Here is a 59,104-nt window from a genome sequence, read left to right on the forward strand (position 1 = left end):
CCCTTATCCCACACAGATGCCATACCCACCATACTACCCACCGTACTCTCAGTACCCAATGTATCCACCTCCACCCTACTATCCAAATCCAGAAAACCCTACCTCAGAAAATATTGCACCACCTCCACCACCTGCAGAACCAGCAGCCCCAATTGCTCAACCTCCTAGATCTAGCTCAGCCAGTGGGAGCAAGGTCAAGATGACAGACTATATGAAGCTGGGTGCTCCCCAGTTCGAAACCGGTAATGATCCGTTCGTGTACTTGGAGCGGGTCAAGGCAATTACAGATGAGATTGGGGCTGATGACAGTAGAGCCATTCAAATGGCCGGGTTCACACTCAAGTGCAAGAAGGCACGGGAGTGGTTCAAAAATTATGTGAACCCGAGAGTGGACAGTATGACTTGGGAGGAGTTTGCTAATGAATTTGCAGGAATTGGGCCAAATCCACTCGGGCTAGGGCGGGCCGTACTGGCTCCCCCGAGGGACAAATCCTGCCTGGAACCCGTGAGGGTGAAGGGATGTTAGAGCTGCTCACGACGCCAGTGGAAAGCCCGAGGTGGCAAGAGGCCAGGCGAGGGATAGCCCTGGGCCGTGAGTGGTAACAGTGCCGTGCGAAAAGGGCCGGGCTGTTACAGTACCGGAAGGAGCAGGAGAAGGATTAGGATGGACGATGCCTCACCCCTGTTAGAAGAGATCTTAGTAGAGACTTCTCATGCCAAGTTCAAACTCCCAAATTTGGACAAATACAACAGAACAGTAGATCTCAGAAGTCACCTTGTGATCTTTAGGATAATAATGTAACTTCAAGATGTCAATTATTTTGTATTGTGCTCATAGGTTTGGCTTACAAATGGTACCAACATCTGAGCCCATGTTCACTTCAGAACTTTACACAATTTGCTATGTTATTTAAATCCATGTTTATTACTTGTATACCTCCTAAAAAGCTCTCTTATGACTTGTGAAGGATCCGCCAAGAAGAGAGCGAGTCTTTAAAGAGGTTTATCTCTCGGTTCAATGCAGAAGCAACACAAGTGGAATAATTAAATCATGAGATAGCATGTAAAGCGCTAAAAAAAACAATGCACAATATCAAGTTCATGGATTATCTAATTAAGAATCCAGTTGCTACGTCCTAATAGCTAATATGCAAAACCTAAGAGTACATAAGGTTGGATGATGAAGTCCAAGCGTTGAGAGAGGACAAAAGGGCAAGTCAAAGCCAAAACCAAGAGATAGAAATGCGAGGATACGGATAAAAGCGTGGAGACAAGAACACTGCCACAAGGCGAGTTCCGCCAGGCCATAATCCAAGTGTTAGTCCTACTAAGCAAGACATCTGATGCCAATGCCACAAGGTGGGTTCTACCAGGTCATAATCTGGGAGTTAGTACTACTAAATAAGGCATTTGATGCTAAGACCACAAGGCGGGTTCCACTAGTTCATAATTTGAGAGTTAGTCTGGCTAAACAAGGTATCCAATGCCAATACCACAAGGCGAGTAGCTGCCAAGCTATAATCTGGGTGTTAGTCCCGATAAATAAGGCATTTAATATCAGACCACAAAGTAGGTTCCGCCAGGTTATAATCTGGGTGTTAATCCTGCTAAACAAGGAATATGATGCCAAGGCCACAAGGCAAATTTCACCAGGCTATAATCCAAGTGTTAGTCCCGCTAAATAAGACATCTGATGCCAAGGCCACAAGGCGAGTTCCGTCAGGTCATAATCTGGGTGTTAGTCCCGATAAACAAGGCATCTGATGCCAAGGCTATAAGGCAGGTTCCAGCAGGCCATAATCTGGGTGTGAGTCTCGCTAAACAAGGTATCTGACACCAAAGCCACAAGGCAGGTTCCGCCAGGCCATAATCCGAGAGTCAATCTAGCTAAATAAGGCATCTGATGTTAAGGTCACAAGGCGGGTTTTGCCATGCCATAATCTAGAAGTTAGTCCCACTAAACAAGACATCCGATGCCAAGGCCACAAGGCGGGTATCCACTAGGCTATAATCAAATAAGGCATTTAATGCCAGGCCACATGACCAAATGTTAGTCCCGCTAAGGCATTTCTCACCCAAGCTACAAGACAGATATCCGCCAGGCCACATGACCAGGTGTTAGTCCCGCTAAGGCATTTCTCATCCAAGTTACAAGGTGAATATCCGCCAGGCTCAACGACCGGGTATTAGTCCCATATATAAATTTCTAAGTCATTCTATACCCAAGTCACGAGGTAGGTATTAGCTAGCCACATAACCTGGTGATAGTCCCATTTCACAAAAAGTCTCTAAGGCATTTTACGACCAGGCCAATAGGAGGGTATCCATCAAGCTAACGAATGGGTGTCAGTCCTGTTTAAATCCTCAACTCGTTATCATGACTAGGCAAAAGCGATGTAAGTATAAAAGGACAATCTAAACAAGTTGTGTACCCTAAAATCATGAATACAACTGTCACCTTTAAATTTGAAAAATTGATGACCAGCGGGAAACTTTTGATATGATAATCGCCCAAAGTATGTCATACACCGGCACTCGAAGACAAGGCCATGTGGCAAGGGTCTGATCAAATGATACTCGGTTCCACCGAGGAAAAAGAAAACTCAAATGCTTCAGGTTTCAGCTCTTCGTCAAGACTCGCCTTCTCAACCGATAAGATGAGACTCCATAAGAAGTTATTGTTAAAGGATATTAAATATTAGATCTCATTACACCCATAATCATGGGATCTCCTGCCAATTATCCAGTACCAATCGGATTTTCAAGAGATGCGATAATTAATTATATTTTATTACAGTATAAAAACTAATGATTGCAAAAACTAAGGTACGTATTTCTCACACAACTACTATTGAGTTTTAAGCAATTTCGCCCTTTTTTTTAGTTCACTGACTTGAGCGTCGGAATGACTGTTATAGACGCCAACCACCCCACATTCTTTTTCTTGTAAGTTAGGTCAATAGTAGCATAGTTTCGTTTCAACCATATTGCCAATATGACTTAAGAAATTTTATTGCCTCAAGATATACGTCTTTTTTTCTTAGAAAACAAAAGCTATATCCCTCACTTTCGTGAGTTTTCTTTTATAGAAAAAGCTCAAATAATTTTCATCTTAATTTAAATATAATTTTTGTTATTAATATTTTTGAGATATTTATTATTAATAAGACATAATAATTTTAGATAGTTATAACAATTTTAAGATTTAAGGAAAAAAATATGAAAAATCCCAAAGTTTTTTATTTTTAATAAATCTAATCCATATATGTATTTTAGTATATATATATATATATATATATATATATATCCGATTGTTAACAATGTTGCTAATGACTATTAGTAACAATAAGATAAAAATAAATTATTGGTTAAAAATACATATATATTTGTTGGGATAAAAGTTTAGGGTGATATATTAAAAATAAAAAATTTTAGATTTTTTTACTATAATAAGAAGAATAGACTAATATATTTATTCTAAACAATAATTTTGATTTAGTGGTGATTTTGTAAAAAATTCTCGTGGTGCACTCTTAAAATTTTTTTTTAAAAAATTAATTTTTTAAAATTGACTAAATATATATAGTGAATTTTTAATTTTTATTTTGTTTTTCTTTACTTTTATTAGTATTAACAAAAATTTAAAAATTCTAAATTTTTTTGTAATATATTTAAAAAAATATGTTATATTATAACTTTAAGTAATTATTTTTTAAAATATAAATGTAAAAAAATTCATAAAATATAAAAATTAAATTATAATTTAATTAAAATATAATTTAAAGTTCTATTGCCTAAATTAAATTATAATTTAAAGTTTGATATTTTCAGCGATGGATTTTCGAAAGTTGTATCGTTAATTGTTTTCAATGAATTTGACCCGCTGTTAGAAAATGTTATAATGGATACAATGGAAAGGAGAGACGGTCATGATGAGCGGCGGAGGCACACGATAGAGCTAACAAAAAGCGATAAAGCTGCTGCATGGATGGAGGATTATTGCAAAACTTGCTGCACATCATTGGCAATGTCATGAAAGCCTTCGGCGATGTCGGTGGCGACGTGGAGGGGCAGTTGTCGTATGGGAGAGAGGGAGAGGATAAAGTTAGCGCTGGTCTAAAAGAGAGATAAAGAGATGTTAGATCTTTTATTTTAAGTGGTGTTTTAAAATTTCTTATAAATTAATGACAAAAAAAATCATCACTAATTATTTAAATTTCTGTAACTAATTCATTAAAAATCTGTTAGCATATTATCCATGCAGTTCGCTAAAATTTTTTTCTCCACTGAACACAAAATTCGTCGCTGAGTCTCTATTCTTTTTATAGTGATAATTGCAGCGATGGATGATTAAGAGTTATAAAAGACAGAAATGGTAATTACATTTATGTACAAATAATTGTATTATATTATATAATTATCATTTCATTATATAAATTTTTTATTATTAAATAAAATAACTAAATATATAACATAATCATGATTATAATATTATAATTTTTTACTACGCCATACAAAGTATAATCTTAGAGTATTATTGAGCAAGTTTTTATACACGGTAAATAACCTTGGATTTCCTCCCGTTGGCCTAATAAATTCAAAATAAAACAATCATAAAAATGTTCTCAATTATTTATGATCAAATTTATTTTTTTAAAAAGAAAAAGAGAAAACTTTACATTATTAGAACAAAATTGGTGCAGAGTAAATTTTATCGAAAATCCGTTGTAGTCTAGTTGGTTAGGATACTCGGCTCTCACCCGAGAGACCCGGGTTCGATTCCCGGCAACGGAATTTTTATTTTTGCCCCTTTCCAAATAAATGAATTTATCATTTGGGCGGGAAGTAGCAGCAATCTTTCGCGGCCATGTCAAGGATCTGTGTTCTGTAGTTTTGCTATTACAATGCAAAATTCTAAAAACGTCGAAACTTAGGGTTTCGAAGGGAAAGGGGAAATGGAAAGCTCTACAAACAGTAGAAGATGCAACAGAGCCAGGGGAGGCTTTGAAGAGAATATTTTAGCTATCCTCGACGCCACCGATTCCAAACACACTCAAGACGCCAACGACGACAGTACGTACTTTCGCCTTTTCTTCTCTATGATATCTCTTTTTTGCCTCCAGAAATTCATACGCAACGAAGGAAAAAACAATCGATTTTGGTATTGTTATTATTTTTTATGCATCGAATGCAGGGATTGCTTTTATAGAAGCAGTTCGCGCTGCTTCTGTTGATCAGGACGATGGAGCTCCTCCAACCAAGTAATGTCTAAATTGAAATGATAGTATATAGTATAATTAGTTCGTGTTATTTATTTGTTCTGTGCTGATAAATTGCGTTGATTATTGATAACGGAATTTGGGTTGTGCAGCAAAATGTATGAGGCGGTTTTCCAAATTATGAGGGTTGGGAAATCTCTGGAATTGATTATGGAAAGTTACCTGCTTTTGAATGAGTTAGATAAGGTGCTTCATGGCTTCTATTATATTCCTCTTTTCAATCCAATTTATTCTTGCAACTTCTTATGCTTTTAAGGATTCTAAATTTCTAATTACTCCATTTCGGATATTTACTTTTGTTCTTTGTCTTTTTTTTTTCCACAGCGTTTTCCACGAGTTTATTTGTCAAATAAAGATGCATCAGGCTCATCTGAACTAGTGGTGGTTGAAGAGGTAGTAAGTCTTCTTTCCCCCAAGTTTGATAATTTAAGTTCAGTGCTTTTTCGTGTTGATCCTAATAGATATACTTCGGTTTTGGTTTCTGCTAGGCTTGGTCGCCATTTGTTTTTAATTTGGATATTACTTATGGCGAAAAAGAATCTGCTGTAAAAAGCTATTGTGGAACATTGGACTCGTCGGTAAGTTGGATACTTGGATATGCGTTGCCAACTTTGATGTTAACTCTGGGTCATGATATATTTCTTATGAATTGCAACTCAAAGTGAATTTTGACCTTTCCACTAAGAAATGAGCATTGGCATCTAGTCCTACATGTGAGTATGGGTAAACATCGTTTATAATTACTTCTCTATTGTTTTATGACCATTTTTATGTTTTGCCTCTTATTTTCTGTTATTGTCATTGTGGAGACTATGACTACGATATAGGGGGACTGCATAATAAAACTCAGTTTTTTCTTGTTGCCCTAAGCCAGCAATGAGTAACGTTCTTGGGTCCCAATAAATTCTTGATAGTTATTTGTATGTGAACATTGGTATTTTTGGCTTATGAGTTAGCAATATTATTTTTCATTTGATTGTTTATACCACTTTCAGGTTTTCCATCTGTTAATACAAGATATAGCTGAAGTTGTCAATGAAACAGACCTCCAAAAAATGCAAATAAAGGTTGGTATACTTATCCTTAGTACTTAACCAGTGCAGAGGTACAGTAGGAAAGTCTGAATCTAAACTTGTTATTGCCCCCTTATTTTGCCACTTTCATTTTGTTTCAGTCCCTGGGGAAGATGTTACTGTTTCAGTATCTTATCAATGTTCTTGAAGGGGATTTTGTACCACGTAACAAAGCTTATGAAGGTAAGAAAAGATAAGAAATCTCATAATCTTTGTTTTTTCAGCATTAGAAGATTTAAACAGCTTATTGTTGTATTCCAGAAACCATGAATTGGATGCTTTTAAGAGAGTCCTTGCTTAGCATGCTTCTGGTATATTTCCACCTTCTAAGCCTTTCACTTTGAGTACCATTTAAATTGTGATAGAGCCGTCTAACTGCTGCATTTCATCATGAAGATTCTAATCTGCATTTCATCATGAGATTCCAATCATTCTTTCACCTTTATTTAATACGTTTTCAGTTACATGTTGAGGCATTCTTTTCTCATGGTAAAAAACATGTGAATTTGATCTTACATTGATTTGGCAGAGTTCAAGAAGAATAAACTATAAAGTTCTTGTGAAGGATTGCTTGTCCATTATGTGTGGACTTGGTCAATTTAATTCTGAATTGAGTGATGATCTCAAACCTTTTTATAGTTCTGCGGCAAACTCATCTCAAAATGTTAATCCTGCTATAGCAATTGCTTTACCTGAAGTGAGATGCAGCACTTGTGCTGCTATGCAGAAGCTTTTGACAGTTGTAAGTTGCTCGAAATGTTGTTCACTTGAGGGTTTTCCAAAATCATCTTTCTATAAATTCTAATGATAATGACATTTTCAGATCATGGAGCTTGATATGTCTAGGAAGAAAGCAGATGCCCAAGGTTGTACCACCAGAGCTGATGGTGTGAGGTGTTTACTTGTCCTCTTAATATAATTTGGTTTTTAATCATTTATTTATTACTTAAGATGAACACATCTGGGATTTGGTTCAGGACCCCTCTGTTAGAGATTATTCTAGACGAGTTGACTTACGATAGAGTTATGCTTTCTCAATTTCTTGAGGTATTTATCTGTATCTTTTTGTTTCTCAACTCCCTCCTTTCCCTCCTATGCACACATATGGATGCAGGAATATGCATGGAAAAGTTACGTAAGGCATGGCCACCCACTACTTTTATTCTGGCTCAGTGGCCTTGGAATCAGTCATGACTTCTAGTCGGTCATTCACTTAACAAAAATTTTCCTGTTGATGACATTGGGGCTTTTGTAAGGATTTCCAATGCCTATCACTGTTTGATACAAAATAGTTGTTCTAAATGGGTTTTTATGTTCTTGTTAATGCTCAGAATTTGTTTTTAATTTCTCAAGGCTCTTGCTCTTGGGTTTAGGTGATTCAAAATTCCCTACTGCTATGTTTGGTTATTTAGATTTGAAATTGAGGATTTTGATTTAATTTAATATCGATTTTTAATAAATTATGGATTTCAAATGTATTATCTTACCCATTAAGAACTTTTTGGAGTGGATTTGAAATAACATTATTTTATAAATAATTTCGCTTTCCATAGTTATAAAGCTTAATACATATGCATCACTCTAATAAATTGAATATATATATATATATATGTATGAAACTTAAATCTCATATTTCAAATTCTCTGATTAACATATATATATATATATGTATGTATGTATGAAACTCAAGGTGATCGTCTTCCCCACCCCCCATCCCCCCAAAAAAGAAAAGACAGTTGTTCATAAGTGGTTGGATGAAGCTGATCAAAATATGCTTATGCTAATTATGAGAATTATTTGCAGATATTTAACGAACCAAAATGGAAGTTGGAAATCATTTTGCAGTATTTTTCAAAATACATTGCTAAGGTACATGAGTTGTTGAGTTTCTAAACTTCAAAAGTTTTGAACTTTTCAATTAAGAGCTTCATAGGTATTATCAAGCACTCTCACACATTTTATTTTGCAGCCTTCTGTTCGCACCCGGAGGTTTAATGGTCCAATAGAGGATGATGGGACGTTAAGTGGGGTTTTAAAGGGCTTTTCAAACATCACCGGCACCAAGAACATTACTAAAAGGATCAGTCAAGATGCAGTTCAGATTCTTCTTGCACATGCTTTTCAGGTGATTATTATTACTTACCCTTTCTCAGTATAGTATTCATGCCCTGAAATTTAAAGTTTTGTCTACGATGAATGCTTTTTTTAATCTTTTTTCAACGGTAGCTTTCGGGAGATATTACGCTAGTGCAAAATTCTTGTAGTCTAGCTGTTCAAATTCAGTCCTGTGTTTGTTAATTCATAGCTCCAGTTGATCGAAAAGTTGGCTACTTAAAAGTGGGTATATGCTGTCGCCTCACATTGCATTCCTAAAAGACAAGGATATAAAATAAATTTGGATGCAATCTGATTATGAGGACACAAGAAGTAGAGTTTCTGGAATAATTATTGCCCCCTGTTAGTGTATTATTGGTCAGTCTGTCGGTGAACTTTACTTGGTATTGAATATCAACATAAGAGGTATAGAAAATAAAGAAATTTTATTGAGAATGTGCCAACAAAATTGGGGATCCATAATCTAGATAGATAATGTATAAACTTCCACCGGTTGGAACATTGTGAATTGGAAACTTAAAATTCATTGATCAGAAATGCGGTGGGTAGATTCTAATATAAATTGGTATTATATGGAATGAAATTTATGGGATCGACAGCACTACTCCTATACTAATATGAATAACAATTTAATTCTTCTTCAGGCTTATTTATCATTACCATCATCTCAACAAGAGGCTGAAGGCATCTCTGATTCCAAGGATAAAGTGAGAAGCAACTCTCTTGTGGAAATATGCGAGAATGTAGTCTCTGCATTTAGCAATCTGAAAAGAACAGACCAGTAAGACTTCACAAATATTTCTTCTTAATAACTTGCCTTTGCAACATCTACTTGCACATATAGTCTGAATAATTAACCGTAGGATCCACATTAATTTTTTTTACTCCATTTTCTAATCAAGTTTAAACATTTACAAAATTTTAGTTCACGTTGTGATGCAGCAAGATGGAGATTTTGCCTTTCGGAAAAGAAGCTTTGTTTACAGCAGCAAGTATTCTCTCAACAAAGTCATAGGAGGTCATGTCTGAATGATGCAGGTACATGATAACTTTTACTGCATAAGTATGTTTCTCTAAGGCGCTTGTAAAGAAGTTCATTGTATGGGAGGATGATGTGTCTACTTAGATTCTTTCCTTCTTATTCCTTAGTTGAAGCCAATTGCCATTGCATTTTGCACGGAGGCCATACCTTTGTAACTGAAGGTCATTGTTTATGTAGGTCAATATTTTTTGGCCCAGGCCTTCATGTTGATGTGACTGATTAAGTGAAACCTTTTTGCCTTGTGATGCTATATTATTCCGCATGCTCCACTAGGCCGTGCAAGTAAAATTACTACTGCTTTCAGGTTCCAATTGAGGTGTATGTGTACTTAACAGATAGTGTGTATATCACATCAACATGAATTAGAAAAGCTTTCAGTCTAAAGCTCCATCCCGAAGGCATTGGAAAATCTAGAGCAACTTCATCATTTAATCATGAGAATGCATTACATCATCAAGGGATATTAGTTAGTTATCTATGGTGCAGAGTTGTTCCCCTAAAATGATGGAAAGTGGCTTGCTTTCTATTCTCATAGCATTCAATTTATCTTATGGGGAGAAATATATGATCTTCGAAACAAAAGTGGTTATAATACTTGGCTAATATGATAATGGTCATTGACTGGCAATCATGTCCAGCTAAACCTTTAGCCATGGGAGGAAAATACAAGACAATCAGGGAAAGCTATTGCCCCATTTTTCAGCCAGGCAGAAATTGGCAGGAAGATCGTACTACCTTGGAATTGAAATAACAGCAAAAATCGTACTCCCGTGGAACTGAAATAACAGCAAACTGCATAACTTCAACTTTGATTAGAAACTGTCGTCTTGTGCACTGTCTTGAAAGTTCCAAAGGTATGGCTATCCAGATGTTGAACACGCCACATTTATTTTGCTTCAGCCCCGTTTGTGTTCCTGAAACAGGTTCAACACCTATTAATAATTGACGCTTAATTCATGATCCGGTTGGGTTACAATAATTTTGGCTGGTTTACACACTTTGATGATTGTAGTGAGTCAAGCTGCATTGTTACTGGGCCATCGTTAACTAGATTAACCTAGCATAAAATCCGGGAATCGAAGTTAGGGTCATGCACCATCGGAAAAAAACATTAGGGAAATAAAAAAGGCAATTCATTGGTGTAAGAGAAATGAAAACAGGGCACAAACGTAGCAGGTTGGACTACTGGCCTTACCTTCATCATTGCTCCAAATTCACCATCTGAACAAAACAATAGGAAAGTAAGTCAAAAGAATTAATAAAACACTCAAGATTTTAGATTTTCTCCATTGCACGTAGAAGTGCTAAGAAAACAGAAGCATGAAGTAATTTCCACATGAATTCTGTCATACATATCGCGTTTCCAGCAGATGTACAACTAAGTCAAAAGCATGTCCTTGAAATAAAAGCATGTCCTCTATTTCAAGATGCAAATAACTTCTATTATTCTAAATATTTGCATACAGAAATGTCATAAGATTCATAAAGAAATTCCGTATATTCAGCTGAATCCATGACTTCCAACTGAATCCAACAGGAAGTAATCAGCCTAAATTGTTAAGGATTTATACCTTTGGAGATACATTCTTGCTTAAACATAGGGACACTACAATTTTTTTTTTCAGCACTTGCAGCAACAAAAGATAAAATACCTAGGTTATCAATCAAGCTGCAACAGAGACCATATCTCTCCTGATTCAGAAACATAGCAATAAAGAATTCACTGAAAATTCTGCTTGATTAGTTATATCTCACCCATATTTCCTTAGGCAAGTATAACCCCAATGGGATTACACATGACTCTCAAAAGAGCATGAGGAAGGTACCTTTTATGGCATCTGGCCTGTACGATTTCCTAAATCTTTCGACTAATGAATCATAGAATGGTTTTGCCTTTTGTGGTGGCATCGCCACATGGAAGTCTGGCTTGTTTCCCTTCAACATTCCATACAATGTAAACTGACTCACTGTCACAATCAAATAGCATTAGCATTAAAACCAAATAAAGCCATTCATTACAAAAACTAAAAGAAAATTCAATTTTTCATTTAACAAAGCTACCCTAATATTGACTTGGAAATCAAGCTTAATAGAAATATAATCAATCAAGCAAAACAAAATCAATGTGAAAAATAGCATAGACATAAATGCTCCATGTCTAAAATGACACCAGAAACGTGTATTATACATAACAAATAACAATAGCATTGGGCTTAAGTATGGAAGATCATGTGAAATACCTAGCAGAACTCCATAATTTTTCTGCATAACCTGCTCAGATACACATGAAACCACACTAATTAAATTCAAAACATATTACATTTGCCAAATATGGGTAGAGCGATAGAGAAAATTACATTCTGATCCCAACCTCTTCCCGTGGTTTCATTTGGGAACAATCTCATGTTTAATACCTTTCGGCATCTGCACAGATTTTATCATACGCATTTTGTATAAGTTTATAAATATAATTACAAATAGGCAATTGAATTTATACCAGTAGGGATAGAAAATTTGAAAAAAAAATTTTACATGTAATCGGCATCGGAGTCCGTGTCGGACTCGTGGAGGCCAACAAGGACGAGAAGGCCTGGTCCAATCTCAGACACCACACGGCCTTCGACCTGCAAATAAAGCATTCTAATATTATACTCCGGTGAGGCTAGAATAAAGAAGTAGAAAAAGAGAGCTTTCACAGAGGCACCTCGACGCTAGCGGAGGTAACTCGCTGGACGACGGCCCTCATGGCTCTGATTTGAAGCCTTGTTCTGTTAGTAGCAAAGCTGCAGGTGGCAGTGGCGTGGCAGTGGCAGTGGCAGTGGCAGTGGCAGTGGCTATTAATGGAGCGTAGAGCTGTCCAGGACGGAAGTGGGGAGAGGCAGCAGTGGCTCATTTGGAAGTCCTGTGAAAAACGTTAAAAATAAAAAACCCAGCTATTTTTTTTTTTTAACAAAAGACTACTTCTTGTTTTGTTGTTTAAAGCTGGACCAATAGTTTTTTTACCACAACCTATCGCTTGGTATTGACAAGAAGCAACCCTTTGATAAAATATAAAACGACTTGCCGTTTTTTTAAATCTATAATGAAAGTGAAAAGAGAGAATTACTATTAAGTGCTTGAATTTTTATAAAATTTATTAATTAGATCCTATAATTTTTAAGCCTAATTAAAATATTTCTCATTATTTATATATATTACTATTCAGTAATTCTGTTATAATTTTTTATTAGTCAAAGGAATTTATTAACTCCATTGAGAGAGAAGAAAACTTGATGCCCAACATACCCCTATATATCCATTACTTTGCTAACCCACTTGCTTCATGGCTTTACTATAGTCAAAGGGGTTACTCCTCTCAGGACCCATTCTCCAATCCTCCATGTAATTTCATCAGTTACATTCTCGGTGGACCAAAGGAGAGAATATTGACTCAAATCTTCTTCTCTCTAGGCCATGCGTTTCTTCTTCTTCTTCCTCTGCGAACGTAGACAACCTGATTCATTCTCTATTATGCCTCGGGAGCCTTTATGGTACTCTTTCTTGTCTTGTTTTGTCAACCCAGATTTCATTTTTGCTGTTTCCTTAACCCAAATTCCAAAAATCGTATTTTTGATTTGTTTTGTGACTCTGCAATATGAAAAGGAAAAAAAATGAAAATCAGATTGAATAAATTTCAGATTTTCCCATCTTGATTTCTATTTAAATCCATTGAAAAAATTGAAAATCTTGTGGGTTTGAACTTCTTAATTTCTACTGGATTTCTGTTTAAATCCATCACCAAATGGAGCTAATAGTGAGAACTGAGAATAGAAGAGCAGAATGGCAAGAAGACCGTGAACAACAGGGAGGGAATGAAGTTGTAAGAGGGAAGTTGTAAAAGAAGTACATGAGACTGATGACACCCAGGATAAGGAGAATGGCGGTGGTGATTCATGGTTGCACCAATGATAGCGATTTGAGCAATGGTGAAATGGGAGAGCTCTGGGATATTGAGAGCAGCGATGGACTTCATGGGTTGGATGGGAAAGGGAAGGATGGAGAGCAGGCTAGTGGAAGTATTATGAAGGGGCATTATTGGTTTTTCCACTTCAACAAACAGAATCTGTTAAGGTAATGTAATTGACTAAATTGTGTTATTTAATTATAATGAATGATATTTTAATTGATCTTAAAAATTATTGGAATTGATTAATAAATTTTTTAATAATTAAAGGGTTAAATTAATTTAATTGACAATTAGGATAAAAATATAATTTAATTGACTATTAAAATTAATTTAATTTAAACTTTATTATATAAAGTAGTTTTCAAATTCACTTCACTTTAAAATTTCTAATTTTCTATGTATTTAAATTTTATTTTTATTATAATTTTAGATCATTTCTAAAAAATATTTAAAAATTAGAAATTATTTTTTAAAAATGTTTTTTAAAAAAAATTAAAGTGATATTTATATTAAAAAACATTAAAAATGGAAATCATATGTTAAATAAGTTTCACCATTTTTACAAGAAGTTTAATTAAAAAGTAAAAATAAAAACATTTTAAATATTGATAAATAAAATACTATAATTCTATTTATTATTTATAAAATTAAAAAAATTAACTAAAATTTTATATCTTAATTAATTAAATTAAATTTATTAATCCATTTTCTGATTTGTATCATTATATTATAATTTATATAAATGTCTATAATTTATAATTACACAAATAAAAATAAAAAAGAAAGGAAATCATCCACCGTAAAAAATGTCATTAACTTTTTTAATTACTTATAATTATAATTTTATTCTTTAAATTAATTTAAAAAATATATAAATTTAAAATTTCTAATTTCAATATTTATATAAATTAAAAGTTCTTAATACTATTTATATTAAACTTCAATTCAAAATAAAATTTTATAAAAATAATTAAAGAGTATGAAATTTATTAAAACTATGATTTATTAAAAAATTTAATGTTTTTAAAAGAAATAAAAGAAATTAAAAAAAAATAAAAATAGCAACATGCAAACACCAATGAGTTTTAAATGAGCTCTTACCAAAAGAGAGGACATTGCAGAACTTAGCCGATTATAATGTGCGTGAGCGAAAGTCGCCGTACGTAGCGGCGCGGTTTCGAGATATCAATATCACCGAAAGCCGAAAGTAAGTTCTCTCCATTAGTTATGTGAAACAATCGACAAATTTAAATTCATAAAAAAGTCCTAATATAAAAGTGTGAACCTTTAAATATAAAGATATAAAAGAAAAATTAAAAAGTTGGAAATCAAATGATAGAAGTTACGATAAAATCAAAATAAAAACAATACAATTTCTTGTTAAATTTAGGTCAGACTCAGTCCAAAAATTAGTTCAAAGGGATTGTCTATAATTTATATAAAGGCACCTTATCCCTTTCCATAATCGAGATAAGATAACACTTCTCCCTATACTTTCAGCAGTTATCCATTTTGCACTTGGCTACCCAGTGTTTACTGTGGGCACGATTACTGGTACACCAGAGGTGCGTCCTTCCCGGTCTTTTCGTACTAGGGAAATATCATCTCAATGCTCTAACGCCCACATCGAATATGGACCGAATTATCTCACGACATTATGAACCCAGCTCACGTCCGAAAGCAAAGAGAAAGACAATGAGAGAATCCACTAAACCACCAAAATCAAATACTAAAAAACTCATCAAAGTAAAAACAAAAATTGAACTCTCAATTGGCGAATTTTCCCAATCCCTTTTCTCTCACTTTTCTCTCTAGTCTATCTATCAAATCAAATCAAGCTCTTTATTAAACCTAATTCACTTCACAAGTATTTAATAAAATCTTTTCAATTTCAATCTACCTAATCTCTTACGAAAAGAATCTCTTATTTAATTAAAATCAATTACTTTTCAATGATGTAAAAGTTAATGTTCTCAGTGAAATAATGGTAAATTTTCATTTTTTAAAAAGATTTTAATAAATAAATTTCTGAATTTAACATAATAAAAAAAAATTTCAATTACATACGATATATAAAATCAATAATACATATAACTTGCTAACATTTAAATATTAGAATCAAGTTAATGATCTTAAAAAATAATTTAATAAATATTTAAATTTTATTATAGAGTGATGGTAAAAATTTTAAAAATATAATAGAGACTAAAGAAATTAAAAATAAGACTTTCTCAAGAATTTCATAAAAATGGAGATTGAAATCTCCAACAATATCCTTCATAGTTTAACACTATTAAAATAAATAAAAAATCTAATTGGATATTAATATTAATTTAATTTAAAATTCTGTAATATAAAATAATTTTAGAGTTTACTTAAAACTCTTAATTTTTGATGTATTTGGTGAGCATTCGCTCGGTTCAGATTTAATATTTATGAAAATCAAACCGAACTGATTTTGATTAAAAATTAAATGGAATCGAATTGATCTGATTTAATTTGATCGATTTTAATTTTTAATAAATTTTTTATTTTTTATACTTTATTTTTAATATTTTAAAATTTAATTAAAATATTTTAATTTTGATATGATCTAATTTCTCCATATTCTTGAAAATAACATATTATATTTACTAATCGGTTCGATTTAATTTTTTTTATTTTTTCTAATTAAAACTGAACCGAATTGAAATAATCAAAATTTTTAAAATTAAAAATCGAAACGAACCAAAATGAATAAAAAATTAAATTAAAATTTTAAATTAATTTAATTTGATCTGTTTTTTCAGTTTAAATCGAATACTGCTCACTCTTAATAAAAGCTATACATTATAAATTATTTTTAAAAAATTATTATTTTATTTTCTTAAAACAAAAAACTAAACTCACCTTTATATTAAGAAAAATATTGAAAACGAGAAACTATATATTAAACAAGTCGTATCCATTCTTACAAGAAGTTTAAAAAAAGAAAATAAAAATAAAAACATTTGAAAACGGTTAATTATATATATTGATACATAAAATAATACTATATATTATTTATAAATTTAACAAATTAATTAAAATTTACATATAATTTATAATATATATAAAAATAGAAAAGAGAGATAAATAATTGAACTGCCAAAATTTCAATTAATTATTTAAATTATTTATAATTATAATTTTTATTATTTAAATTTATTTTAAAATATATATAAGTCTAAAATTTTTAGTTAGTCCTATTTATATTAAAATTCAATTCAAAGTAAAATTTTTATAAAACAATTAGGTCTATTGGCTCAAAAAGACAATAATATAATATATAAAATTGAAATTAAAATTCATATTATATTTTTTATAATATAAAAAAAAATTTGAGAGATCTCAGATTTTATTTTTCTAATTTTCAGTCCCCCATTTGAAAAAACAAGAGAGATAAAAGAAAAAAAGAATTAAAAAAAAAAAGAGAGATAAAAGAAAGAAAGAATTCTGCTAAGTTCTTTGAATCTCTCCTTGCATTCACAAAATCCTCACCTACAACAAATCCCAAACATCAAATCCTAATCCAAAACACTTGACAGCAGCCAAATTTTTCCTTCAAAAAAAAAAGAAAGAAAGAAAATAAAGAAATCATACAAGAAACATGAAAAAATATATATATACCAAACTCAAATTAGCTATAACCCATGTATACTACAATCTCTTCTCTTCTCACCATGTCTTCTTCCTCTTTTAACACCAATGGAACCCATTTTATCCATTGCTTGTGAAAATGCCTGAAAGAATTTCTGCTTATTAGTCCCAAGCTGCTGAACCAAGGGCTTGGTTCGTGGGTCCAGAAACAGGGCTTGGTCAGAGGCCAACAAGCCCAGTTTAGCCTCCAAGTTCCCATAATAAGCATGATCAAACAAGAATGGAGTTGTAACATCAAATGGTGCAACAATGTCTTCATTTCCACCAAACTGTGGGCAGGACATTCTCAGTGCCTTGAGGAGCCTTGGGTCAATCACAGGGTCAGGCTGCTTGGTGCCACCGTAGTTGTAGAGGCGATTGATAAAATGCTTACAATGAGCAAAACCTATTGTGTGTGCTCCTGAGAGAACCACTAGATCTTGTGGTGTTAATCCTTTGGAATTGAAAAGCTTCAGTAGTTGATCAATGGTTGAATTTGCTTGAGGTAGATTATAGGGTACCCTTGATGCCATTGATATTTTGCCATCCCATCTCCCTTTCTTCACTTGGTAATAAGGTCCCCCTGCCTGCGTCATGAAAATGTAGCATATGGAATTAGAGCACTCCATTATAGGATTATTTAGAAGAAAATAGACGCCTATAAAAAGGACTTCTATAAATTAAAATTTAGGGAAATTTATGAAAAAATTTTTAATATTTCAAAAATATTTTAATATATTTTTCAAAATTTACCCATAATTTAAATAGTTAATTTTTCTAAAATTTATATAGAAATTTGAATATAAATTACTAATTTAATAATAATACAAATGATTTTTATTGGGGTCATATAATAATATTGTTATCCTAACAGAAAATAACTAAAAGAGTACAGTTTTGAGAAAATAAAAATCATTGACCACATCCAGTTACCAATGAATGAGACATTTAGAAAACCAATACAAGTCAAATGCCAGTCTTATTGTCTATTAGTTCTCTCATCATGTTACCAGTGAATGAGGCATTTGGTTTTTCACAGCATTGGTCCTATTTTTGGAAGGATTAATTGATTAATATTCTTGACTTTCATAGAGATATTGATTCTAGCAAAGGACAAATAACCTAGCTGTTCAAATCACATGGACTTAATGATTTTTTATACTTTCTTGCCCTTTTAGAAGAGTTTGTTTTGTTCTAAATACTTTGTCAAAAATGACAAAACCAATCTTCCTTTTTCCACCTTTCTACTTTGGAAGCATTATGAGTATGAGCACCCCAACATATATTTTCACCTACAGTCAAGAAATTTGATTTCCCTTATATCAACAAACCAGCCCTATGCTTTGGATTATTTATAGGACTTTGTTACCATCAATATATTCCAAATTGTTAATAAGTTTTGATTGAGTGGGATAAGATCTAGAGTTTGAAATAGTTAATTAAGGATTGAGTAGGGGATATCAAGAATTGAAATGCAGAGGCATACCAGGTGGACATAATCTCTGGCAGCAATTGCAAGAATATCTGCACAGGATACAACACCAGGACACTTGCTCTCCACCAATGCCTTAGCCTTTCTAATGCTCTCATATCCCTCCACCCTCAAATCCTTGTTATCTTCTGCATCCTTCTCTGCCAACTCTTTGCTTCCAGGCTTCGTTGATATCAAGATAGAAGCATCACAACCCTTCAATAATCCAACCAAAAAGAAAATAAAGAATTATAATGCAAACCAAAAGCTAATTAGCATCTGCTAATTAAGATGACAGAGAATAAATTGCTTGAAATGTGAGGAAATTTTGGCTAAAATTTGCATGCATGGAGAAATAGTGTAGAATTTAGATTACTTCTACAAAGCAGTCATGGAAGAATAGGCGAATGGTGGCTGGCCCTGAAACTGGAGTTTCTTTGAATTGTTGGGAAGTGACTGAACCAACAAGTTGTTCAAGTTGAGGACAGTTTTTTGCATAGTAGTTAATGGAAAGTTGGCGTGGTAGGCGAGTGGAGTTGGTGGTTTTGGCTAGAGAAATTGGCAAGAAAATGAGCAAACAAGCGAAAACAAATGATAGTGAGAGGAGAAGGCAAACAGAAGAAGAAGAAGAAGGGGCAGGCATGATTAGTATCTATGCTGCAGTTAGGACAAAGAAGCAACAGTAATGGGAAATATAAAGGTCAAGTGAAGACCTCAAGAGTAGAATTTTTTATTTTTATTTTTATTTTTTTTGTGGAACAGATCGTCATGTAGAAAAATAATAAAAAGAGAATCAAAACCCGTGAAGGCCAAGACATACAGATAAAGATGGTAGAGAGAGAATAATTAAGGAATGCCCTTCAAAGTTCAAACCCTGCTGGTTATTCAAAGTCCAAGTCTTCATATGGGTTGGTATTATTTAGCTAATTGCATAGAACTTATAAAATTAGCATCATTAATGGCATCATTAACATTCTTGATTGAGGACAAAATTATTACTTTGTCATCAATTTGTGAAACATATCACCATCAATCACTTCTCATTCTTTCTTTTTCTCATTTTTGCTATGCAATCATTATTACTTTGTCTAAAGTTTTGCTTAATTACATGTTGTCCTTAAGAAAATTTAATCTTTGGAGGGGTTTAAATTATGTGGGATAACCCCAAAAGCCAAATATTAAACAGTTTTACGGCCTATTTCCACCAAGTTGGCTAGAATAGAAATGGATTAATTTCAACAATGTCCAAGTATTGACTAATTGCCTTATGGCCTTCTGTTTTATTTGAAAAAAATTTTGCACATAAACATTTTTTTTTGTCAGTGATGATCAATATTGCATAGAACAAGTGTACAAAAATTGTTCAATACGTGTTTTGATTATGTAGATTAAGTGTTTGTGAGAACGTCTACGAGAATATATGCTGAGTAGGAGTATATGACCCATAATTTGTCACATGGAATAATCAAGTTATTTTCATGAAATGATTGCTTTCTATAAACAAAACATTAATTAGTCAATTACCTGAGCCAGCATTATTAAAATTAACCCATTGATGGTTATGAAATAGCCTTTAACAGATGCTGCTGTGGATAGAGAGTGAGTCCCACTTCTCAAGTAAAGGCAAGTTCTTAAATGCACAGCATGTGCAAAGAGGAGGGACCTCACCTCATCCCACCTGACCCAGATTAATCTGAGCCATTGGTTCTCTTCTCTAGAAAAAACCCAAAAAAAAGAAAACAAAAAATCAGTGGCAAGTTACCTTTGCTTCTCAGTTGTGGCTTCAGTGGAGCAAAGGGCTTTTCTTCTGTGAGTGCAGTAAAAGCTGCATATTCTATCAAATATTAATACTGTCATTCCAATGGACAGCCTTCTTTAAATGGTTACCTTATGGACTGTGAAAAAGAGAAGAGAAAGTAACCCATGACACAGCAGCACAACGTTGCCAAAAAGTTTTAATTCTCAGTGGGAACCCACTGAGATTGATGAGCTAATAAAGCGACCCATTGCTTGTGACATGTAATAGAATGGCCAACAGATGTGTGGGTTAGTTACAGTGCAGTGTGGTTAAGCTGCCAAGCTGGGGCTATAGGTGGTAGATGTGATGGACCGGTGGCTTTGTTTTAAAAAATAACTAATTAAATTTATGGATTTGTTTTAAAAAATAACTAAAATCAAACCAATTAATTTTAAATAAATAAATAAATCAATTTATTTTAATTTTTATTAAAAATTAATTACCCTTAACACCAGTACTTTAGCACAAAGCCTGAAACCCACAACCTACTGTTTTGTTTGCTTTTCTGTTTAATTTAACCTAACCTAATGTCTTGTTTGCTTCTTAAGATCTATTAGATTCATCTAACTACCTAACCCATATATTTAAAGGAGAAAAAGAAAAGAGAGATAAAAATGAAGTCAAATGGCAATGTTGTCAACTCTGGCGTCTAAAGACTAAACCCCTCAATGTTTTCACCCAAAATAATGGATAAAAAAATAAAAAAGCCCATACAGTCTCTGAATAAGACCGTGGCAACTTAACCCAAAGCTGTTTTCCTCTGCCGTTTAGCTTTGGAAAAAGACAAATATGTCACCAATAACTAGAACTGCCTACAAAATAAAAGTGTTCTTAATCTTTCTGCCGTTTAGCTTTTCTCTCAATTCTCCCGTTCCTTTAGTTTCTAGAGATTTTATTATCTCTTGCCGCTATTCAGTCATCTCTTATCCCTTCATCCAATGCCTAGCTCTTCTGTGTATTTGAGAAGTGGATTTTTTTCCTCACTGTCCTATTTAACTGGTTATAAATATGATTTTTTGTGGTTATGGGATAATGGTAGAGATATACTGGGGTATTTCTCCTGAGATCTCCTAAAATTACAAAGAAATTTTTTTTATTTTTCCAAAAATGAGACCTTGCCTTACTTGAAAGCCCATAATATTTTACACATATTATTAAGTTTAGTAAAGAATGGCCATAGTTCACTCTCTCTTTAAGTCTTTCTCTCTTCTCTATTGTTTTTTTTAAGGCACTTCGGCCTCTCTTTCTATCATTTAGCGACTCTCTCTACTCCAATGGAGCAAGGGGGCTTTCTTTCCTTTGTCCCAAAAGTGCGTTGCCTTTTCCTCCTTCTAAGTATTTATGTATAAATAATACTATTTATTGATTTTATAGCAGAATAGTGTTGTTTTGGTGAGGGTTTCATTGGAATCTATTATGCATTTTTTTTTTGTAGTGCAGGAGGAATAACAACCATGACATTATCCGGAAGAGGTTGGTGCTCTACAATCGAGCTCCTTATATAGTGTGTTATATATAATATGGAATCCTATATAAGATATGATATGAAATTCTAGATAAGATATGATATGGAGTCCCAAATAAGATAGGATATAGAATCCTATCATATAAGAAAAATATTTTGATATGCATAATGTCCTATTATGATTAGAATTCTATCACTTTATTAGGAGTTATAAGATATCTGAATAGTTGACATAATTTGTATTATTGATATCTAGATTTAATATATTTTAATATTGACCTGTATCAGTAGTCTCCCTTACAGTGGTTGAATATTTAGGTTCGATACTGGATTATTTCCTTTGACGAACTTATCATTTTATGAGAATTTTGGTAAAAAATAATTTTGGTAAATGCTTTAACTTTTCCCTTGACGAACTTATCGTATTGTATTTTGACCTTGGAGGCCTCAGTTTTTTTTAAACTTATTTTGTGGTAATAATATTTTATGGGTGCATTTTATTCCAGATGAGAAGACTAAAGTTACTAATATGTAACTAAAAATATAAGTGTTTCAATAGATGAACGTGTATGATTAAATAAATATTACCTAACTTATATTCCCATATGCTTTGATGGCTTGATATTAATGAGATCTGGTACTATGCTGCCATCATGAGAATCTGAATGGGCATCAATTGTTGATGACGGCAAGCAGATCGCTTAATGAGGGCATTCTTACATTGCGTAAGTGGGCAATTAATTGCTTGAAAGAGCGCTCTTATATTGCCTAAGTGGACAATTGATTGCCTGAAAATATGCTCTTACATTGCCTAGAGGTGCTCTTACATCGCTTAAATAGGCAATCGATTGCCTAAAATGACGCTCTTATGTCGTCTAAGTAGACAATTGATTGTCTCAAAGGACACTCTTACGTTGCCTAAGTGGACAATTGATGGCCTAAAAGAGCGCTCTTATATCGCCTAGGGGCGCTCTTACGTCGCCTAAGTTGGAAATTAATTGCCTGAAAGAGCACTTTTGGTGCTCTTACATCGCTTAAGTGGGCAATTGGTTGCCTGAAAAGGCACTCTCACGTCGCCTAAGAGCGCTCTTACATCACCTAAATGGGCAATTGGTTGCCTGAAAAGGCGCTCTTACATCGTCTAATGGCACTCTTACATCACCTAAGTGGACAATTAGTTGCCTAAAATGGTGCTCTTATATCGCCTGAGTGGGCAATTGATTGTATGAAAAGGCGCTCTTACGTCGCCGAGTGGCGCTCTTTAATTGCCTAAGGGCGCTCTTACGTTGTCTAGGTGGACAATTGATTGCCTAAAAGAGCGCTCTTATATCGCCTAGGGGAGCAATAGGTCACTTGGATTTAAAGAAAAGTCTTACGATATGTGGACCGTACTATCAGTTTAGAATTGTGCCTATATAACCGGTTAAAACTCATTTGCAAAATTAATTATTGTACAAGATGTAAAAGTATAAAAATTAAATTTGCCTGAGATGACCCATAATGATATATAATCCTAAAGTTAAAGCATAGTCTAAATAGAAAAATAAATATAAAAGTAAAAAGTAATTATTACTTAGAGTTGGTTATTAAGTACATAATATTACTTGGTTGATGTGTGTAAACATCACCATCTTACAATAAAATAATTTATAACTTTTCTTTTTCTTTTTTTTTTATACAATAAAAGGTTTTTTCTTGGCTAATAAACTTTCATATTTAATGAGAGCTTGAGTGATACTTAAAAGTGATATATATTTATTTAAGTCATTTAGCGACGGTGAAATCCCATCACTAATTCAGAGATATCGTCACAAAGTCTTTGCTATAGTAGTAACCTGCAAATGTTGGTCACAAAAATTTTGTGACGAAGGTAGCAAATATGGGATTAAGTTCGTTGTAAATTTGTTGTATAAGCTTTTTGCGACGGAATAATAGAGTGTGGGCGAGATACAAATTTATTGTAATAGATTTTGCGACAGAATAAACTATTTTAGTGACGGAAATATTTCCGTCGCAGAAGATCAAATTTCTAAAAAAAATAGAAGGAATATATAAATTTCGTTGTAATATATTTTGCCACTAAAATATTTCTGTCACATAAGTTCAAATTTTTACTTATTTGATCACAATATTCTTTAAATAATAAAAAAGTGTGAGATACATAATTTTTATATTGTTTCTCATAGACGACGCCAATAATATTATTCACATCATAATTCTTTGGGAATGGACATGCAAAATAAAAGAAAATACTGGGTGAATTATTTTGACAACCTCTCCGATGCTTAAGTTAGTATGTGTGAAGAGTAAATTATAGAATTTATTGATAGAGAGAATCATATACATAATTATAGAGGTTGTGAACTCCTTATATAGTGTGTTAGATAGAATTTAGATAAGATAAAATATAGAGTCCTAAATAAAATAGGATATAGAATTTTATCAGATAAGGATAATATTTTGATATGTGTAGTATTCTATTGTGATTATGATTCTACTACTTTATTCAGAATTACATGATATTTGAATAGTTGATGTGATTTGAATTATTGAGAACCATTTAATATATTTTAATATTAATCTACATTACTTCTATGACTGATAATATACATATTCAACATAATTTTACACTAAATATTTAGTTAAATAGGAACGGAATGGTATTGATTTTAGGTAAATTTTTGTGAATATTATATAGAAATACAAAATAGAACAAAGATATAATAAATATAAGGGGAATGAATTGATTGAAAGCAGTAACTGTGTAAAGCCTTAGGCAAAAACTTGAGCAAATCTTTTTGCTGATAGAAAAATACAAAACACGAAGAATATAAAACTGACATGCTAAATCTAAATTTTCTGATTATTGAGTTGTCACGGGACTCGAATCTCATTATATTTGCATCAGGCTTAGGAAACTTTGCCCCTCTTTAGGAAATAAATTAGAACAATATTTTAGTTATGAAACTTTAATTTTATCTCTTTTTGGGAATCAAATTTAGCTTATAATTTATCTAGAGTTTTAGTATTTAAACTTAGGATTTTGGCAGCAGCCACCTTTACTATTTGGCAGAATTTTTTCACATCTTTTTTTTGTCGATCAGTATGAGCAACTAATTTTTTAATTTTTAGTTGAAAATAAGTTGAAATTTTAGTTTTTTAAAAATTGTGAGTTCTAAACTTAATTATTTATTTTTATTATTCCAATCTTTATACCATTTCAGTTATTTTTCGTATTACTATTGTCTCTAGTAATTGATAATAGTACTAATTGTTTATTTAGCATGGGGATATATTATTAGTCGAAATATTTGAATTCATAATTGTTCGAGATATTGAATATTAGTGTAACCCATAAAAAAATTACATGATCTAATTTAAATAAGTTGCACACTGAATTTATTGGTATTAAAAGATATAGGTTATGAGATCTGATGACCGCTGGATTTCTCCATCCTGGCCCAGGACCTGGATCATAGCCAAAAGCCCATCTTGCAAAGGCCCACGCACCTGATATGCACAACAAGCCTGGCTCATTCAACCTTCAAGGCCGAGCTCAATGTAATACCCGGCTAGAATCCGGCATCGGGATTCCTGCCTTCCGGCGGAATCTAGGGTGTTGGATCTCTCTAGAAGGGTAGAATGTGTTTTCTAAAATGTTTTCACTTGATTTCATGGTTTTAAATGAAAAAGAATTGAGTTTTGAAAAGAAAAGACCAAGGAAGCGTTTGCCAGGTTCGGCCGCCGAAAGTGAAGTTCGGCCGCCGAACATGGAAAGGCTTCGGGAGCGCCTTTGGCCTCCGAAAGTCTTGTTTGAACGAGCCAAGGTTCGGCCGCCGAAAGTCAAGTTCGGCCGCCGAACATGCATGAGTTTAGGGGGCACGTTAGGCCGCCTAAGGTCTTCGACCAGGCCACCTATAAAAGGCCCTCAGATCGGAAATGGGAGAGTTTTCTCCCCATTCTCGTGCCCAGGTGAGTTCATGTCCTCCCTTGGTCGATTTCACGTTTTCCTTCATCTTCTATGGTTTTTATGAGTTTCATTCTTGGTTTTGAAGAGTTTTAAGCTTGGATCACGGATTTGGAGCTTGGAGACCCCGGAGCTAGTTTCCTCCACATCTCCAAGGTTCGGGTCACACCAACCCTCGATCTCCAAGAGGTTAGTGTAGATCCTTGCTTTTCCTTATGTTTAATGAAGTTTTAAGTAAGTTTTATAGAGTTTGATGGTTGAGTTTGGGTAGAAATGCATGTTTAAGGTTTATGTGGGTTTTATACCCAATGTATGTTATGTGATGTTTGTGTTGAGGAGTTTATGTTAGTTTATGCTCCTTTATGCTTGTGGGAGTGAGTATGCATGATTGGGAGAGAGTATGTGAGGATTTGGGTATATTTGAGTTTGGTTTTTGGTTTGGCAGAATCGGACCTGTTGTCCAGAGGGGTCCAGGTTCGGCCGCCGAAAGGAGTTTCGGCCGCCGAACCTGCATGGGAGGCAGTCTTTAGGCTGCCGAACGTGCCCCCGAAGGAGGGACTTTCGTTTCTGTCCAGGGGTTTCGGCCGCCGAACCTGCCGCCGAACTTACCCGAGTTTCGTCTCTGGAAGGGACTTTCGGCCGCCGAAGGTGCCGCCGAAAGTGCCCTGTCCAGCCGTTTCTTGGGTGTTTCCTATGCATGTTTTAGTAATGTTTAGAGGGGTTTTTGGGGGTATGTTTATGAGTTGTTTAGAGTATGTTTGGCACCTCATTCGAGTCCACCTGTGTAGGATCGGACCCGAGGGACCGAGGAGGCCAGTAAGTGCTAGCAGTTGCAGAGTCTGTCAGCGTCTGCCAGGAGGTGAGTAGAACTAAACCTAATCTTTTATTTTAAGAAATCAAATGTCTAATGCATCTTTATTTTAAGGAATTCAAATGCCTAAAGCATATGCATGCATCATGTTTATATGTAATAGGATGATTGCACTAGTTTCACGAATATGACGCATTGCATAATTTGCTGTGTATATGATGTGATGGGTGGACCAAGGTGACCTCAATAGCCCGCAAGTCTGTCAATGAGTCTTTGTCAGTCGGGCAAATACATGTAGGAAAGCCCTATGAAAGCTCCTTCGGGGCCAAGTTTTGACAGAGGGAATGTTGGGGTCATGTCTAACCCTGAGGGGAAGGACGTTTGAGAACCCTCTAAAATCACCCGCAAGAGGAAGAGATTGCTAGCGTGAACTCAAGCGGGGAAGAAAGGTTTGATGTGTATTCGTTGTGATATGACGCATTTCATGAAAGCATAAAATAAAATGAAATAATAATAATGATAATAAAATGAATAATAATATACCTAAAAATGGAGGAATTAAAGCAAATGTTTTTAGTTTCTGCTCACTGGGCTCTTGTAGCTCACCCCATTCCCTTAACCCCAGTTTTGCAGGGCCAGAGTAAGTCAGATAGAGCTACGGGAAAGAAGAGGTTCAAGCATGGGTTGCCATGTTTGGTTGTAATAGCTTAGCTATGTTTTGTTTACGTTTGAATAAGGCTTGATGTGTATGTTTATGGTTATAGTGGATGTTATGTAAGGAAGTTGTTAAAGAGATGATATGTTATGTAATGCTATATATGTTTCGTATGCTTGTTTAGCTTAGTAGTGGACATGATGATAATGTTGATTTATGGACATGATAGATGGACTTGATGTATATAAAGATTATGATGAATGGAAAGAGTAATGAGTATGTTATAAGAGATAGAGCCAAGCTAAGAAAGTATGTGAGATGTATAGTATAGAGTTGTGCTTTGCCTAGTGTAGGTTAATCCCTTGGTTTTGCATGATCAATATGAAAGTTAAAGAAATGTTTTAAGAATGTTTTCAAGTTATATGAAGTATGTATGGCCGTGAGGGAAGAAAGGGTCTCAATCCCTTGACCCAAAGCGGATATGTTTTTACAGCTAGCTTGATGACTCATCTAGTATGAAGTTCTATGTTTCTATACATAGGTCAAGCTGAAATAAAGAAAAAGTTTAAAGGTTTTCTGAAAAAGCTTAAGTTTTTATGAAAATGCTGATCATGTATGGGATTATTACCTAGAGTTCAGGATGTCTAGAGGCTTACTACGGGTCCCGGCGGCCTTAAGCCGATCTGGATCCTAGTGCCGTGCAGTTTGGGGCCGTTACAAGAGGTGTACCGGTTTTCGGGCTGTTACATCAACCAAGCTCCTTCACCCAAATCGGCCCAGTCCGCGACCAACAGGCCCTCTCCTCTCAGACTCAGCGTCCGGCCCGACTCTCGGCCCAATCCAGTATCCAGAGCCATACTCAGACAGCCTAGCAGATCCGCTCGAACGTACGCACGAGGAGAATCAGAAGCCGTTACGCATGAAGCAGGCTGCTGATACCCTCGTACATCCGAATCTGTATGTCAGAGACGCGTGTCCCAATCATGGAAAGGCCTTTACACGTCATCAGCAAGCATAACGAAATGGATAAAAGGGGGAACCCCCCCCCCCCAGAAAGTTAAGTTTTATCTTTTAATACAAAAACCCTTGTAAAACCCTACTCTATTGGATCTCAGATCATCAATTGGCGCCGTCTGTGGGAAACGAAGGAGATCTTTTCATCACCGGAGTTTTCACTTTCAAAACCCACTGAGATCCACGATGGCAAACCACCAAGAAAGTAACCTTAACATTCCAAATGACCTGAGCTCTGCCCAAGATGGGCAGCAGTTCTCCTTCTCTAGCCCTACAACGTTGAATAACCAAACGCCTATTCCTCTTAATCCCTCGCCAAGCTTGGCAGGGAATACTCCCACCATGACTCTGTCTAACCAGGACATTCAAACTATGGCCCTCCAGCTACAGACTACTGCTCACTGGTTGGGGCAGATAATGCAACAGAGGGGCCTTAGCACCCCAGTAAATGCACTCCCAGTAGTGGAGGAACCCAGAACTAATGAACCCCGACCTACCTTTGACCGCCTCCAAACTAACAGCCACGATGCCGGGGAAGAGGAAGAACCGGAGGCCCGAATCCATGGGAGAAGGGCAAGAGAGTTGATAGAAAATGAGGAGGTGGACAACTATTCTGCCGGAACAACCAGGGAAACGAGAACTGAAACAGAGGAGGAGGAATACAGCTGGGGCAAAGGATCCAGCCCGGAAAACGAGAAAATGAACCAAAAGCTGAAAAGGTTGAAAGAGCATCTCTTAGCCGAGCTAGGTAAGAAAGATCAGAGCCAAACCTCTTTGCCCACCTCTTCTCCTTTCTCAAAGATAGTGCAGCAGGAGATCGTTCCCAAGAAGTTTATGATGCCGCCAATGGCGGCCTATAATGGAGCTGGTAAACCGAGAGAGCATGTCATGAACTATAAGACCTTTATGGAGTTGCAAACCCTGTCAGATGCCTTAATGTGTAAGGTGTTCCCAACAACACTCTCGGGACCGGCGCGGGCGTGGTTCAACAGCCTGGAGGCCGAAAGCATTAGAAGTTTTGGAGATCTTGCCACCCGCTTCATCAGCCGGTTCATAGCCGGGGTGCCAGCTGATAGGAAGACGAGCTATCTAGAAACAGTGAAACAGAAAGAAGGTGAATCACTCAGAGAGTATGTTGCCCGCTTCAATACGGAGGCCCTGCAGATTCCCGAGCTGGATGAAGGAAGAGCGGTGGAGGCCATGCAAAAGGGAACAACCTCTGCCGAGTTCTTTGGTTCTTTGAGCAGAAAACCTCCAACCTCACTGGCTGAGTTGATGAAGAGGGCGGAGAAGTATATAAGGCAGGATGACGCCTTGGTGACGAGTAGATTTGCTAAAGGGATGGCCGGAAAAGAAAAAGCCCCGGAGGAGAGAAGGCCAGAGAGACACGAGAAGAAACATGGAAAGAGGCCTGAGCCGTACAAACAGGCTTGGGAGAAAAGGGATCAAAGGCCTCCACCTCCTCCTCGGGTTCTTGAACCAAGAGTGCTCCCTCCTTGGGTTCCCGAGAAGCCAACCCCCCTCAACGCTTCCAGAGCCGAAGTGCTCATGGCAGTCCAAGATAAGGAGTTCCTCCAGTGGCCCAAACCCATGAAGTCGGAAGCAGATCATAGAAATCCTGACAAGTATTGTCAGTACCACCGGAGCCATGGGCATGATACGAATAACTGTTTTCAGTTAATCGCGGAGATTGAGAGGCTAATAAAAAGGGGACACCTCAAAAATTTTGTGAAAAAACCAGAGGGACAGAGGCCTCAGTCTGGTCCGACAACTCATACGCCTAGAAGAATAGGACCTGGACCAGTGAATGATGGATCCAGTGGGACCATCCACATGATTGTTGGAGGAACGGGAGGACGGATGAGCCGCCGAGGAAAGAAGAGAAACCGGGAAGGAGAGACTAGCAGTAGTGAAGTCATGCAAATCGTTAACCACTCTCCCATGATCATCACCTTCTCCCCAGAAGATGCTCAGTGTATTCAGATGCCCCATGATGATGCGCTTGTCATTGAAGCTGTCATTCATAATTATCGGGTAAAGAAGGTCTTAGTGGATGATGGGAGTAAAGTCAACTTGCTACCATACCGAGTGTTTCAGCAGATGGGAATTCCAGAGGAACAGTTGGTTCGGGACCAGTCACCAATCAAGGGGATCGGAGGAGCACCGGTTCTTGTAGAGGGAAAAGTAAAGCTGGCTCTTACCTTGGGAGAAGCACCCAGAGATCGCACCCATCATGAGGTGTTTTTGGTGGTCAAACTCCCACTGAGCTATAATGCGATTTTGGGGAGGCCTGCGTTGTTCAACTTTGAAGTTGTCACCAGCATCAGATATTTAGCACTCAAGTTCCCAACAGAGGAAGGAGTGGGAATGGTTCGAGGTAGCCAGGATGAAGCACGGGCAGTATACTTGGCCACAGTAACAGAGCCGAGCTCAACTGAAGAAGCACTCGACTCGGAAGTTCTGGAGGTCAGGGATGAAACAAAAGAAGCCCGGACAGAGCCAGTTGGAGAATTGGATACCTTCCCCTTGTCAGAAGCAGATGCAAACAAGGTCTTCAGTCTTAACGCCAGCCTCACCAAAGAACAAAAAGGTGAAGTCATGGCCCTGATCCGAAGTCATGCGCCGACCTTCGCATGGAAGCCTTCAGACATGCCGGGAATTGACCCCAAAGTGATGACACACCGATTGAATGTTCTCCCCGAGACTAGACCAGTAAAGCAGAAGAAGAGAGTAGTGGGAAGAGAGAAGCAGCAGGCCACCCGGGAAGAAGTGCAGAAGCTAGAAGAGGCAGGCTTTATTAGGGAAGTTATGTACCCACAGTGGTTGGCAAATCCTGTGTTAGTCAAGAAAGCCAATGACAAATACAGGATGTGTATAGATTTTACCGACCTAAATAAGGCCTGCCCTAAAGATTGTTATCCCTTACCCGATATTAATAAAATGGTCGACTCAACGGCCGGTTTTGATTATATGTCTTCTTTGGATGCTATGTCGGGTTATCATCAAATCCCAATGGAAAGGTCGGATGAGGAAAAGACCTCATTCATAACTGAAGATGGAACTTATTGTTATAGGGCTATGCCCTTTGGATTGAGAAATGCCGGGGCAACGTATCAGAGGTTGATGAATAAAATCTTCAAAAATCAGATCGGTAGAAATCTGGAAGTGTATGTAGACGATATGGTGGTCAAAAGTTCCACTTTCCAACAACACATAGCAGATCTGAGGGAGGTATTCGGGGTATTAGATCAGTACAGAATGAAGTTGAACCCGGCAAAATGTGCCTTTTTCATTAGGGGAGGAAAATTTTTGGGGTACATGGTGAGCGGTAAAGGCATCGAGCCTAATCCGGAGAAAGTGGAAGCCATACTGAATATGCCAGAACCGACCTGTGTAAGAGATGTTCAGAGACTAACCGGGAGAGTAGTAGCGCTTAACCGATTCATGTCGAGGTCGGCAGAGAAATGCTTGCCATTCTTCAAAAAGTTGAGAAAAGTACCGAATTTCGAATGGACAGAAGATTGCCAAAAGGCCTTCGTAGAGCTTAAAAAATATCTCAGCTCGCCTCGTGTGCTCAGCAGTCCCATAAAAGGAGAAGAACTTCTGATATACCTGGCGGCCTCAGAACAAGCAATCAGCGCAGTGCTAGTAAGGGTGGAAGAAGAAGAACAGAAGCTTGTTTTCTACGTTAGCAAGGTACTCAGAGACACTGAGGTCAGATATTCGAACATTGAAAAATTGGCTTACTCCTTATTGTTAGCAGTCCGGAAATTCAGAGTTTATCTAGAAGGCCACCAAGGAGTCGTGATGACAGACCAACCCTTAAAGAAAATTCTACATAGGCCGGAAACCTCAGGGCGGATGTTGGCATGGTCTGTAGAGATTAGCCCTTACTGTCTAGAGTACCAACCTCGAACAGCTATAAAATCCCAAGCTCTGGCTGACTTCATAGCAGAATGCGCATTCAATGAGGAGAAAGGAGGATCATCCTCAGAGTTATCAAGAACGGAGGAAGAGAGAGAGCCCCCCCAAGAATTTAGCTGGAAGCTGTATGTAGACGGAGCATCAGGCGCTGAGGGTAGTGGCGCTGGGATAATGCTTAAGGGGTCAGAAGGTTTTAAAGTATGTTATGCCTTGCGTCTAGAATTCACGGCTTCTAACAATATGGCCGAATATGAAGCCCTGGTAAATGGAATGTTGGTAGCTTCGGAGGTCGGGGTAACAGACCTCGAGGTGAATAGCGACTCTCAGTTGGTGATCAACCAGGTGAAGGGAGTATATCAGGCTAGGGACCCCATCATGAAGAATTATCTCGATAAAGTAAAAACTATAGAAGCCGAGCTCACGGGTCGGGGAGTTATCGTCAGATTTCAAAGAATACCTCGGGATGAAAATGAGGAAGCAGACCTGCTTAGTCGATTGACCAAAGAGGAGTTAGAACAGCTTCCCGATGAAGTATATATACAGCATGTCCGCACACCTGCTTTTAAAACAACAAACACGGTACTACAGGTAGAACAGAGCCCAACTTGGATGACCCCATACCTGAGATACTTGGAGGAGGGCAAGCTCCCCGAAGATAAAAATGAGGCCAGAAAGATAGCAGCTCGTGCTGCCAACTACCAAGCAATAAGGGGAACCCTATACAGAAAAGGGAAGTCCAGCCCATGGCTCCGGTGTGTGAGTCCGGAAGAAGCTGCAAAGGTAATGGAGGAAATACATAGAGGCCTATGTGGGGCTCACGAGGGAGCAGGGACATTAGCCAACAAAATATTCAGGCAAGGGTACTACTGGCCCACTGTTACAAAAGAAGCAGAAGAGTTTGTCCGGAGGTGCGACGTATGTCAGCGATTTGCTAATGCCATCAGATCCCCCGCCACTCCTCAAGCAAGCATATCCAGTCCATGGCCTTTCTCACAATGGGGAATCGACATCCTGGGACCTTTCCCCAAGACTACGGGGCAAAGGAAATTTGTAGTGGTGGCTGTGGAGTACTTCTCGAAATGGCCAGAGGCAGAAGCAATAGCCACAATCACAGCTCGCAAGATGATAGATTTCGTATGGGGGCATATCATCTGCAGATTTGGCATACCTAGAGTACTTATCTCAGACAACGGCAGACAATTTGACTGCAGCGTTTTCAGAGCCTTCACGACGAACATAGGCATCTGGCATAAGTTCTCCTCCGTGGCTCACCCTCAGACTAATGGCCAAACAGAAGTCACTAACAGAGCTATCCTTCAAGGATTAAAGAAACGGCTGGATGGCGCAAAGGAGAATTGGGCAGAAGAACTCAATAGCATACTATGGGCACTCCGAACCACTCCCAGAGCGCCCACTAAAGAAACACCGTTTGCACTTGCTTATGGCACAGAAGCCGTAGTCCCAGTTGAACTGCAGATCCCCACTCATCGAGTCCAATTTGCTGATGAGAATACCAATGAGGATAAGTTAAGAAGCAACCTGGATGCTCTTGAGGAAGTCAGGGAAGAAGCCCAAGTCCGAACTGCCGCTTATCAACAACGCGCAGCAAGATATTACAACCAAAAAGTCAGAGAAAGAAGCTTAAAAGTGGGAGACCTGACCCTAAGAAACCTGGAAGCTACAGGAAAAAGAGTGGCCGCGGGCAAGTTAGCTCCGACCTGGGAAGGTCCTTTCAAGGTGACAAAAGTGGTCAAGCCAGGGGTATACCGAATCGAAGATATGCAAGGAAACCCCGAGCCCCACGCTTGGAACATCCAGCACCTAAAGAGGTATTTTCCTTGAAGTAATTGTAAAGAAAAACATTGTATTTTGATGAATATGAGTAAATAAAATTGTTTATTCAACATGATTGTCTCTATGAATAATATTCTTCCATAAAAAAGAAAAGAACAGGGCTCAGAGAGATCCCCTGAAAAAACAAGACCTCAGTTAGGTCCAAAACCAGCTGAGATGACGAAGCGACAGTAAGGCCAATGAGCCTGAATCTTGCGCAAAACCTCAAAAAGGTACAAAAAACAGCCGGCGGGGCCCCGAGGTCACCCCGGAACGGCCGGTGAGGATCATAAAGATGCCTCCCGGAGCATGAAGACTGGGATCCCCTAGAACTCCGGGGTAAACAAAGAAGACCGGGATCCCCCAGAACTCCCGGAAAAACAAAACAAAACAAAAAACAGCCGGCGGGGCCCCGAGGTCACCCCGGAACAGCCGGTGAGGATCATAAAGATGCCTCCCGGAGCATGAAGACCGGGATCCCCTAGAACTCCCGGGTAAACAAAGAAGACCGGGATCCCCCAGAACTCCCGGGAAAACAAAACAAAACAAAAAACAGCCGGCGGGGCCCCGAGGTCACCCCGGAACGGCCGGTGAGGATCATAAAGATGCCTCCCGGAGCATGAAGACCGGGATCCCCTAGAACTCCCGGGTAAACAAAGAAGACCGGGATCCCCCAGAACTCCCGGAAAAACAAAACAAAATAAAAAACAGCCGGCGGGTCCCCGAGGTCACCCCGGAACGGCCGGTGAGGATCATAAAGATGCCTCCCGGAGCATGAAGACCGGGATCCCCTAGAACTCCCGGGTAAACAAAGAAGACCGGGATCCCTTAGAACTCCCGGGAAAACAAAACAAAACAAAAAACAGCCGGCGGGGCCCCGAGGTCACCCCGGAACGGCCGGTGAGGATCATAAAGATGCCTCCCGGAGCATGAAGACCGGGATCCCCTAGAACTCCCGGGTAAACAAAGAAGACCGGGATCCCCCAGAACTCCCGGGAAAACAAAAAACCGCGGGAAGGGCCCTGAGGTCACCCCGGAACAACAACAGCCAGGATCTCGTAAGATCCCCTGAAAACAAAAATGGTCGGTGAAGGGCTTAAAAGCCTCTCGAAATGAAAATTTTCCATGCAGGGACAAACTCATAAAAACACAGTTCCGACCTCAAAAATGAAAGGAGCCCAGAGCTACCAAGACAAAAGCAGGTTCCGACCTCATGACGAGGTTCGGGGCACAATGGTTAAAAAAGTGCCGACCTCAAAACAGATGCTAACGCTAAAAGTTTGGCTATCGAGCAAAAGGCCGAGCTCCCAGCTCGGATAGACTTGCATCATCAAAAACCCAAGGCATGAAAGCCAAAACAAAAGGCCGAGCTCCCCCTCTCAAAAGGTTCATAAACGAAGAAACTTGTTTATCTGGAACAAACATCCAAATTCACAACCAAGAAGAAAGGGCTAAAAGCAAAAGGCAGACATGCTAATCGCCATTAAAAGGTATGAAATTTGATTTCTCAGACTATTAGCTAAGAGCTGAGCCCGTAACTTAAGATCAATTCAAAGTTTGTGCATACGTGGCATACATTAAAAGTAGAGTTAAATTCCAAGATATACGTAGAACAAGAAAAGTTTGAGAAAAGAGAAAAATTGATATTTCATTAGAAATAATTATTACAGTTTATCTCTCTGACGAGGTGGGGGGATATATAGTCCTTAAAGGACTTACATTAGTTAAAACCTCCTCGCCTACATTATCTCTATTGGCAGTCATATCTGCAGGAAGCTCGGTATCCCTTGGATCAGAGCTCTCAATATTAACAGCAGGAGCAACCTCTGACCCAAGGTTAGGGTTCTCCCCCTCAGAAACAGGGTCATCATCCTTCGACCCAAGGACTTCCACGTCCTCTCCTTCTAGCTCGGACTCTTCCGAAGAAATCTCAGTTGGCTGGCATATGTTCCTCCGGCAATCTCCTCGAGGCATAGGGAAATCATCTTCCCCATACAACACTGGCTCGCCATCTGAGTCCGCTTCGTACTTGAGAAGCTCGGCCAAAGGAGTATCAGGAGCGTGTCTGGCTTCTCTTAAACCACGATTATAGCCGGTCACATACATGCGGAAGGCTTTCTTAAGAATAGCCGCTCCCATTTCACCAGAGGCTTTATACTCATTAAGATGTGCTTCGCAGGCCTCAGCCACAAATTCCTTAAACTCAGAAGAGTCTTTGTAGTCCTGCAGATGAGCCTCACAGGCCTGCTCGATCTTCCTTTTCAGCTCATCAGACTCCTGATACTCCGCTATGCATTGCTCGCGCACTAGCCTAGCCTTATCTTCAGAGTGCTTTACTACCTCAAGCAGGGCTGAGCACTTGCGCTCCAAGGTCCTGACTTCGTGATTGAGCTGTTGATGGCGAAGGTTGGACTCTTCAGCCGATGAAGTCAGGTCTCTGATACGGTCAGAGCTCGTGCTCAACTCCTGCTCAAGTACCTGTACCCGAGCTAGGGCCATCTCTCTTTGAGTTTCCACTTCATTCAGACGAGTCTGAAGTCCTTCAAGATCTGCCTTTAAGGCATCATGCTGACGCTGGACCTCAGCCTTTTGGCTCAAAGCCTCATTCCTCTCTTGAAGAGCATCTGCCATAGAGGATAGCTGCTCCGAAACTCCTTTGCAGCGAACCTCCAAGGCAGCTGCCCTCTCATCAGACACTTTGAGGACCCCACGAGTCCGAGACAGCTCTGCTTCTAAGGACGAGGTATGCTTTGCTGTCTCAGCTGCTTTTTCCTCAGCCTTTTTTAGGGCTTCCAGTGCAGAGTGCAATTCCACTTGGAGGGACTGGATCTGCTCCCGAGCGGCTACCAGATTCCCCCTCGCGTCATTGGTTGCAGATATGTTCTCCTCCAGACGCGCCTCTTCAATCCGGCGGTCTACGGACTCCCGGAGGGAACGATCACGGATATCCACCTCCATGAGGAGGCCCGTCACCTAGTACAGGAGAACAACTGTCAGGAAAAGGAAAAAGAACAAACTGAAAAAAAAGGGGGCAAAATGATTTACCATCAGAAGCATTTCCCTAATCAAGGATCCGAGCTCCTCACGAGAGTGAGACTGGAAGGATGCTTGCTCCTTAGTAGAACTGGCTAAGAGACCAGTCAGGGCAAGAAGGCGAGGGTCCGAAGCCTCTGTAACTCCACCAAACATTTGCTCTCTGAGAAAGTCAGCAACAGCACTGGCCGGAGACTCGGAGGTAATGTCCGATGCTTTCAGAGAATTGTCAGAAGAAAACAACGGAGGCTCGACAGCCACACTTTTTCTTTTCCCAATGGAAGGAAGAGCCAGAGAAGACCCTGCAGCAGCCCTGGACTTCTTCCGAGCAGGAGATGGGGCAGCTGTTCCAGAAGGGGCTGGGCGCTTGTCCCCGGTCTTTGACGGAACGCCCTCAGAACCCTCAGGTTCAGTCCTCGCAGGGGCAGGGGCATCTTGGGTAGGAACCTCTGGAGCTGAGTCCTCTATAAGGACGATCTCCAGCCTTGTCCCTGAGGCCTCTTTGTCTTCAATAGGGGACTTAGATTTTCCCCCCGATACCTCTCCAGAAGAATGGGCAGTACCCCGCTCCACCTGTTCAACAACAGAGGTCTGCTCCGCAATAGCCAGGGAAGCTTCCCTCACGCCCTCTGAGGAGGCTGGAGCAGACCTAGACCCTTCAACAGGCCTAAGAGCTGAGCTCGACCCACCACGGCTAGATGGCCGAGACGACTTGGTGCTGCGGGAGCTCGGCTTTGAAGCTTGAGAAGAAGCTTTGGCGGGAGGTCGGCTAACCTCCTTGGAGGAAGCAGCCTGAACCAACTCTGCAGCAATCTCAGTTACCGAACGCCCATCCCCAAAGGCATCAAAAATTGCATGCATATTGTCCCGAGAGAGGACAAAGTTCTTGGGAAACTTTATGTCGTCCATTTTTACTTCGGAAGCTGCAAAAATACAAAATTATGAAGAGTCAATTGGAGCAAAGAGAAAACAGAATAACTGGACAAAGTGCTATACCCATGGCCCGGACGTCCCTACGATTGGACACGAACAAACACTTCTCGACGTCATACTTCCTTTCAACGGAAGTCAGTCGAAGCAACCCCACTTGCTCAATAAGACTCAATTGGGGCAGGTCGTTGCAACCCGGATAAATCTCTCCCCAAATTAGATCTACCTCCCACGTCCGAGCGGACCCTAATTTCAGCTCCGCCACAAGGAAATTCTCTACCCATCCCTTTATAGAATCCTTGTAGCCCGTGAGAAGAGATAACCCCCTACGGGGGGAAAAGTAATAGAAGTTTTGAACCGCCTTAACCAAACGGAAAAAAGTAACAAACAGACATGCTGTGGGTGTAAAACCCCAACTCAGGCAGATGGACTCGAAACAGGACATGAACAAAATAGAGTTTGGGGATAACATCCGAGGAGTCACCCCGAAGTATTCAAAAACCTCAACAAAGAAAGGGGTAAAAAGAAGCGATAAACCGAATTCTCTTTGCTTCAAGAAAAACACTATACTACGATTCTCTTGGGGATCCACCAAACCCGGAGGGGGAGGATAAGGAAGGACTATCCTTTCGTTTGAAAGGGGGGCTCGAATCAGATACAGAGGAGTATCTAAGAGCCTCCGAGAAATGTACTTAGTTATGTTGGAAGGAGTAATATGTGATTCAATGTTAACAACATCAGGAAGCTCTGAAAGGGCCATGGAAGAACAAGGAAGCGTACCTGAAAATGCAATAAGGTGAAAAAGCAGAAGGAGTTGCAGGGAGACAGAGAGCAGAAAAGAACTTGTTTCTTCAGAAGACAGAAGGAATTCGAAATGAAAGGCAATAATGAGACGGAACGTTGATCTGAACGGTTTTGTCTTGGAGCGGCGCGATCATTAATTACTCTCAAAGTTTACCCTCTCAACGGTTAGATAAATAACTGGTGAGAAGGTAAAGGGGCAAAGAGATAATCGCTAGACTCCTCCACATCCGTTAAAGGCCAAATTCGTGATAACAGCCCATCACTCAAGAGTCCATTTGTTGTCCACAAGCCCAACTTGGCAATCAGAGCAACTTAGCCCACAGATGGAAGCATGATAAAGGTCAGACCTGCTTACTATTTAAAAAGTTATAAGTTCTGACTCGATTGTTATTGAACAAATACTGCGAGATCGGAGGCAATAAGGGCTCTGAGTTCAACTTATAGAGCTCACAAGTCGGTATTCTAGCTCGGAAAAAGCAAACCGAAATAGAGCTCACAGGTCGGCCAGTCCAGTCCGAAAAACGAAACTTGAGAGCTCAGCCGGCTAAGGAGGTTCAGAGCTCAATCCATCAAATAAGGGCCGAGCTTACAGGTCGGTTGGTTCAGCTCGAAAAAGCAAACTGACCTCCCAGTTGGCTAAGTAGGTCCAAAGCTCGGCTCATTGATTAAAAGCGAGAGTTCATAAGTACGGTCAGTTCAGTTCGGACGAAACGAAACAAAGTTTAGTTGGTTAAAACTACGAAGAGAACAGTACCAGTACTTCATCCACAACAAAGAAAAGAATAAGCTCAAGTATGAACAGAAAACAAGAATTTCATTAAAGGAAAAGTACATTACAGAATGGAAGACTATCCTTAAAGGATTTACATGTCCGGGCCTACATTACAGAATGGAAGACTATCCTTAAGGGATTTACATGTCTGGATATTTCACCACCTATCCTACTATTCTAATCTTCAGCTCGGAAGAACTCTCGCAGCTCGGAAGAACTCTCGTAGCTCGGAATGTGAGTTTGGCAGAAAAGGCCAAGATCTGTCTCGCTATCATAGGGGAATTGAACAAGTTGATTCCCATAAGTATTTCTCACTGTTCCCCTATAATAGGTCGACACCCTGATTGCCCAGATGTGATTCACGATGCATACGGACAGGATATAATATCCGAGCTTGTCCGTATGTACCATGAAAACACGAGCTTTCAAGTTACGGCTCCAAGGAGATCGCTGAGCATACATTCGAAGGTATCGCCAGAAGCTTGACTGAGCGCAACAGATCTCAGTCTCGCATAATACTGGTACTTCACACCAAAGTCTTGCATAATACTGGTACTTCACATCAAAGGGAACAATAAGTTGATCATTCTCTCCACTTCCATTTATATCAAAAGAAGGCGACAGGGGCATTAAGGAAATTTCCTTTTTCTTCTCGGAAGAAGGAGCAGACCTTTCATCGGCCCAGAACCTCTTTGGAGCTCGGACAGCAAACTGAGGAGGAGGCCGGCCAGACAACCTGGGTAAAACAGTTCCCATAGCTTGCCGAATAATCCCATACATCGGCCGTCCTACCAGCAGGATCTCCGAAGCACCGTCCAGACTCCTTAGAGGTAACATCAAATTTTCAAGAATTTTGAACTGACCCATTCTTATCTCAGGTACTGCAAAAAGTTTCAAAACAGAGACAAGTCAGAAACAATTCTCCATCAAGATGATAAAAACAAGATTAACCTTTGGGGCAACAAAGCAATGCAAACTCAAGCTCACCTCATTCTGTTTGAAGAAGGCGTCAAATGGATCCTTTGCAGAGAAACGGAAAGGAAGAACCTCTTGTTCCAGCAGAAGATTTGAGAATGAAGAAAAGCTAGCGTTGATATACATCCAGAGCTTGAGACCTTAGCACGGAGCAGAGCTATGCTCTAAGCTAACGGTGTCAGAATTTTAAAAGATAGTCATGGAAAAGGAAAGAAAGGACATGTCCAGATAATGATGACAGGAAAACAAAGACAGCAAAGAACACGAAGAATGAAGAAAAGCCAGAAAAGGGAAAGAGCAGATAGGACTCGGAAACTGCACAATGACAGAAAAATGAAAGGATGTTATTAAGGCACCTGACCACGAACAGGCGCGGTCATAATGGTTCTTGATATTCACCCCCTCGGCAGTAGGGGCAATAACTACCGAGAAGGTGAAGGGGCAATTGATGACCGCTGGATTTCTCCATCCTGGCCCAGGGCCTGGATCATAGCCAAAAGCCCATCTTGCAAAGGCCCACGCACCTGATATGCACAACAAGCCTGGCTCATTCAACCTTCAAGGCCGAGCTCAACCAAGCTCCTTCACCCAAATCGGCCCAGTCCGCGACCAGCAGGCCCTCTCCTCTCAGACTCAGCGTCCGGCCTGACTCTTGGCCCAGTCCAGTATCCAGAGCCATACTCAGACAGCCTAGCAGATCCGCTCGAACGTACGCACGAGGAGAATCAGAAGCCGTTACGCATGAAGCAGGCTGCTGATACCCTCGTACATCCGAATCTGTATGTCAGAGACGCGTGTCCCAATCATGGAAAGGCCTTTACACGTCATCAGCAAGCATAGCGAAATGGATAAAAGGGGGAACCCCCCAGAAAGTTAAGTTTTATCTTTTAATACAAAAACCCTTGTAAAACCCTACTCTATTGGATCTCAAATCATCAAGATCCATGAGTACGATTAATTTATTGGAATTAATAGAGTAATTTTTATTTTAATAATTAATTCTTAAAACTAAAATGAATCTTTATCTTTTAACCGAAATTTGTTTTGAATTAATTCTCTCTTGAGTTCAATTTATTGATTTTTCAGTTACTTTGATTTTCTTAGCCTCTTTATATTTAATTCCATCATTAAATTAAATTCTCATTTTATTTTTATTATTTATTATTTATTTTTTTATTAATGTAAAGAGATTTTTAGTGTCAATTCAGTGAAAATATAATCTTATTCACACTATAAATAATTTAATTTTATGTTTAATTAAAAACATTTTTTATTAATAAATCTTCATTAATGTTCTAATTATTAAAAAATATTTAAGGAAACATTAGGAGATTTACTAATTTGAATTCGAGGGAGAAGTCAAAATATTCTCACTTTAATATAATTTAAATTTAATTTTTTTTGAATCAAATTTAAATTTAATTTGTAACTTATTGTATTAATAAGTTCTTTATTTTATTTATTTTTGCTAATATATGTAAGTTTTTAAATTTATTCACTATAAAAATTTTAAAACGTATTCTTGATTCAGTGAAATCTATACTTTTTAAATTTTAAAACATGCCCATTAAGTTTCTGACATGTATACACTTGCAAATTATTAGAATCACAATGAATTTTGTGTAAATTCTAGTAAACATAGCCAAAATGCCATTTATTGTATTTTTAATTTGAAGCAATCAAGCTTCTTTAATTTAATTTTTTTACAACTCATTCTAGTATTATTACATATTGGTTCCTAAATGTTTTAATTATTTACAAATAAGTATTCATAAATTTTATAAATTGATACATAAAAATAATACTTATTTATAAATAAATCTTTATATTATTACAAATTAATTCCTAAAAATTATAATTATTTATGAATAGGCTTATATTTTCTACGCACTAAATTCTAAATATTATAATTATAAACAAATAAACTTTTATATTTTTACAAATTGATCCTAAATATTATGTTTATTTTCAAATAAATTCCTATAAATTAATTATCTATAAATAAATTCTCATATTTTTATAAATTAATTATAAATAACATTTTTTATAGGATGTCAAAATCAGCTATTTTTAATATTTATTCAATTGAATTCTAATAATAGGTATCCATTATTTAACATTTAGGTCGAGTTTAAATTTTATATACAAAGTAAATATTATTTAAATTATTTATATAAATAATTAATTTAATATAAAAATATAATGACTTTTTTTTATATATTTTTATTTAAAAATTATATTTTTAGAAGTATTAATTTCCTTAAAATAAAAATTATTAATAATATATATATATATATATATTATTAATTAAAAATATAAAATTAAAAAGATAGCATTAGGGTGAGCATATATATACGGAATTTATTATATATATATTATTAATTAAAAATATAAAATTAAAAAGATAGCATTAGGGTGAGCATATATATACGGAATCGAATAAAATGAAAATTAAAGTTTTAGTATTTATAAAATCAAACTGAATCGATTTTGATCAGAAATTGAATTAAATTGAATTGATCTAATTCAGTTCGATTCGGTTTGATTTGATCAATTTAAATTTTTAATAATTTTTTTACTTTTTACACTTTATTTTTAATATTTTAAAATTTAATTAAAATATTTTAATTTTTAATATGATATAATCTATTTGTATTATTAAAAATAATATAATATTATTACTAATCGGTTCGATTTAATTTTTTTTTATTAAAATCAAATCGAATCGAAATAATTTAAATTTTTAAAATTAAAATCGAATTGAATTGAAATGAATAAAAAATTAAATTAAAATTTTAAATTAAATCGATTCAATTAATTTTTTTGATTTGAATCGAATATTTCACCCTATGATCAAGTTTAAACGGATTTTATAATAAATTTTAATTAGATTTTAAACAAATTTAAATTATAATTTTTCTGGATATCTATCCGTTTACCTCCTAAGTTTTTAGGGGATTTAAATGACTAGTGATATTTTTTTTTAAGGTAAAAAAATGTTTTCGTTGCCTAATGTTACTCGCGGAAGCTTCAATAATAATGGGAAACGGATGCTTAAGCTTAATCCCTTCGCATACATCACGTGAGGAGTACGTGGCAATGACCATACAGGAGAATTCCTTCTAACTAATAACGTAACGAGTAACTCTCAGTTGTATTCATAATTCATTAAGCGGCTGCCGTAGTATAAACTGAAACTCTCTGTGATGTAGTCCCGCCCGTTTCGATCTGTTCTTTTGCTTTCTTGTCTGTTTGTTTGTTTGGAATCAAAGAAAGTAAAAGAAAAGGAAAGAAAAAAGAAAGAAGAAAGTGATTATTATTATTATTACTTATTAGGGTGGTTCAGGTCGTATGATGTTTTGTGGTGTTTTAAAAGATCGAATTCAGAATTGGCTTCGCGATTATGATAGGCTTCAGTACTTGGCTGTCATCCTCATTTATATTCAGGTAACAAATTCTCTCTTTCTCCTTGCACATTACTGTAATTTTAGTTTTTTTGTAATGATCATGAATATTAGCTATAATAATAATCGCTATTGTTGTAATTAGGGTTTAATTAACAACGAAATAGATTTGATTTGTCATTTACAGATTGGGTGCTCACTGATTGGGTCGCTGGGAGCATTGTACAACGGTGTTTTGCTGATCAATTTGGGAATCGCATTGTTCGCTCTGGTCGCCATCGAGAGTAGTAGTCAGAGTTTGGGTCGGACCTACGCTGTTCTTCTATTCTGTTGTATTTTGCTTGATATTTCTTGGTTCATTTTCTTCTCTCATGATATTTGGTAATTTTTTAAACTTCCTTTTGCTCATTCTATCTGCTCTTTTTTATTTCCTTTGTTGGTCGTGTTTTATTAGTATCCATCCTGCGCTCTTGTTGTTCCATTTGCTTATTTAGTTTTTTTTGTTTATTTATTTTTTGCGTATTCAATACGGGTTATGTTAATTAAATCTGATAGTGATAAGCAATGTAGAGAGATTATATTTATCCTTTGCCAATTGTTTCTAAGGATCTTTTTTCCCCCTTAAACTTTTATTAAGTTTATCATATAGCAAATAGCATCAATAAAGCTATCCTGGCTTACTTAATTATCAGGGGCCATTAGCTCATATGAAATAGGAATTGTTTTATTGAATTAATAATTAGTCAATGATGAAACTATGTGGGACTGCAAGCATTAACTTCCTTTCATTTTCTGTTTACATTTATGGATCATCCAATAATAGGTTGCCATTTATAGTCTATTAACTGAAAGCATTATTTTTCACCTGCAGGATCATTTCTTCAGACAGTGATGGAATGTTCTTTATCTTTTCACTGAAACTCACTTTAGCAATGCAGATTGTTGGGTTTTCTGTGAGATTGTCATCCTCATTGTTGTGGATTCAGATTTACAGATTGGGGGTTTCTCTTGTAGAAAGTGCTGGTCCTCAAGAAGCAGATTTTGATTTAAGAAATAGTTTCCTCAGTCCAGTAACTCCTGCTGCAGCTAGAGAATGCACAGATTCTGATGTTGCTTTAGGGGGCTCTATTTATGATCCAGCTTATTATTCATCTCTTTTTGAAGATGGTCGGAACAATAGATATGTGCATGTGGTACGTTGTACTTCACTTGCATATAACCTATTCCCATGAACATGGATACTTTTCATGAAAGTACTTTCAACTTGTAGATTGTGGATTTGAATATTCCCTTAGTTTTGTGTAGATACTTCTAATCCTATAGAAAAAAAATAGCGATTAACTTGCCAAAGACAAACATCTTATTTTGTTTGGTTTGGGTTGGGGTAAGTGCTGGTGGAAGTGAAATGCTAAAAGGGATAGGATAGGAAGGAAGAGGCAAATTTTCTAACATATTTTTGGATGAAAGAGAAGAAGTTGGCACTTCCCTCCCCTTTGGGATCAGAACCGATCTATTTAAATTTGATTAGAAGGGATTGGGAGGAAGAATGGGAATGCAAGGGAATGTAAACCTGTATTTCCAACAAATTTAGTCTAAAAATTAAATGTCCTTTTCCGTGTTGGTAAAATGAAGAAAAGCAACCTTATGTTGACTCTTCATGCAATCAATCTTTTTTCAATGGAATCAATCTTTTTTCACTCTCCATGTCATATTGTCATCCAAATGTGATGAATAAAGCTGCTCCTTTTACTTCCATTGAATCAAATAGATTTTTATTTTTATTTTTTTTTCTTGAAGCCTCTCTAATACGCCCTAATGCAAAATTGAATATTTAACTGAAGTTGTACTGTTGTAGATTTATTTATTATCAACATGTGTATGTGTTTTGAGGACTGGGTCTTGGCTTAGTACAGTTGTAAATGATAGAGAATCAAACTACGGTAATATATGAGCAATTTCCATATTTTGCCAGTGATTGAAATAAAAATGCATTTGCAATTTTTTGTTGCAGATATCTGCACCATAGATCATATACACACATTTGTATTGCTACTAAAGTTCAGTGCTGTCCCATGCTTTTGGTTCTTGGCATTCATGTGATTTTGATTTATGTATTGGAGGAATCAGTAATCTAACATGGAGCTTATAATACTATTATATGTTTGTAGGATCAAAATTCCAGTATTCTTGACAGTGGATCCAATTCTATTGCTGAAGTTTCTCAGTTGAAGGTGTCCATTGGCAGATCATTCCAGATTATAGATGTAAGTATTTGTGATTTGTTTAACTGTATCTATGAACATATCTTATCTTCCCTTCAGCTCTAGGGACATGAACCTTCTTTAGATGGAATAGAAAATTTTACTTCTCAAATTTCAAAGATGGGGTGACTTCAAAAAGTCAACCAATTGAAATAGAAATTGTTTTTAATAAATGAGGTGGACTTTGAATTGCTTGCTTTAATAATATTGGGTTTTTCCTTTGCTCCTTTTATTCCTTGAAATGCATAATAGCATATTTTTCATACTTATTTTGGGTTCTTTCTTCATTTCTACAATACGTGTACATTTAACCATTCCAGTGGAACCTGTTTGTGCTTCATGCACGTTCTTAAGATACAATATAGGCTTTCAGTTGTGAATTCTGCTATTATTACTATGATCATTCATAAAGTGGCTTCTTCAGTATGGAAGTTTTATCTTTTCCCTTCATTTTGGCTTTGCTTTAATTTAACCAAGATGAAAAGCCTTTCTCTTTTTGGTCAAATACAAAAATGGCTTTTCTTTGTCACTCTCTGTGGCAGTTAACGATCTCTTCACCTCAAACTGTGCATGTCTGTAAATTTTGAGTTTGTTTGAAGGTGGTGATGGGGGAGGAAGAGGACAAACATGATTCTCCTTTTTCTTTCTTTCTCCTTTTTTTTTTTAATTGTGATGGATGTGTGCTGATAGGATGTTGAATTTAAGAGTGGCTAATTTCCAATATTTGTAGATTTTAGGGATGGCAATTATAGGTTTGAGAGGTATGTTTGAACCTGAGATTGTCTGCTATTAAGAATGGATTTTGAAGTCATGGTTCCTGGTTAATATGAACTGGAAGTCATTACTTATGGGTTGTTCATGAGAAATTAGTTGCCAAATTGGTCAATAAGTGTCAATGTTGGCTGTCACTGCAAATATTTTCATGCTTGAACCATGTATAACAGTTTTCATAGTTTTCGTTTATTTATTTTTGTTTTATCATGTTAGTTTGGTTTTATGTTGGTTTTATATATATCTTCTAACTACTATTAGCCCATGCAGGAGGAGAATGCCATAGGCGAGCATCAGACAGCTTGAATTAGATTCTGGTATTTCTGAAATATCAGGCTTCGAAGTCACTTCCCATAGTGTTACTGTTTTGAGGTTGATTTCTTTGGTGAGGCCAGTTGCATGCAGGAATAGTACTTGTACAGTTTTCTACTCTTGCCTTTTCTCCACAAGATGATAGCCGCCAATCTCTCATTTAAAAGAACTTCATTTTGAAGTTCTCTGCAAAGTATGATAGAACGTTGGCTTTGCTATTTCAGAGGGCATTATGCGAGTCTATCATGCATTTAAACCAAGGATGCTACCTGCAGGCCGGTCAGAGCTCTGGATTTGGTGCGATATCACAAAGTATCAATACCACCACTGATTCATTTTGGCTGAATTGGCCAGGCTATCTAGGTGCAACTGGTGACAAAATTCTCGTTTTGAAGAGCTCCTGAAATTTATTAATTATCCCTTCTAGAATTACAAACTTAGTCAATTTTCCTCGATGTGTTTATTCTTTTTTTCTTTTTAATTTTTCAAGCCTGGTATTTAATTAATTGAATGGAAATAGTTTGCGTTCCTGGAGGTTCATCAATGCGAAATATGGTTTATTCCAATTTGGGAAATAAGCAGCCTCGCAGGTCTTCATAAAGTTGTGCTAACTTCATTTGAGTGTGGTAGTTCCAGCTTCCAATTTTTCAGTGATGAGTTATTATGTGCAGCATAGCATGGCTGTCTGATGTTTTTCTGAAGAAAAATTAAAGAAAGGGGGCTTAAAAGGAAAGGATGATTTGATGAAAATCCAACTTTTGAATAATTTAATAATTTGTTGCTTGCGTAAGCCAACGTGATAATGAGCTAAAAGGCAGGGGTGGATGGTGTTGTTAGCAATGTGAGCTTCCTTCAGGTGCGTAGTAATCTTGTTCTCACAGCTGTTAGGTCTCCAATTTTCTTCACTTGAAATTAAATGAAAAAGACAAAAAGGCAGCAAAACGGTTGTGGGAGAAGGGAGGAAAGGGTTTTCCTCTTAGCTGACCTTTCAGTAGTTTGTTTTCCTCTAGTTTATTTAAAATTAATTAAAATAAAAATTAATAGGTATAAATATTTAAAATGACTAAAATAATCAAAGTTTTAACTTTTATAAAATATCGACACGCTGTAGTTAGAGTGATTTTAAAATAAAAACAAACTAATAAATTTATTTGACAGTAATGCAGATATCCACAGCTGAAAATGCAGCTCCCAGAATAGCACATTGGAAGAGGAAATGGCAGTTCCATCCCATGGATCACAAGTACTGTAATTTCACAATATTACTCTCGCTCGCTATGAAATGCATGCCGGCACAGGCCACTAATTATACATTAAAAAACTGAACCAATCAAACATTTGAAGATCTAAGCTCTAATCATGATTCCCCATCAAAATGATACTACTGATAACTGAGGTTCATTTCAAAAGGAAAAAACAAAGACCAGAAAAGGGGAGAAAAATAAGTTGACATTATCAGCAACATCTCAACTTCATCCTTGCTTGACGAGAAGCAAGAAACTGAAACACAAAGTTATCTAATAAGATCATCACTTGACAGTTAAAATTTTGATTACGGATGCAGTTCCAACTCGGTGCAAAGCCACAACAGAATCTCCAATCTTACATAGTCCTTTATTCTTTGCATGTTGAATGGCAAAATCCAAAGCTTCTTCAGTTGTCTCTTCATGAGAAGCCTTAGCAGATCCTGCATATAAAACAGGAACCAACCCACGAAAGATGAGGCTATGCCTAGCAGGAGCTTCATTACTGCAAGACCAATCAAAGGAATCAGTCTTAATCTCAGGTACAACCACAGATAAAATAGGCATGCCGGGTCGGTACTTAGACACCAGTTTTGCAGTACTTCCTCCCCTAGTTAAGACCAATATAAGAGACGCTTTTGCTGAATTGGCTGTTCTAACAGCAGAGGATGCCAGACTCTCCAATGGGCTCATGGGCACTGGTGAGTGTTGCATGATTCTTTTGAAGACATCTCCGTAATCAAGTGTGCTTTCTGCCTCTACACATATTTTTGCCATTGTCCGAACGGCCAGTTCTGGATATGCTCCAGCAGCTGTTTCACCACTCAGCATTACACAGTCAGAACCATCAAGGACTGCGTTGGCAACATCAGTAGCTTCAGCTCTAGTTGGTCGGGGTGACTTGATCATGGACTCCAACATCTGAGTTGCAGTAACTACTGGTTTTCCTTGAATATTGCACTTGTAGATCATCACTTTCTGTGCTAGAAAAATCTTTTCAATTGGAATTTCCATTCCAAGATCACCACGTGCAACCATAAATGCATCTGAATTTGCTAAGATATCATCAAAATTTGCAACCCCTTCTTGGTTTTCAACCTAACAAATAGATGTCAAAGTAGAGGCCAGTGAAGCATGAGACTCTAAAAGCAACTGCTAGTACAAACAATAAATTGCAATAAAGCAATTCATAGTAATCCATTCAAAAATTTCCAAACATACATAAATTCTATCTTCAAACAGGCATTCGATATCAACAAACTCATGGCCAAGTCAATCGAAATTAGCACAAGTTTAAAGTAACCAAGTCGATAAATGCTTGGTTGTAATTTCTCACCAGAAGTAATTCAAAGAGGCAATTTGATATACCTTTGACATGAGAAGGATATCCTTAGCATGTTCTCCAAGCACCTTCCGAACTTCCACTAGATCCGAGCCTTTTCGTACAAAAGACAGAGCAATCATGTCAATATGATTGGGAATTCCCCACTTCAAAATATCTTCTTTGTCTTTCTCTGTCAAAGTTGGAAGATCCACTACCACCCCAGGAAGATTAACGTTTTTCCTCTCACCCAGAACTGCAGAATTCTCGCACCGACATCGAACCAAACCCGCTTGTATGTCGCAAGATAAAACTGTAAATGAGATTGTGCCATCTGCACAGAGTATAACCATCCCAGGCTTGACATCCACAGCCAACTTTTTGTAGCTCATGCAAATCATATTCTCATCACCTTTTATGCTGTAGTCAGTAGATATAGTGATTTCTTGACCCTGTTTAAGCTGAATGGGTTTGCCATCCTTCAAGAACCCAGTTCGAATTTCTGGTCCCTATTTTGTACAAAATGAACAACTTGAGAGTCTACTGGATATCCCAAAATGGAATAAGTTAAGAAAGAACCGTATAATCGTGTCCATGGAAGAAGGATTAAGATCATCCATATCCCCAGAAAAAAAAAAAAAAAAAAAAGAAAAGCCAAAATGGTCTATTAGATGCATTTTCACTAAATGTGTGTCTTTAATTATGTCACTTCTTTGGTTCTTGTCTGGCGTAGCTTTTCAATATTCTAGTCCTACCATAGAACAGTTCTATTTTTTTGAAGCTCCTCTTTAAACCATCATCTTTAGAAGCTGCTAAGAAATGCACAAGTATAAACTAATCAAACAAAATAAATACATAAATAAATATGCAGTATGTGCGTTGGAAACTATATGTCAAAGGACATTTTTGTTGAACAACTTCAAACTTCAAATTTTTTACTGGTATAACTCCAAATTACATTTAACCAGAGAGAGAGAGAGAGAGAGAGAAAGGGAAAGAGAAATACCAACCTATACAACAACATTTCCACTTGGAATTTGATTAATCAATTGTTGCAACTTACTGATATAAAAAGGGTGCGTGAAGGACAAATTTATTGCAGAAAGCACAAATGCAATTAGAAATAACAAAACCAGGGCAGTTTCTGCATTTGGAATAGTGAAATCGAGAAGCCTAATTTTTTTCTAAAAATATAGAACGGACAAAAAATCGTACAGTGGTTTGTTAAAGGTACAGAAAAAAACAAAATGACACTTGATTTAAACAAAAACAAATAGAAGTTTCACACAGGAAATGGAAACTCACAACACAGCCTCCCAGAAAACCCAAAAATCCTGATCAGATAACAACAAAATAAAAATACCCAGTTGCAGAGAGTTCCAAATAAAGACATGCATTCAATATCACAGCAATCTCAAGATGAGAAATAAAATATTTCCATATTGAATCACGAGAAGGGATATGCAGTATACTCAAAGGCAACAACCCCATAAGTGAAACCCGAATAAAAAAAAAAACAAGCGACATACACATTTATACCTTGGTGTCGAGCATGACAGCACAGAGAATACCAGTGTTAACCATGGCGGCCCTGAGATTGTCAAGGGTTTCCTGGTGGTACTCGTGAGATCCATGAGAAAAGTTGAAACGAGCCACGTTCATGCCCGCCCTCAACAGCTTTTCGACCATAGGCACAGATCTGGAAGCGGGTCCAAGCGTGCAAACAATCTTCGTCTTGGACTTTTTCTCCATGAATACAGCCTCTGGTTCACCGTTCATTTCTACTGTCACTAAAATACGGCTATATATTAACGGAAGGAGGAAAATATTAAGACCAGGATTGTGATCGCATATGATCAACAGATAGCTGTACAGGTGATACCTGAGAAGAGAACTGTATGCAGCTGGAGCGTTTGGATGCTGGGAAAGCGAAAGAAAAGAGGTTTATGGTTTTGGCGAGAAAATGGAGTGGGTGTGTAGAGCTTTATGTTTGAATATTTTAGGTTTACAGCTTAGAGGGCAGCATTCGGTTTTTGCCTTCGGTTTTGAAGAAATCGTTGGCTCGCTGTTCGTAATTCTTACGCGCACGCTCATTAACGCTACTAATATATATATATATATATATATAAAATGCGAAGAGAGGGAATAATGAAATTTTTTGTAATGTATTTAAATTTTTAAATAATTTATAAATTAATTAATTTAATTATTTAAGTAGTTGATAATTTTATTATTTAAAATTTAATTTTTAAAATAGATTATAATTATATTTTTAAATTAATTTTAGTTAATTAAGGAAATCTTAAAACATATATAAAATATAATAAGATTAAGTTTTTTAAATAAACATATATATTAGATTATAATCGTATTATTTTAAATTAATTTTAAAATTTATTAAGAAAAGCTAAAGTAAATATCTAAATTAATTTAAATACTATTAACTTAATTTTAAAATAAAAATTATTAAAATAATATATTTAAATATTAGATAAATCTTAAGAAAATTATTAAAATAATAAATTTATATTTTTAAAGTGTAAAAATTAAATAAGAAGTTAAATTTAATTAATGAATATTAAAAATATTAATGAAATAAAAAATTAAAATAAAAAGTACATAAAATCACTAATTTTTTAGTGAATTAATAATTTAAAAATTATTTCACTTAAATATCTCTAATTTTTTAATTTTTATAATTGGAAGGAGAATTTTTTTTTTTTATTTGTTAAATTAGTTTTAAAAATTAATGAAGAAACTAATAAGATATATAAATTTATTAATGTTTAAAACTTTAAATTAAATAGATTATTCTTCATTTTGAATTTAAAATCTATTATATTGTAAAAAAATTAATAACATATAAATTAAAATTATATTATTAATTATAAAAAAATTTACAATTGAAATTTTTATGATAAATTCCACAATTATTTTTATTATAATTAATTAAAAAATAAATTTATTATTATTTAATATTTTAATTTAATTAAATTTTTCTTTAAATTTAATTATAAAATATAATAAATTTATTAATTATAATTTTTAAAATTTAAATATATCAACTTTTATTTTTATATATTCGTGTATATAAATTTTTATATAATAATTATTCTACCTAATATCTATATTTTATAATTTGAGTATTTTAAAATAGGAGATTAATTACTATAAAAATTTTGTGGCTTTATCTCCAGAATGATAAAATCCAGAGAATACTAAAATTATATTAGATAATTATTTATAATTTTATATATATATTTTAATTTTCTCAAAATTTATAAATAAAAGTTACAATTTACAAAAGTTTTCTTTAACTATAAATTAGTTTTGAATAAAGTTTGTATAGAATTAAAATTTTTTTTAATAGTCTGTGTTTTTTTATATATAATATAAATTAAGTATTTTATTTTATTTATCTTATAAATTAATTCATTTTTTAAAATTATTTTTAATAATATTATTTTAATTAATAATTTATATTATATATAAAAGCAGAAATAAGTGAAATAATTATAAGAATTTCTAAACTACTCATAATTACTTTTTATCCTCTATTTTAATTGGTTAAGGAATAATATAGAATTTTCATTATTTTAAAAGTTATTTAGAAATTGATTCTTATTTAATTTTAAATTTAAATTATATTTTTATTTATAATTTAATTTTAATTAGTTATATAATTTTAAAATTTGTATAAATTTAAATTTTTGTACTACTTATATTTAAATTCAACTTTAAAAAATTTTATTATATAATTTAAAATAAAATTTATAAAATAATAGTATATGGTTTAATAATAATAAATTCATTACTAATGTATATTAAATTATCATTAATTAAATTTAGTGGAAACTATTCTGTCAATAATAACGTTAAATATTAAATAATGAAAATTTATACAAAATCTTACGATCGTAAATAATTGATTTAAATTGTTAATATTATTATAATTTATATTAAATAAAAGTTAAAATTATTTTAATAATAATTCTAATTATACCAAAACACTCTATTATAATTTATAATGTAAAATTTAAATAATTTTTACCATTTAAATTTAATAAATAATACTAATTAATTTAAATTATTTTATCAATACATATATATATATATATATATATATATATATAAGTTAAAAATGAAATAATTAAATTATTAAAATTACTCATGATAATTGAAAAGTATTACAATAAAATTAATTTTAATTAAAAATTAATATAAATTTACTATTTAGAATTAAAAATTTTAAAACTATTATTCATATACTTAAATTCTAATTTTATTATATTTTCATATAAAATTATATAACAAATTAGTTATAGAAAAATTAGAATATTATTATTTACAAAATAAATAACAAATATTAGAACAAATATATGCAACACGCGCATTAAATAAAAATAAAAATTAATATATATAAATTATTTTACTCATAAATTTAATTTAATAGTAAAAATATTTAAATAAATATGAGAAATTTTAATTTTAATTTTAAAAAATATATATATATATATATATATATATATATATATATATATATATATATTGTTTATTGTGCTTCTCATGGCAGATTCTCTGTCATCTTCTAATTTCTTTTAATTATTATTATATAATAATATAATATAATTATATTAATTTAATATTATTTATAATAAAAATATTTTAAATTATTTTTAACATGTTAATTTTATAATATTGCAATTAAATAGTATCAATTATTTATTTGTTGATAAATAATTATTATATTTTTTATAAAATTTTATTTATATTATATAAATAATTATTAAATAAATTAAATAGATCTTAAATATTAATAATTTAAATTTTTATATTTTTAATTTTTAAAATTTTTAATTATATATATTATTTAATCGTTATAATTTTAAATATTTACATTATTTAAAAGGTTGACAGAGAATCTTTACGGCCCTTTTATTTTTTAATTTTTCTTATCTAATCCAAAGCTTGCAGGTTGCTCTCTCTCCTCCCAATTTCTATTTTACAAATACTTTTACTCTTTTCTCCCCCACTGATATTTTTACTCTTCCATCCGCCACAAGTATTCTTACTCTTCCCTCCCCACAAATACATTTTTAATGGTTTGAATTAAATAATAAAAAATAATTTAAATTCTCATTTAACAAATAAATAATTATTAAGTGATTATATTAAAAATAAGATAAAAGTATATAGATTTATAATAATCAATTTATAAATATGTAAAAAAAAAAGAAAAATGTATAATATTTTATGACAGTTAAAAAAAATAAAAATTATAGAATTAAAAGAATATTATCTAAAATTATAATAAATTCTACAATTAAATTTAAAATAATAAACTTCTAATTTAATTTAGTGTACATATACCTAAAGATACATTTGGCATGTGATTAACAAAATAAAATTAATTGTTAATGATGCATCTTTTCATGCAGTAATAGTTTCTTTCATAATGTTTATTCAATATTGAAAATAAGATTAATTATTAATCTATTAACTTTTTTAACCAATAATGCTGCATAAGGAATAAGTAATGAAATGAATATGCATTCATCATCGGGGTGATATATTAATTTAATGTAAATTTTTAAATCAAAACAAATCGAGCATGACAGCACAGAGAATACCAGTGTTAACCATGGCGGCCCTGAGATTGTCAAGGGTTTCCTGGTGGTACTCGTGAGATCCATGAGAAAAGTTGAAACGAGCCACGTTCATGCCCGCCCTCAACAGCTTTTCGACCATAGGCACAGATCTGGAAGCGGGTCCAAGCGTGCAAACAATCTTCGTCTTGGGCTTTTTCTCCATGAATACAGCCTCTGGTTCACCGTTCATTTCTACTGTCACTCAAATACGGCTATATATTAACGGAAGGAGGAAAATATTAAGACCAGGATTGTGATCGCATATGATCAACAGATAGCTGTACAGGTGATACCTGAGAAGAGAACTGTATGCAGCTGGAGCGTTTGGATGCTGGGAAAGCGAAAGAAAAGAGGTTTATGGTTTTGGCGAGAAAATGGAGTGGGTGTGTAGAGCTTTATGTTTGAATATTTTAGGTTTACAGCTGAGAGGGCAGCATTCGGTTTTTGCCTTCGGTTTTGAAGAAATCGTTGGCTCGCTGTTCGTAATTCTTACGCGCACGCTCATTAACGCTACTAATATATATATATATATAAAATGCGAAGAGAGGGAATAATGAAATTTTTTGTAATGTATTTAAATTTTTAAATAATTTATAAATTAATTAATTTAATTATTTAAGTAGTTGATAATTTTATTATTTAAATTTAATTTTTAAAATAGATTATAATTATATTTTTAAATTAATTTTAGTTAATTAAGGAAATCTTAAAACATATATAAAATATAATAAGATTAAGTTTTTTAAATAAACATATATATTAGATTATAATCGTATTATTTTAAATTAATTTTAAAATTTATTAAGAAAAGCTAAAGTAAATATCTAAATTAATTTAAATACTATTAAATTAATTTTAAATAAAAATTATTAAAATAATATATTTAAATATTAGATAAATATTAAGAAAATTATTAAAATAATAAATTCATATTTTTAAAGTATAAATAAAATAAGAAGTTAAATTTAATTAATAAATATTAATAAAATAAAAAATAAAAATATAAAATATAAAATCACTAATTTTTTTAGAATTAATAATTTAAAAATTATTTCACTTAAGTATCTCTAACTTTTAATTTTTATAAATTATCTATACTTATATATTGGCAGGAGGATTTTTTTTTGTTAAATTAGTTTTAAGAATTAGTTAAGAAAATAATAAAATATATAAATTTATTAATTTTTAAAAACTTTAAATTAGATAGATTATTCTTCATTTAAATTTAAAATCTATTATATTATAAAAAAATTAATAACATATAAATTAAAATTTTATTATTAATTATAAAAAAATGATAATTGAAATTTTATCTGATAAATTTGACTATTACTTTTATTATAATTGATTAAAAATAAAAAATAAAATTAGTATTATTTAATATTTTAATTTAATTAAACTTTTATTTAAACCTAATTATAAAATATAATAAATTTATTAATTATAACCTTTAAAATAACCTATTTTAATATTATATCAATTCTATTATTATCGTTGTATATATCAACTTTTATTTTTATATGTTCATATATATAAATTTTTATATAACAATTATTCTACATAATATCTATATGTTATAATTTGAATATTTTAAAATAAGAAATTAATTACATTAAAAATTTCTGTACACTTATTTCCAGAATAATAAAATCTAAAAAAATATCAAAACTATATTAAATAACTCTTTATAATTTTATATGTATTTTTTTCTTAATTTTTTTAAAATTTATAAATAAAAATTACTAATTTACAAAAATTTCCTTAAACTATAAAATAATTTTGAATAAAATTAGTATAGAAATAATTTTTTTAATAGTATGTGGTTTTTATTTATAATATACATTAAGTATTTTATTTTATTTATCTTATAAATTAATTTATTTTTTTAAATTATTTTTTAATGATATTATTATTTTAATTAATAATGCATATTATATATAAAAGTAGAAATGAGTGAAATAAAGAGAATTTCTAAACTACTTATAATTACTTTTTATTCTCTATTTTAATTGGTTAAGAAATAATATAAAATTTTCATTATTTTAAAAGTTCAATTTATTTAGAGATTGGTTCTTATTTAAATTTAAATTATATTTTTATTTATAATTTAATTTTAATTAATTATATAATTTTAAAATTTATATAATTTTAAAGTCTTTACACTACTTATATTTACATTCAACTATAAAAAATTTTATTCTATAATTTAAAATAAAATTTATAAAATAATAATATATGATTTAATAACAATAAATTTATTATTAATGCATATTAAATTATAATTAATTAAATTTAGTGGCAATCATTTTTTCAATAATAATGTTAAATATTAAATAAATAATGAAAATTTATACAATATCTCACATTTGCAAATAATTGATTCAATTGTTTATATTATTATAATTAATATTAAATAAAAATTAAAATTATTTTAATAATAACTCTAATTATACCAAAAAATTCTATTATAATTTATAATGTAAAATTTAAATAATTTTACCATTTAAGTTTAATAAATAATACTAATTAATTTAAATTATTTATAAAATTAATAAAATTTTATATATATATATATAAGTTAAAAAAATAAAATTATTAAATTATTAAAATTACTCATAATAATTTAAAATTATTACAATAAAACTAATTTTAGTTAAAAATTAATATAAATTTACTATTTAAAATTAAAAATTTTAAAACTATTATTCATATACTTTATTTTTTTTGAAATAAAGGGTTGGCGGAGTCGAATCTTAGACCTTTCAAGACTACATGATGCATTTTTCACCAGACTAAGTTTTGAAGTGCACTATTATTCATATACTTAAATTCTAATTTTATTATATTTTTATATAAAATTATATAAAAAATTAATTATATAAAAATTAAAATTTTATTATTTACAAAACAAATAACGAGTTTTAGAACGAGCATATACAATACGCACAATAAATAAAAGTTAGTATATATAAATTGCTTACTGTGCTTCTCATGGTAGAAATTCTCTATCAACCTTCTATTTTTTTAAATTATTATTATATAATAATATAATATAATTATATTAATTTAATATTATTTATAATAAAAATATTTTTAATTATTTTTAAGATATTAATTTTGTAATGCTACAATTTTTTATCAATTATTTATTTATTAATAAATAATTATTACATTTTTTAAAAAAATTTATTTATATTATATAAATGATTATTAAAAAAAATTAAATAGATCTTAAATATTAATAATTTATATTTTTAATTTTTAAAATTTTTAATTATATATATATTATTTAATTATTATAATTTTAAATATTTATCTTATTTAAAAGGTTGACAGAGAATCTTTACCGGCCTTTTATTTTTTAATTTTTCTTATCTAATCCAAAGCTTGCAGGTTTCTCTCTCTCCTCCCAATTTCTATTTTACAAATATTTTTACTCTTTTCTCCCCCACTAATATTTTTACTCTTCCCTCCCCACAAATATATTTTTAATGGTTTGAATTAAATAATAAAAAATAATTTAAATTCTCATTTAAAGAATAAATAATTAATAAGTGATTATATTAAAAATAAGATAAA

At 34.5% G+C, this 59,104-nt stretch overlaps 6 protein-coding genes and 1 non-coding gene across 15 annotated transcripts; 3 read left to right on the forward strand and 4 right to left on the reverse strand.

The window, feature by feature from the left end:
- The first annotated feature begins 4,721 nt into the window (after positions 1-4,721).
- TRNAE-CUC lies at positions 4,722-4,794 on the forward strand. Its single transcript has one exon. It is a non-coding gene; the product is annotated as a tRNA-Glu (tRNA).
- Positions 4,795-4,828: 34 nt separating this feature from the next.
- On the forward strand, positions 4,829-9,759 carry LOC110603026 (negative regulator of systemic acquired resistance SNI1). Of its 3 annotated transcripts, none has more exons than XM_021740670.2 (16): positions 4,829-5,073; positions 5,195-5,261; positions 5,372-5,465; positions 5,604-5,672; positions 5,768-5,857; positions 6,275-6,346; positions 6,454-6,535; positions 6,614-6,663; positions 6,882-7,094; positions 7,176-7,246; positions 7,330-7,399; positions 8,156-8,221; positions 8,322-8,477; positions 9,112-9,248; positions 9,393-9,505; positions 9,687-9,759. In XM_021740670.2, the coding sequence occupies exons 1-16, from the start codon at positions 4,956-4,958 to the stop codon at positions 9,722-9,724; spliced, it is 1,506 nt and encodes a 501-aa protein (XP_021596362.1). In that variant the 5' UTR covers positions 4,829-4,955; the 3' UTR covers positions 9,725-9,759. The 3 variants fall into 3 exon arrangements, with proteins under 3 accessions (XP_021596362.1, XP_021596364.1, XP_021596363.1); XM_021740672.2 differs by having other exon boundaries at positions 4,831-5,073; positions 9,410-9,505; XM_021740671.2 differs by having other exon boundaries at positions 4,831-5,073; positions 9,410-9,759.
- A 151-nt stretch (positions 9,760-9,910) lies between these two features.
- Positions 9,911-12,442, reverse strand: LOC110603027 (D-aminoacyl-tRNA deacylase). Its single transcript, XM_021740673.2, has 8 exons — positions 12,214-12,442; positions 12,042-12,133; positions 11,867-11,933; positions 11,750-11,780; positions 11,336-11,476; positions 10,705-10,730; positions 10,508-10,566; positions 9,911-10,423 (listed from the first exon to the last, which is right to left on the reverse strand). Exons 1-8 carry the CDS (start codon positions 12,400-12,402, stop codon positions 10,396-10,398), a joined length of 633 nt encoding a protein of 210 aa, XP_021596365.1. The 5' UTR covers positions 12,403-12,442; the 3' UTR covers positions 9,911-10,395.
- A 4,471-nt stretch (positions 12,443-16,913) lies between these two features.
- Positions 16,914-19,350, reverse strand: LOC110603541 (peroxidase 19). The gene is made up of 3 exons (XM_021741295.2): positions 18,960-19,350; positions 18,599-18,799; positions 16,914-17,699 (listed from the first exon to the last, which is right to left on the reverse strand). The coding sequence occupies exons 1-3, from the start codon at positions 19,224-19,226 to the stop codon at positions 17,118-17,120; spliced, it is 1,050 nt and encodes a 349-aa protein (XP_021596987.1). The 5' UTR covers positions 19,227-19,350; the 3' UTR covers positions 16,914-17,117.
- A 16,088-nt stretch (positions 19,351-35,438) lies between these two features.
- Positions 35,439-40,345, reverse strand: LOC122722137. Its single transcript, XM_043952070.1, has 7 exons — positions 40,140-40,345; positions 37,999-38,006; positions 37,096-37,886; positions 36,529-37,023; positions 36,060-36,246; positions 35,770-36,011; positions 35,439-35,462 (listed from the first exon to the last, which is right to left on the reverse strand). Exons 1-7 carry the CDS (start codon positions 40,343-40,345, stop codon positions 35,439-35,441), a joined length of 1,953 nt encoding a protein of 650 aa, XP_043808005.1.
- Positions 40,346-43,715: 3,370 nt separating this feature from the next.
- Positions 43,716-47,887, forward strand: LOC110603127. Its single transcript, XM_021740815.2, has 5 exons — positions 43,716-44,011; positions 44,156-44,349; positions 44,840-45,161; positions 46,137-46,232; positions 47,271-47,887. The coding sequence occupies exons 1-5, from the start codon at positions 43,916-43,918 to the stop codon at positions 47,304-47,306; spliced, it is 744 nt and encodes a 247-aa protein (XP_021596507.1). The 5' UTR covers positions 43,716-43,915; the 3' UTR covers positions 47,307-47,887.
- A 703-nt stretch (positions 47,888-48,590) lies between these two features.
- Positions 48,591-56,012, reverse strand: LOC110602826 (pyruvate kinase, cytosolic isozyme). 7 transcript variants are annotated; one of them, XM_043951913.1, is made up of 5 exons: positions 55,819-56,012; positions 55,508-55,726; positions 51,417-51,667; positions 49,925-50,386; positions 48,591-49,654 (listed from the first exon to the last, which is right to left on the reverse strand). In XM_043951913.1, the coding sequence occupies exons 2-5, from the start codon at positions 55,713-55,715 to the stop codon at positions 48,842-48,844; spliced, it is 1,734 nt and encodes a 577-aa protein (XP_043807848.1). In that variant the 5' UTR covers positions 55,716-55,726; positions 55,819-56,012; the 3' UTR covers positions 48,591-48,841. The 7 variants fall into 7 exon arrangements, with proteins under 7 accessions (XP_043807848.1, XP_043807847.1, XP_043807844.1 ...); XM_043951912.1 differs by having other exon boundaries at positions 55,508-55,717; positions 55,819-56,006; XM_043951909.1 differs by having other exon boundaries at positions 55,508-55,720; positions 55,819-56,006.
- Positions 56,013-59,104: the final 3,092 nt, after the last annotated feature.

This window comes from Manihot esculenta, chromosome 16 (genome assembly GCF_001659605.2).
Source record: "Manihot esculenta cultivar AM560-2 chromosome 16, M.esculenta_v8, whole genome shotgun sequence".
Lineage (NCBI taxonomy): Eukaryota > Viridiplantae > Streptophyta > Magnoliopsida > Malpighiales > Euphorbiaceae > Manihot > Manihot esculenta.

Coding starts and splice junctions, on each gene's coding strand:
- LOC110603026 (XM_021740670.2), top strand. CDS start 4,956: ATGGAAAGCTCTACAAACAGTAGAAGATGCAACAGAGCCAGGGGAGGC. Junction 5,074..5,194: donor TCAAGACGCCAACGACGACA/GTACGTACTTTC, acceptor CATCGAATGCAG/GGATTGCTTTTATAGAAGCA. Junction 9,506..9,686: donor GTCATGTCTGAATGATGCAG/GTACATGATAAC, acceptor TTGTTTATGTAG/GTCAATATTTTTTGGCCCAG.
- LOC110603027 (XM_021740673.2), bottom strand. CDS start 12,402: ATGAGCCACTGCTGCCTCTCCCCACTTCCGTCCTGGACAGCTCTACGC. Junction 10,731..11,335: donor CAGGCCAGATGCCATAAAAG/GTACCTTCCTCA, acceptor TGTTTTGTTCAG/ATGGTGAATTTGGAGCAATG. Junction 10,424..10,507: donor GACTCACTACAATCATCAAA/GTGTGTAAACCA, acceptor AACCTGTTTCAG/GAACACAAACGGGGCTGAAG.
- LOC110603541 (XM_021741295.2), bottom strand. CDS start 19,226: ATGCCTGCCCCTTCTTCTTCTTCTTCTGTTTGCCTTCTCCTCTCACTA. Junction 18,800..18,959: donor TCCATGACTGCTTTGTAGAA/GTAATCTAAATT, acceptor GGATTATTGAAG/GGTTGTGATGCTTCTATCTT. Junction 17,700..18,598: donor CCAGAGATTATGTCCACCTG/GTATGCCTCTGC, acceptor TTCATGACGCAG/GCAGGGGGACCTTATTACCA.
- LOC122722137 (XM_043952070.1), bottom strand. CDS start 40,345: ATGGGAACTGTTTTACCCAGGTTGTCTGGCCGGCCTCCTCCTCAGTTT. Junction 36,247..36,528: donor TGGCCCTAGCTCGGGTACAG/GTACTTGAGCAG, acceptor TCTGAGTTTAAG/GAATTTGTGGCTGAGGCCTG. Junction 36,012..36,059: donor GTACGAAGCGGACTCAGATG/GCGAGCCAGTGT, acceptor TGCCTCGAGGAG/ATTGCCGGAGGAACATATGC.
- LOC110603127 (XM_021740815.2), top strand. CDS start 43,916: ATGATGTTTTGTGGTGTTTTAAAAGATCGAATTCAGAATTGGCTTCGC. Junction 44,012..44,155: donor TCATCCTCATTTATATTCAG/GTAACAAATTCT, acceptor TGTCATTTACAG/ATTGGGTGCTCACTGATTGG. Junction 44,350..44,839: donor TTCTTCTCTCATGATATTTG/GTAATTTTTTAA, acceptor TTTCACCTGCAG/GATCATTTCTTCAGACAGTG.
- LOC110602826 (XM_043951913.1), bottom strand. CDS start 55,715: ATGAACGGTGAACCAGAGGCTGTATTCATGGAGAAAAAGCCCAAGACG. Junction 51,668..55,507: donor GGCCGCCATGGTTAACACTG/GTATTCTCTGTG, acceptor GCCGTATTTTAG/TGACAGTAGAAATGAACGGT. Junction 50,387..51,416: donor CTGTCATGCTCGACACCAAG/GTATAAATGTGT, acceptor TGTACAAAATAG/GGACCAGAAATTCGAACTGG.